A 72,089-nucleotide genomic window follows, 5' to 3' on the forward strand; every position below is an offset into this window, starting at 1 on the left:
TCATCCTATTCTATGCAATTTATTGGGACAACTTTCTCTGTTAGGAGGTAATTCTTACCTTTTTTAGTATCAATAGAGTAAAGGCTCTGAAGGAGGGCCTGGTGACTTGATGCCATACTATGGAGTAGTCAAGGATATGAAAAGTCTTAGAATACTCTATACAAAATTGCTGTTAGTAAAATAATTAAAAGCTAATGGCCAACTCATAACCTGCTGGCTTCTAATACTATTAGATTGAGACTCATGCTTAAAATGTATTGCACAGAGAGCTAGAATTTGAAGACAATACCATGGAGTGGCAGCTGTGTAATTTTGTAAATCTTGCAGGTTGTCCCTTTGGGATACAAATGTGCTTTTGGTCTATCCTATGTGCACTACCAAAGTAACTAATTATAATAAGTAATTTTAGAAATTATATGCCCCACCAGTAACAACAGAACACAAAGAATTCTGATAGTATCAATCTTTCTATAGTGTCATTTTTAGGTTAACACGTTTAACCAGATGTCTATCAACTAGAATTCCATTTAGGGAGATTTATGGAGTTTATAAATTACTGATTAGATATCAAAGATATCAAAGTTGAAGAAACAGCTCATGAAAATATGAATAACAAGCTGTTTCTCTATCACTCCCTTATACAAAAGGAAAAGGAGGCCCAGAATCTATCCCAATGGCTCAGCCAAGAACCTCTCATTGAGATAAATGCTAGTCCTGTTTTTCCACATGTGCAGTGTAAAGATTATGTGTGTATGTTGGAGGGGTCCCAAATCTATCTCTGCATCAGCAACCCTGATCATGCCCTCCTGGTCACATGTACCACCTAAACTCTCACCTAGATTGGGTTCCTTTTTCACAAACTCACATTGTAATTCTTTTCCTGCTTACTAATGTCCATCTTCCCAAATAAAATATAAACTCTCTAAGAACACACCATTCACAGTTTGAAAAGTCTGGAATCTTGAAGATCAAATATAACAAAGTCCAGAAGGAAGACAAGCATTCTTCCCTCTCCTGCCACCAGTGCGTTCATGTGACTAACATTTCACATGGGCTTGCTCTTTGTGAGACGCTCAGGTGGCAAAGGTAGGAAAATGACATCACTGTGGCAGAGAGGCCAGCTCTCTAATCTCCATTTTTTATTAAGCACGTGGCAAAGTGACACATCCTAGCCTCCCTTTCGATTAGGCGTGACCCCGTGACTAAGTCTTCTCACAGGAATGAGAAAAGTAATGCGTATGTGCCTCCTGGCAGCCTGGCTTTAAGATCTCCCAGAAACACTCCTCCATGCTCTTTCCCCTTTAGACTGGTTGGATGAAAATGACCATAGCCACCTTAGACGCCATATGTTAGACAGCAAAGCCTCTCCTGACCTCTCTTGGGTCCCAGAAAAACCTACATGAAGCGGAGCAACTATTATCTGGGTTGACTGATCTAACCTAAGTGAAGAAGAAATAAAATTCTTGTTCTTAAAGCCTCTGAGATTTGGGAGTCTGTAAACACAGTCTAGACTGACCTAATATAGTCACCAATCTTGAGAAATTCACATGTTCTAAGATAGAATTCCAAATACTGTGGAATATGTTCCAGATTTGGTGTTTTTGCCTTCAGAAGCTGCAGGCTTTGCTCCCACCAAGGATGTATGACCAAGTTCATGTAGGCTGCGACACTGCATAATGGATACTTTTCTCTACATAGACAAAAGAGCCTTCTGAGGCAGTTTCTCTGAAGGAATGACTTGGCAGTATGGAAGTTTAATCATTTTCTTCTAACTGCACATCCCTTAACATCTTTCAAAAGTGAAAAATCCAGGGGCGCATGGGTGGCTCAGCCGGTAAGCGTCCAACTTCAGCTCAGGTCATTATCTCACGGTTTGTGGGTTCAAGCCCCACTTCGGTCTCTGTGCTGATGGCTTGGAGCCTGGAGCTTGCTTCAGATTCCGTGTCTCCCTCTGTCTCTGCCCCTCCCCTACTCGCTCTCTCTCTCTCTCTCTCAAAAATAAATAAACATTAAAATTTTTTTTCAAAAGTGAAAAATCCAATATCCATAGTTCAGTCCCTAAGGGCATTTAAAAGTCACCTCATCTCCTTTGTGCTTTTCCAATGCTACCATGATAAGAAGGATTAGGTGTAGACCAGAGCCTTCTGAATGCCCCAGGAGACCAGGTCAGTCCACAGTGTCTTGAAGGACTAGCAGCATCCTTTGCCATATTCACCAGCCCTGGCCACCTCCACACCTCAGGGCTGGGCCAAGGGAGACCTGACAAATGAGTAAAATGAGTTTCTATAGGCAACACAATGGCTATAACAAAGAGGAAGTCTTGGATCTTTGCACTTGTCCTTGGTTTGTGCACTTTCCAAAGGAGCTAAAAGGCACATGGTTTGCATTTCACCAAGTCAAAAAGAGGACAGAAAGAAAGGGGCGGGGGCGGAAACAGACTGGATGCAGAATGGACAGATGAAAATTATTTTTTAACAAAGCAGTATTTTTCACTCCCTAGGTGAATGACTTTTGTGAAAATAGTTCTATGAAAAGCCATACACTGTTTTGATTTTACTTATCACTATCATTAGGTTTGGCTGCAAATAGAAGTTTACGATAAAATAAAAAGGTATATGATCAAAGATTCTATACAATTTTGTGATAAGGTGATTTGTAATTCAAGCAATATAATGCTTGAGGCTTATATCTTGATTTTCTATTACTGTTTCCAGTTACTGCAGATGCTATCTGAGGAAGCAAAGAACACATGGATGAAGAGAAAAATAATTAAATATCTCTGAGCTAAATAATTACGACTATTACAAAAAATATAAATAACAAATTTAGAATGTATTACAGTACAAATAAACAGTATTTTTAGTGTAAAAACTGCATTTGCACAAAGGAACTAATTAGGAACAAATACAATCACACTACATCGGAAACATGTTAAAATGGTCTGAGGCACACAGAAACAATGGCACAGTTCACGTGAAACTTGACCGAGAAGAGGCCATCTGAAGGCCATGTCCTGGTCTGAAACTACCAAAGGCCTTTCAACCAAATCTCCTGGTTCAGAAAAGCTACTCAAAAAGCTGCCCCATCAAGGTTCATCAGACTTGATGACTCCGTGTTTGGTTTTTCAAGACAAACTAATCTTCTGAAGAGGATTAAAATGTAGGACTGAGGTAAAGATACTGAACAAGGAGGAAGTTTTCTGTTGGCACAGAAGATTTACATGAATACTTTTCAAAATGTTGTTATAATTGATGGGATGGGTCAATTATACATTTATAATACTGGCAGATAACACTTCAACACTGAGTTGGACAGAGATAAGTTGATACACATTAGCAAAAGCACCAATCTTTCCCTTCTTTCTCTCACTTCATGCCAATTTAACATTTTATACTGAAATCTTAGGTGTACCCTATTGTTTCTACTTTTTTTTTTTTTTTTTTTTTTTTTGGACTCTTTAATGCTTGCCATCCTGTAAAGCAGCATACAGGCTCCAGTCTTAAATACTTGGTCATAAAAAGTCATATGCTAAGTGCTCACTTCAGAAGACATTTTTTATCATCCTTCCCCAAAGGTGTTATGCACTGTGGACTCTGCAGGCTTATATAAACTCAAATCATGTAGCAATGCCATAGCTATCAGCAAGGATTGGGGCCATAAAAAAGTCAAAATTTGGCATTCTCTAAAGCTTGTTTACTTTTTATTACAGTCATTATTTTGGATTTCTTTTTGTAGTTAAAGAGTCCTGTGGCTAACAGGGCTCATATGCATCAGTTCAGGTGGTAAGTATGCACCCATGCAGTGCAGGGACCTGTGAAGTAGAGGAGTCCTGCCTGTCACCCCATTCAGTGCTTACACTTCAAAGGGAAGGAAAGAAGTGGGATTGTCTACTCATTGCATCAGTGGGAGAGCTCTAAGCAAGTTGGGGTGCTTTAGCAGATCTAGCAAGAGATGAATGATAAAAGTATTTCACTTCTATTCCAAAATCTAGAGACACTTTTATTTAATTTTCCTGATTTGAGTTACATAAAACACTATTCTGTAAGTAACTGATATTGCAACATAAGGAAGCATGATTATTTTTTAATTTTTAAAATCAAAATTGTGTTTCCATGATTTGGCTCCTGGATTAAATATATTATCCACATGAAAAATCCACAAAATCCTATTGAGGTGTTAATCTAATCATAAATTATTTTAGGTTGACTTTTTCCCTTTAGTTTTATATTCAGTAAATACTGAAAACAAACCTAAAGGCCTCAAGTGGGAAGAGATTAAATTAGATGTGTACTTATCAGTCCATTGAGTAAAAACCCCATCTTTTGCTGGGATGTTTAAAAAAAAAAATGGTACCTGTAGCCACAGATGCTCCAACTTTTAATGGACCTTCTTCGCCAAACTGTTTTCTCCTCTTCCTCCAATTTTTTACAAGTGTTGTTGAGAAAGAACATATATTTTTCTTATTATAATTAGATACTATTTGGGGTCCAATTGGAAATTGGCCTTACATTTATAAAAAGCCAAAGTGGATTTTATTTCTTCATTCCTTCCCTTCTGGTCAAACACTACACTTAAAAAAAAAAAAAAAAAGTTTTAATATAGGGGAATGGGCAAAGGGGGGAGGTTTAAACAAAAAAGTCAAATAATGAAACCTTTTTTATTCCACACCTCTGAACTTGAACTTAGTGATCTTTGAAAACTTTGTTTCAGAGAAAGAAATCCAGTGACAGAAGAGAAGAGAATGATCTAGAAAAGCTTCCCAATATTAGGCAGACATAACTGCCACCATCAGAACCATGGTGCTTGGGGTGAGGATGTATCAGAGACTTACATGGGAGGAGGGGCAGGAAATGAGCCAAAGTCAAGGTTTCCCCAGTCCCTCAGTTCTGTGATGGCTTCAAACTCAAGATTCTGTAGCTGTCTGAAGCAAAAAACTATTGGTGACTGTTAATGAACCTCACCGTACTAGGGGATGAGCCTGTCAGGTAACTGAGTTGGAAAGATGAAAAATAACCATCTCTAAAAACTAGCTTCTGTCAGAATAAAAACTCCCTTTGTGTGAGGCTTGCAACAGACCCATTCATCCAACCGAGGGTAGAGAGTTTCAGACCTCCCCCTCCTCCAATGAGCCCCTGTTCAAAGTTAATATGAGGTAAGGGTTATCTAAACAGCCAGACAGGAGTATACTGCATATTTCTTTATAAAGATGACAGAAACTTTTCGAATTTCATAAACCTGTACTACTTGTTTTTCTGTCTGGACCCAAGGGGTGTAGGATCAACTTTAGACATCTTTCATAAGCTTGGAATCTAATTTTATGAATTTATTCTAAGACATAAATCAGGTAAGACAGAAGTAGATGGATGGATTCTTTAAAAGAAATCAGGCCCCCTGGGTACTTTTAGTGGACTGAGTATTGAGAGATTTACAGGAATAAAATTCTCTACAAGATTAAGGAAGAAGGAAACGAAACCAAATCTTTCATTTCCAGATATTCACTTTCATTAATTCTTTCACCAAAAGCACATCACTGAACGAAAACCAGAAATGGTTTTGCAGTTAATAATAAAGTGGTTCAAGAGCCAAGGAACCCCTTGAGATGGAAGCAAAACAACAAAGTATTCAAGTTCTCTTCACAAGACTACCTTGTACTGGCAACACTTAGGGCACTTCTGGCTTCAAAAGAATATTGCTAAAGGAACTTTTTGAAAAAAAGTAATTACTACATTTTGGCAAAAAACAAAAACAAAAATCACTCCTATAAAACCCTTACTTCCTTTTGAATCTCCAAAGGTTACAACATTTCATTCAAGATGCTTGGCAGTCACGGGCTTTGTTTCCGGATTATGTAAACCCTTAAGTCAAGAAGGAAAGCGGCTGATGTCAACCGGCCGCTGTCTGTGGCCTATCACTGAGGAAGTATTGTGAAGCGTGTGGGGCGCCTGCAGGCCTGTGGTGGGAAGGTTGGAGATACTAAAGGTAAGAAATAAATCACAGCAAAAGAGATTCAGAGAGTTGGGATGATGTCCAAGCTCTTTTCTACCATAATAATCCAGGGCCCTCTCAATTTCTACCTCTAAAAAAGTGTCTCTCCACCGTGGTGGCTGATGTTTCTTACATTTGACAAAAACGAATACTTCACACAAAAGACTTCCACAAGACGTCTGCTGCTTGTGAGGAGGCTCATGTTGCTTTGCTTTCATTTTATGGCGCCTGCGGGGTGCTTTCTCAGGTCAAAACTCTCTAGCCCCAAGCAAATGAATTTGTGCCCATACTAAGTGCTCAAACAGATCCTAACACCATGTTTGTCTTTCTGTTTCCTGATTGTCATGCCTGAAAGACTCTCATTAATATACATGAGGCTTAATGCCATAAGACTACATGACTAGAGATCATTTTTTAACAGAAGCTTGCTCATTCAGGAAAAAGTACGGATTTGATTTACACTGCAGACCAGAGGGAAGCTGACACAGTCCTTTGGTCTGAATTCTTGGAAACACCGTCACTAGACCTATGGGCCCTTATCGGCATGCTGACTTTTGCGCTGCCTCAATGTGTCTTCCGCCACCTCTGTGTCGGCTGGGCTGGGCTGCACAGGCGTGTCTTCTTCAGGCTCAGGTTCTCCATCCTCCTGGACCTCTCTCAGAGGCCCCTGGTCCTGGGCGTCGTTCCTCTCCTCATCCACGCGAGTGGCAGCACTGTCCTCCTCCTCGTCCTCCTCCGCTTCGTCCTCATCACCAAGGTCTTCTTTCTCTTCTTCATCATCTACAAGGCTGTCCTTGTTTTCTTCCTCATTTGAATCATCTTTTTCCTCCTCTGCATCCTGCAACTGTTCAGCTTTGTGAGCCTCCTCTGACCTCCGAGTCTGGTCTGTGGAGGGAAGAGAGGGGAACATCCTCTGAATAAACTGGTCATTCAGCAGTCAATTGAGTGTGTTTAGCTGTGAAATGAAAGGGTGGGGCCATGACCGTTTTCTCCAATCTGAAGCTATGTTATCACACTGCACAGATCTCTGTCTGGCGGTGTCCTACCTCCATCCAGGGCTTCTACATTCCTCTCTGGAAAGTTCACTAACTGTGTTGACTGATAGAGCACAGAGCCAGGGAGGGTAAAAGTTCCTTCTGGCTTACTCAGTGACCCACTCACTACTCATGGTGATTAGTTAAGAAATGTGACTTAAGCCAAGCCAATCACAGGACTTCCCAGGAGTTTTTTGGCCAGAGTCAAGAAGAAAAGCCTTCTCTCTTTCTACAGGAATTGATAAACTGATAAAATGTGAGTTAGGGCTGTTGACAGCCACTGAATCAGCCACATAGAAACAGAAACCTAACATCCCTTGGGCTGAGCTTGCAACCAGAACATCCCTAGATTTTTCAGTTATGTGAGTTAATAAAATTTCCTTTTTTTCCTAATATAAGCTTATTTAGTTAAACTTCCACATAAAATTAAGCAATTATAAAGCCTCAAAGAAGTCTTCATGCAAAGTCTCAAAACTAGTAATAAAAACGTGAAAACCCAGGGCTGTTTAGTCCCACAAACAGTGTGGAGCAGTGCAAGGATTTGGGAAGACTGTTTTTATAGGATTTAGAATAGTTACTGATGATACACGGTTGAGACTCAATAAATGTGAGTTCTCTTCCCTCATTCCAGTTTGAATGAAGGAAAAGGTGTCAACTAATTAATGAAGGGCATATACTCAAGGGGAAAAACAATGACCAAAATGAAGTATTACCTAATTTAAGGGAAGAAAAAAATCATTTTTGTTCAAATCTGACCTAGAAAACATATTTCAAAGAATTTGGTAGTAGTGATGGTTTGGTCACCTCGCGAGTCAGGGGGGAAAACTCCAGTATCTATCTGAGCACAAAAGGGCATGCCACGGAATTCCAAAACTACTCTATCACATGAGTTTATCATACTTACCAGTGCGCTCAGATAAATGCCTTGGAAGTGGTACATAGAAACATTCTGATATTATCACCAAGACCTGAAGGGAAAAAGTGATTTTACAGTGAATAGATATGACATTTATTACCAAAGAGCCTCAAATTTAGGTCTTGGATCTACAATCAGATATTTACAGACAAATAATTAGCGGTTGGTCAAAAGTCCTCAAAAAGGACAAGGGCATAATTAAGACTTTCCAATTTTTCAAATGTAACAATGTAGGAAAATATTGATTTATAACAGGGGTCACAAAGTCAAATGTCTATAGAGATCCCACCAAAAACTGGTAAATCAAACAGGTACAAGAAAATGGATACTATCAGTCAAGTCTAAAGCAGCCTTTTTAAAAACACCCCTCTGGACAAACAAAACTAGTCTGTATATGGCTGCCTCTCACCAATGCCTGAGTAAAAGGCTATTTATTTCAGGGTCTAGAATTCTTAAGAGTACCATAAGAAATTTCTACAGAAATAAATTGCAAGAAAAGTTATCAGTGATATGAACTAAACCCTATTTTAGACAGTGACTGACTTGGCTTCATCTCCGACCTTAATGAAATATGAATGAATCATTTTCTACTTGCTAGACACATCCCTCTCCCTTGATAAACTACAAGCTCCTTAGGGGCAGGTTCATCCCAGTCCCTGTTCCATGCCTAGTCCGGCATGGGCCACGGTGATGAAGCTATGGGTGTGGGGTGCAGTTAGCTGGACCCAGAATAAGCTGCAGCCATTCTTCACACCTTCCCATGCAGCATCACACAACATAAAGATACAACCAGGAAGAAGCTGCCCATTTAGAAGGACAGTGTCCTTCTTGTACCTAGCTGACTCCCAGACTTGGCCTTTAAGATAGTAATACTACTTCATACATTAGTGTTTTAAAGATGCTCTAAAATTTTAAAGAACCTGATATCATAGTTCTTTTGATTCAGTTTCATAAACATCAAATGAGTACCCTACTTTGTGTTCAGGATTATCACCATCTGTATATTCATTTACAACTTTACTCAAAATTTGGTTCATTAGGTTCAAGGTATCGTGTTAACTTCTGTGGGGACAAGTTCAAAAAAGGAAAAAAAATGGCAGTTTAAACATAAAGCAATATGGAACATGAATTTCATAAGAAAAATGAATAAAACACTTTGACAGATATTTCAAAGATTCAGATATTACAACCAGTTATGGGTTTAGGAAGGATCAAGAATGACCACTTGAAGGAGGCATCACTTAAGGCCCTGGGCATAGTCCAGAGCGGATGGGTAGTACCAGCTGCCTGGTTCGTCTAAGCTACACCAAACTGGACCATGGGGGCTCCTATATCCAGAGGAAGCCCTGAATGCAAGGCTGGGGAGACCAGTGTGGTAGGACAGTGGGATGCATAAAGCTCTGTGGGTTGGTGAGGAACAAGCTCCCTGGGCCAGCTAGAGGGCTAGGTATAGAGGGCCTAGAAAAAGACTTAAGGCATACTAACCTCAACCTTGTCTCTCATTAACTGTGTAACCCTGAACAAGTAATTTAACTGCTTTCTCACTGGAACTCTCTTAAAAGGATGGATTTGGGTTAACCTATCATCAAAGTCTATTTTATATCTAATAGTACACAATTCCATCATATAGCCTTAATTCAGAAACTGGAAGGAAAACCCTCTTATTCTCCCAGATTCTCTCAGTTCAAGATCTATTTTCTCATCTAGAGAACTATTCCCTTGGAATGGTCCACTTCCTAAGCCACTAAGAATGGCACTATTTAAAAGCAGGGTCTATAGGGGAGTAGTGCCCTTTTCTTCCTCTTCCCTTCCAGGGTTATATTTTCACATTCCAGCTGTGACCCAGGTAGATACAGATGGCCATGCAACTAAATGAGGAGGGGAGACAGATTTGCCACCTTTCACAGAGAGTGAAATCTAGGCCTCTTGATATTAGAGACCCTCCTCTGAGGGAGGCTCTGTGCTAGACACTGGGGAGCAACACACAGAAAAATAATCTACCCAAGTACCAAAATTTAGACAGTCACCACATATACCAACTGAAATGGAGACGGGAGAGTAGAGGCATATGATCGCTGCCTGTGTTTTCCACTGCTCTTCTGTTTGCCTAGAGCTTTGCTGTCTTTTATCCTTCAGAGCAGAGTCACTGATGACAGAAAACGACACTGCCACAGTGATTTCATATACAGATGATACACTTAAGGGTCTTTCCCATATTGATTTAAAATGTAAAATATATACTTGATTTCTAAAACTGGGCCCTTTGCTGACATGTGCAAAATAACATTTAGTATTAACATTTCAGCTATCGTGAGGCTCAATCACGAAAACAAACAAAAATCTAAACCAGCAGCCTTGTTTTGACTTCTCATCTTCTAAAATTAGGAAAAAGTAGAAAACATAATAGGCTTATGGGAAACAATGACTTGATCAGGAAATGACTTCTCTATGGAAAACATCCTGCCCTCCTGGCCACTGTAGAAGTTAAACTCCATAAGAATTCATACAGGGAAGAACTTCCAGGGTCACCAGGACCAAGCCTCAGGTGACTGCATGCCTGGGCTCTGCTTTCAGCCCTCAGTTAATGGCAAAGGTGACATACAAGACAGAACTGCACACCTGCAGACCTCCCTGAAGGCAACAACTCTGGTTGTTGTGTGCTTCTTTTGGTATGTATTACAGTTGTAGAAAAGGAATCAGAGATATGTGTTTGGTATTTTATGGAAATGTATTACCGGAAAATTTCTGAGTTTATTACTGCTTTGAAATTATTACAATTTTGTTAAATAGTTACTCTCCCAATTTCTTATAAAGGAATGATATTCTATATCATTTAATCACTTGAATAGTCTAGAATCAACTCTCTTGTTTCTTCAGGCCAAATCTTAATAACCCTCCTGTACTGATTATTTGAATCTAAGTTCCCAAATGAAGTTAGGGCATAGACAAGCCTGACTTGATTTCTTGAATTTAAAGTTGACCTCAAAGATAAATTTCAAAAAGCCTTTATGCTGAGAAGAGTTTCCAATGGTCTTCCAAAAGGCTCACACTCAACCTACATTCTCCATAACTCCACTTGAGAACCACCCAGTATTTCATGGTGCTCCCCCTACAAAAGCCTCACACTCATGTGGCCCTAAAACACACCACCAGAACAATCCAGAACTAGACCATAGATAGGAGAAGCATATTTATATCCAGTCAGCTTTATACAAAGTCAAATACTTTTAGGCCAGTCAGTCAGGGACATGTTAGTTAGCACTAGGATTAATGCAAGCTAATGAATGACATATCTGAGTTCCATCCCCACCTGTGAAGCTAACACCAGCAGTCACAAATCAAATATACCATAATTTGAAATAAGCATGTTTGTAGCAAAACCAAATCGAATCAAATAAAAGCCTCCTTGGCTTCTTGGGAGTCTGACTTTGTCATCCCAAGTTATATATCAATATGGATAAAAGCAACTGCTAACATTTTAAGCTAATTTTTTAAAAAGAACTTGCTAATTTAAAAAAGGTAAAAAAATAAAATAAAAAGAACTTGCTAAAGAGCTGAAATGCATTATACAGTGTAAGGACAGACCTACCTAAATGTTTGTCCTTTTTACATAAATTCTTAATAATCATCAATTATTCCTATCATATAGCGTTTAGGAGCTGTGTGATAAATATATAGCACAATGGTTTTAAAGACTTATCTTGGGGCACCTGGGAGACTCAGTAAGCATCTGACTCTGGATTTTGGCTCAGGTCATGATCTCACAGTTCATGAGTTCAAGCCCTGTGTCAGGCTCTGTGCTGACACTGGGGATTGCTTGAGATTCTCTCTCCCTTCCCTGGCTTGCGCACATGTGCACTCTCTCCAAAATAAATAAACTTAAAAAAAAAAAAGAAGAACTTATCTTAGAGCTTAAAGCTCAAATTGATCAAGTGTGGGTAAAAAGAAAGATTAAAAAATTATATAAAAGAGTAAAACATGCCAAAACCCTTGCAGTTGTCTATACAGCTAAATAAATAAATTTATTATTTCAATTCTTACCTAAAACATCTAGGAAGAAAATGCACACATACCTATTAGATACCACTTTTTACACCGAAAGAAGACATAGTAATGTGCTTTGCATCTTATTTTTTCCCATAATAATGACTGTGTTTTTTGTCTACCTTATCTTAAAAAATCCACCTTGGGATAACTAGAGTCTATGTATAAGTAGCTGGTCAGGATTAGAGATTCAACTGGAGGATATGAACAAGAAAAAGTCATCTTGTTCACTCAAGGAACAAATTCACAGGTTTGGCCTTATCACCACAGTGTTCCAATCAAGTAGGCAATGTGTGAAATCACAGCTGACTTGGTTGTCTTGGAAACTGACTATGAATTCACATAAGGTCTCCAATTCTTTCATTACCGCCTATATTCTAGGCAGCACACATCTTCAGGATATTTCAGGATAGGATTAGGAGATAACAATTAAATGAATTTTCCATTATATCTCAAATTACCACTGACAATATCAAACAAGTAAATGCTACTTAACTTCTTAGATTATACACAAAATGATATTTGTTTATGCATCTTTTCTTTCTTGGTTGCTTTCTAGTTTTGCATAAAATCCATGTGGCTTTACAGAAAGGGGGGGGAAATGGCATTATTTCTTACCAGACCCATGAGAAGGCCAAAAATCAAGGTGGCCATGATGAAAAAGACATAAGAACACCAAGCAGGAATTCCAAGGGTCACTGTGAAATAGTTGTGAAGATGCTGTAATCAGAAGAAAAATATAAAATAAAATCTTTACTTATCACCAAATATGTTTGAATCTCCCCCCCTAGCTATAACTCAAGTCTGCAAATTATTTCTACATGTATGAGCTCCCACAAAGGTCATCCAGTCTGCATCTATATGATTCTTCAAGAACAAGTCAAATTTTACAACATTGAAAATCTGAGAGTAATAATCAAGGTCATATCTTGACCTTTGTTCTCAAGTTATATTTCTTTGAGTTCTATTTCTTTGTTCATGATCTGGTAGAACTCTGGCAGAATTGTTTTTCTAGCCCCTTCTTTCATCATTTCATAGATTCTTTTTGGTCATTCTCCGCTAATAATTCTGTATCTCAATTTTTACTCATCATATGGTATCCATAAAAAATTAAACTTCTTGGCCCTTTGTCAATTTTTAAGTGAAACTAAATTACTACTTACATAGTATCAACCATTTAAAATGTCTCCATACTTCCTTTTTTCTAGTCAGACCATTACTCTACCCCACCCATCCTCAACAACTTTCGTAATTCACCATAAAACTGAAAATATTAAACAGAAAAAATTTTTCCAGTTAATTCATTATGAACAAATGAGATTCCATCAGTCTTTTGAGTAGAGCTCACATCCCTTCATTCTTACTGTTCCCTCAGACCCTATTTGATGTCAGATACTTTAAAAAATCAGTGAAGAGATACCATTTTTGCTAGAAATTATTTACATGCTAAGTCATACAAATATGAACCTACTAGTTTGGTGCCAAGGCCCTTTTAAATGTGGGCTTGTAGGAGCCATGCTTCACCATGATGGCTTAGTGATCATCTGTGTTAGGCCCTTCCAGCTCCAAAGCAGTCATTCACTACAATCCAAGCACTTACCGGACACAAGATGAAATGGTCCCGAGCTAAATGCCACAAGCAAGCAGAGGTAACAACTGAATGACTTGCCTAGAGCTGATGAGGTGGGTGACAATGAGTCCTAGTTTCTATTTTAATATTTCTCAAAATCCAAATTACTCAAGTATCTCCTGTTGGCTTTTCCATTTATAAATGCCAATACAATTAAATAATATATTTTATTCTGGCTTAATTCTGAATGATAAACCAACAAACAAAAAAGCTAGTTAACTGGTCTAGAATAATCTGAGATCTCCTCTCTCCCAATTTCTCATTCATTAGAAGAGATAGATCTAAAGACCCAGTGAGTAATTTACATACTGATACGTGCAAAGTGTTCAACAAATATTTATTGAACAAAAAAAGATACTAGCAAATCCTTCAATTATTCATAGGAAATGCAAACAACTTGTGATTTGTAAAACTATCATCTGTGCTCTGTTGATGGAACTGTTCATCATTTTATCTTCAGCTGAGGCAATTGTTTATTAAAAATAATCTGGGGTGTCTGGGTGGCTCAGTTGGTTAAGTGTCAGACTTTAGCTCAGGTCACGATTTCACGGTTCATGAGTTCAAGCCCCGCATCAGGCTCTGTGCTGACAGCTCAGAGCCTAGAGTTTGCTTCAGATTCTGTGTCTCCCTCTCTCTCTACCCCTCCCCTGCCCACACTCTGTCTCTCTCTCAAAAATAAATAAACAATTAAACAAATTAACATTGTGCTGCCCAGTAGGCAAAAGAGGTATTTGGGATAGCAAAAGGTTGCTTTATTCAAATTCTGTTCAGTGTAAGTTCTAAAATGTATCATACAAATTCTGTGTTTTCATAGTTTATGCTTTTCTTGATGACTCAGTGCCACTATCAGGATTAAACTCTGAAATGTGCCAAAGAATTAAAAGATATGGAAAGTCAGTCTGGCTTTGTGCTGACCCATAGAAATACGCATTCTGGAGCTTGCTTTATAAATAATATCCGTCTATATGGCTGGAATGAATAATGTCCAGTTATTAGTACTTCTAGACTTTAGGTCCTTAGGCCCTTTCTGCAAAATAAATGATTAAAGTAACCTTCAAGAAATTTTCTAAGTTATTTTCTAGAATTAAGTGAATTGTTTGCCTTTGAATTATTGCATTCCAAGTCAGACATTTCTTAGTGCATTCAAAATATCTTCTTATTGTAGCAAACTCTGCTTCAATTTTCTTGTATTAACTTACCATTTAAAGGATTTATTTGAGCCTCACTTACTCTTTAAAGGATTTATTTGAGCCTCTTAGAGAAACCCTGCCATCTTGTGGTCTTTTAGTTGATTAATATTAAAGCCTCATTAACCAAGTTGTGTTTTCACAATTGCAGACATAAATCCTTATCTGTTTACTTTGTCTGAGTCCACAATAGTTTTAGAACACCTTAAGAGTGTTGGGGTTTGTGGTATTGAGTACTTGAAATTTTGATATATATATATTTTCAAGTAATAACTGATTCAAACTGATCTCAGTTTTAGATTCCTATACTTCTGTTTCTTTAATTGCCAAAGTGACAGTTTTCATTTGTGGAAAATACTGATCCTTGCTCAATATTATATCTCATTATAAGGAAGCATCTTACTGTTTCCTTAAAAAGCACAAAAATATCATCTAATGGGCCTGATGACTTATACTGCACTATTGTAATAAATAACTGAATTAGAGCTAATTTTTGGCTAGATACAGATTTGAGAGGACTGATGAAGACACCATTACAGTAGAATAAATGAGAAGAACATTCTACCCTGTGGTCAGATGGATTTAAGGAATGGAGTAAGACCAAGGCATCCATGGATCAGAGCTAGAGCCTTCTCTCTATAGAGATCTGTAACTGATCTGGGATCAGAACCACTGCAAGTCAGGTTAGATACTGCCCAAGGGCACCCATCCAGCCTAGTGTTGCACAGTCTCATTCAGAGCTGGGCTGGCCCTGAATTACACGAGAACCTTTTGGATTTTGATCCCATCAATGTGGATATACTCTGAGGACATTTGGGACAAACTCAATATCCCTTTCAAACACAGATTAGAATCCGCAAAACATCTACATGGGAGCAGCTCAGAAAGACTTTCTCTAGTAATGGCCAAGGGTTCACTTCACCTGAGATGTTTTACTCTCACACTTGCAACAAGACACAATCTTGCAGCCTCTTGTAGGCATTGAGAGAGGTATTTTGTGGGTGTACACCATCCCACTATAACATGGTTCTAGATAACTTCACAAGGAAAAAAAAACCTCAAAACAGTAAGAGATGAGATGCCACTATCTAAAACACAGAGAAATGTTTTGAGAGCTTTAAAATATACTCTTGTTAAGTGTTGGTGTGGATGTGGAGAAAAAGAACCCTCAGGCACTGCTGGTATGAATGCAAACTGGTGCAGCCAACGTGAAAACAATATGGAGTTTCCTCAAAAAGTTAAAAATAGAACTATCATGTGATCCAGTAATTCCACTACTGGATTTACCCAAAGAATATGAAAACACCAACTGGAAAAGATACATGTACCCCTATTTTTTTTGCAGAATTATTTATAAGAGCCAAATTATGGAAGCAACCTGAGTTTCATCAACAGATGAGTGGATAAAGATGTGGTACATATGTACAATGGAATATTACTTAGCTATAAAAAATGAAATCTTGCCATTTGCAACAACATGGATGGATCTAGAGTGTAAAATGCTAAGTGAAATAAGTTATCAAAGACAAATTCATATGATTTCACTCATGTGGAATTTAAGAAACAAAACAAAGAAAAAAAAGACACAAACCAAAAAACATGTTCTTAACCATAAAGAACAAATTGATGGTTACCAGATGGGAGGTGGGTGGGGGATGGGTGAAATAGGTGAAGGGGATTAAGAGTTCACTTATCATGATGAGCACTGAGTAATATATAGAATGGCTGAGTCACTATATTGTACACTTGAAACTAATATAGCACTATTTGTTAATTACACTAGAATTAAAATTTTGGAAAAAGTAGTCCCACTTTGAAAATAAAAAAAAAAACACTCTCATTATTTTCCAGTCTAAATACTCATGGCCTTTAATTCTCATTGCGAGGGATTCAGAGTGTTAAATCTTCTCCATCATAGACTGTCCTCCCAAAGACGCAGCATACCTTACTGCCTACATCCTTGCATAACAACCATAACACTGAAGTAAGTTACATACTATATTAGCTCAGCAAGCAGCAAAAATTCACCAAATCAAATAATTCCTGAAATGCATGCAAATGCTAAACCTAGTTCACAAACGTACATGTTGTACAACTGGCATACAATCCTATTTTAATCCTGCTATCAGCCTGGATTAAAACATAAATGAATAAAAAGATAAAGTATTCCTTATTGACTAGTCAGAGGTAAAAAGTAAAATCATGATGACAAATGATTAATGAATACAACTAACAAGAAACAGTTACCAAGTACTGACTACGTGCCAGGTTCTATGCTAAGCACTCAAAGTGTTCTAGTGACAACAGTTTATAGCAGGGGAAACTAATGGGTTCAGAGATACACACACAAGGTGGAGAACAAGGAGTTGTTTCTCTGGAAGACAGAAAGCTAATACCTACCTGCACCACTGTTGCTAACTATGAAAAGAGATGAAAATACAAAAGACTAGAAAGTCTCTTCATACATGTGTCACAGACAACAGCTCCAGGATTCCTAACCCTGACTGTGGCCCCAGACTCAGTGACAGTGCTTCCCAAGTTCAATCTCCTGTACATTGCTTTCATGACATTAGTCTCACCTTGTACTATCTTTTGTATTTGTTAATATTTTTCATTAAGTTGAGTGACTTTTTATAAGTTCAATAAAATTTCTTTGAAAACTTCAAAGAAATTTTATATTGCTACCAAAAATATATAATCAGTACCAATTCCATATCTAGAAAATGTCTATCCATTCTTTGAGAAATTCCTTGAGTTGTACATCTTCCAGGCTTCAGTGACTCTAATGAGGTAGGCAAATGTCAAGACTACATGTGAGGATAAGTGTTATAGTTAAAGTGGTGGTGACTTCTAGGAGTTTATATAAAAATTAAAATACATAGGTGGATACCATCATCACTGGATTGGAAAGACAATCTGAATTTTAGTGACTGGACAGAACATTTGAGATTATCAACCACCCCTCCCCCCACTTTTCCCACATTGTTGTACAAGTTACCTACCAAGCATCCCTCAGATTCCAGAGGACAGCAGGAAGCTCACAGGATCTGGCTTATAACACTATTCAAGGAACTTCTTCACTCAAGCGTTTATTCAAGCAAGAACATATGGGAGGTTGGTGTAGAGTTAAGAAAGCCAAATGTAGAGCACAACAAAACCCTTGAGTTCATAGTAACTCAGCTGTGTGGGTGTCTCCTCACCAAGCAATTCTGACATCCTGAGGACAAGTTCTTATTTCCAAATTGCCAGACCCCGCAGGCTGGCTTCACTAAAGCAGAAACTCAAGGACTTTAAGGATTAGTTAAGTAGGCTCTGATCTTATAGATGCTGCTCTTCTTTTTATTTTATCTTTTCATTACAGAAAAAAAGACAAATACAGAGCAAGATAAGAGATTTTTTAAAAATCAGCCATAATTTCAGTATCAAAGATAGCTACTGTTGATATTTGATTAATCTCCTTCCAAGCATTTTCCTATATACACATAAAAACTCCATATGAATTTAACCTTACACAAACTGTTTTGTTATCTTTTCCCCCACTTAATAACATAAAATTTTCCCTACAGAAGTATTTTTTTAATGCTTATTTAATTTATTTTGAGAGAGAGAGAAAGCATGAAAGAGAGTACTTGCACGTGAGTGTGAGCAGGGGAGGGGCACATACAGAGGGAGAGAGAAAATCCCAAGCAGGCTCCACGCTGTCAGCACAGAGCCTGATGTGAGTCTCAAACACACTAACTGTGAGATTATGACCTGTGCTGATATCAAGAGTTGGAGCCTTAACCAACTGAGCCATCCAGGCACTCTGCAACACCCCCATAAAAGTATTATACATAATCAGCCACTCATGCATGGTTAGACTGTCGCTGAAGAAACACTGACTTCTATCTGTCTATGTAGCCACAACATCTCAGTAGGATAAGAGATTGTGGGTGGGCATCAACAATCTTGTCTCACTGGTATTAGCCACTCTGTGTCTTTCCTTCTTCCCTGTTTTGATCTTCTTCCTTAAGGACTTTATACTCATTTAGTTCTTGCCATTCCCTCTCCCTCCCTCTCTCTCTACATGCTGTTTCTTTTGTTCACTGTTAATATGATTGCACTATAGTTTTATATTGTCTAGACATGAGTTATAAACAGATTATGTTCCCCACAATTATACATTCAACTGATGAAAGGATCTTGGGCAAGGGAGATGGGCTGGCTAAATATGCTGAGTGGGCTGGGTAATCGGCTAGGAGGACTGGCTCAGTAAGTGGTTCTTTAGGTGTAAAAAGGCAAGACTACACCTGAAGGCTGAGGTGGGAACCAGGCTGAAAATCATACCCTCTTTGAATAAGAGGGCCAGGCCTCAATTCTGGAAACAGGTTGTGAGAGCCCTTCCCAGAGATTTCATGCAAGTCTGGAAACTTGTTTCTAAGAAAAGAAGAAACTACAAAAGTTGCCAAGAGACTTGAAAAACCTAGATGCTGATACAGAGGGTGATACATGATTTCTATCACAGATTTTTAAGGTAATGAATACACATACGAAGAAATCAAAATAATCTACAGACTTACCATTTATGTTCTTTTAGTCACATTAACCCCCAACGTGCACGCGCGCGCACACCGCCCCCCCCCACCCCCCACACACACACAAAATCTATAGTCAGGGCAAATACATTACTGATGCTAATAAACATAAATGGACTAAATTTATCATTTAAAAGAATTACTTGTTGCTGTATGCATTTTACAAGACTCATTCAAAACAGAAAAAGCAATTAAAAAGGTTGAAAGTGGAAAACATTCCAGGCAAATACTGACAAAAAAGAAAAAAAATACGGTATTAATATTAGATAAAAGCGATTCTGTAGAGTGTAAAATGTAACTGTGTGTCAAATTTAAGTTTATTCTATAAAACTATCTTCTTTTGTCCTCTTTTAAATATTGGGAAATATATTCTAAATATACATGGGTATATAAATATCATATATACTCTACTCCTCAATCACTAAGAAGAACATCTCAATTGGTTATTCAGAGACAGATCATATTCTATTCTCCAAAATGCTCCCCCTCTTTTTTTTTGCAGTCTGACACATCCACACTTGTCCATGCTTGCCCATGGCTGGAGCACTGTGTGTATGAAGATAAAATACCCACTCCTGGCCTTGACACAACAATGCCACATATTGTAATTATTTGCATGATAAAATGAAAAACTGTAACTCCTTACCTAAACTCTTGCTTATCAAAGCACAAATGCCAAGTTATATGAGGTCAAAGTAATTGTTTTTCTTCCCAGATACTGTATTTGAAAATACATCTCTTTTACAATGTGTGAAATTGATGACCAACTTCCATCCAAGCTCTTCTTAAACAACTAAACAAATTCATCTCTTGACCTGCACTTATTATAGGTTCAATGCCAAGATCTTGCTCTCATGATTCCTGAAATCCATCTATTATGAGTATCCTGTTCAATTAGACATTATAAGGCTACAACGTTCTCAGATGGCTATCAGAATATATGACTCTGACAACCTTCAGTGTCAACATACTGCAAAAGGTAAAATCCTTACTCTCAATTCCCAGTTGGCAATTCATAATTCTCAAATCCTGAATAAACTTCTCACCAGTGTTAAGAAAATAGTAGAAGGAAACCATATAAAATCATGCTATCTGGTGAGAGGGAAAATCCAAGTTATTATTTAATATCATACACAAATGCCAAAAAATAATTAACAAGCATTAACTAAGAAACACTGGATCCAAGTGACAAACTTAATTTCTGTTTTTAAAAGATTCTGAAGTTACTATTCTACCTCACAAGGCAGAAAATAAAATATAACTGAAAAACTAGGATGCAAAAGGTTGTTCTTAAATTTCCTAAACATACACTGATGTGCATGAGAAACAGAAGAGTCTTATGAACTTCTTGAATGTTAAGTTCCAAAAATGACATCATGACTTAGAATCATAGTTTGAAAAGACAAATATAAGTACACACTTCTAAAGATTTTTTTGAAATACTTTAAGGATATATATTTAATTCCACAGCAAGTTTGTTAAATTTGGCAAAATTTAGCCCATCCTACACAAAAATGGAAGTAAAAGATTACATAACACATTCAAGATTATATAATTGCTCAAATTTTAACCTAAATAACAGTTCTAACTCACTGAAATGACTCAGGGAAATGATAAAATCACATATACAAGGGACACTCAAAGTTCTTCTTAAATTGTCACAGAGTAAATATCTTAGGCTTGTGGGACACATGGTCTCTGTCACAACTACTCAACTCTACCATCATAGCATGAAAGTAGTTCTAGACAACAGGCAATGAATGAAAACTAATGTGTTCTAATAAAAGTTATCAAAACAGGTGGCCAGTCCCCAAGATAAAGTTTGCTGATCCCTGACACACAGAATAGGACTTTGACACGCTAGTTACAGGTCCATGTTCAATTTATGCCCTTCTACACAGAGACACGTTTCTACTGGGGACTCCACATGAGAGCAATTGTGTGCCGTAAGGAGAAAAGTGAATTATAAAAGTACTTATAAGTGTTTACTTTCCTATTGCTTAGAAGCTACATTCTTACTCCTTAAAAACCTCTCTGCCAAGATAGTCACAAAAGGTATATTTAATTACTCACCCATATCTTGCCAGAGATGCTAAATAGACCAGCCATTCCAGACATCCTAAAAAAAATTAATAAATGAAGAGAAGGAGAACCACTGGTGATATATACTGTGATGAAACAAACCAAAACAAAGCTTAGGTCATAAGGATCTGCCCCTCCACTTTTTGCAATATGTTGTCCTCTCTCCTGGATTAACTTCCATTCCCATAAAGCTTAGATTTCATAGCCTTCATTTCAATTCCTCTGCTATAAATACATTCAACCCCCCTGGCCCTTTCTCCCACCATTGTACATACCTGGCAAAAACCCCAACCCGGGGCAGCTGCGTGTCTCTGAAGAAAACCACATGACTGACTGCTCCCCCTTCCCAGTCACAAACCTCAGGAAGCACTCAATACTGCATTGTCTTAGGCTCCACTTGAGATTATAGCTCATGTCTTTTCCCTCTCTTCAGACCTTCCACACCCTCCCCTTTCCATGCATGCTTAGCTAACAAATACTCCTTGTATGTCCCTGTGAAATCAGAAGCCATTATGTGACCTCTCTTATCTTCCCACCATCAAATCTGAGCCTGGTGTACACCTGATCTACCTCCTCCTGTTACAGCAGAGAAAGTTGATCTGCCCTACCACAGTCTAATTCCTCGATTTGCGTCTTGGATCTTTAGTCTTGGACACTTTAGTCTTTCTGCCACTCCTTTTCCTACATTAGTAATTTCTCCCTTTCTGCTGGATCATTTTCTTCTGCATGAAAACATGTTCTATCCCCTCTTTTCTTTTAAAAAGCACATTCTTAGACTTCACAAACGTCTCCAAAGAGTAGCTATGCTTACTGTTTCTTCCCTTCACCATACCTTTAACCATCACATCTGGCTTCCATCCTCACTACTACATTATCACTACTTGTCAAGACCATGATGACTTTGCACTGCTTTACCAAACATCCATGTCTCGGACTCGATCTTTTAACCTTGGTAACACAGGACACAAGTAACTACTCCCTCTTTCTTGAGCACTCTTTGCTTAGCTTCTAGGAAATCGTACACCCTTAACTGTTTGCCGGCCTCATTGGTACTCATTTTCAGTTTCCTTTTGCTGACTTCTTCTCTAATCTTAATTTTGGGGTGTCTCCTGGCTCAGTCCCAAGCACTTTTCTTTTTACCTCTCTCTAGGTGATCCCCTCCCTTCTAAGGTTTAAATACCACCCACACACTTTGTTCCTCAATTCTCTATGGAGACCCATCTCTACACATTCAACCTGAGAGCTCTAGAAAGAAGTCTGCATCTCAAACTTATTTTAAATCCATCCATTCTCTCAATTCCCACTGCTGACACACTGATAGGTACTACAACCATCCCTAGGCTGGACACTGCAACAGCTTTTAACTGTCTCCCCTCATCTATTTGTGCCCCTTCCAACCTCTCCTCCTAAGAGCCATCTTCTAATTGTATGCAATGATAACATCCAAGGTCCAAAATGAGACCCAGACCCATATGATCTGGCTCCTGCCTCTCTTTCTCGGTGTATACCACCCCTAATCCTTTTCCCTGTGCTCAACCTTGTTTCTGCTCCTCAGCACGATGAGCTCTTTCCAAATTGGGGCCTTTGGCCATGCTATACCCATTGTTGAGAATATTCCTACCCCTGCTCTTTACCCAGCTAGGTCATTCTATCCTTCAGATCTGCCTGCTACTCTGCCTGTCATCCAATGGACGCCCATGCCCCCATAGTTCATCCCTGTCTTAGTAAGGGTTTGTTTTTAATAGCCCTTATCCAGACTAAGATTCTTTATATCCCTAGTTGTTTTTCTTAATATGTCTTACTTTAAGTTTCATAAAGAGAGCAGAGGGACCAACTCTGTCTTGCTCCCTGTTAAATATCTAGCACCTAGAATAGCATCTGGCATAAAATCAGTACTCAAATATTTGTAGAATGAAATGTCAAAGATGAACTGCTTTTACAGTAAGCTATGTATTTCTTGGGTATTTTATAAAATACTATTTCATGATTTATTCCTGAAATATTGCATGATTTGATTCTATTTCACCAGGAATATTCCCTATACTTGTGTAAACTAACATAATATTAACTGCAATTATCACAATTCATTCAAATTTAAAACCAACTGTGGAAAAAAGTTAATATGGTCTGGCATTATGTACTTCACCAAGAATTATACAGTTTGCCATCATGAACAAAAGTTACCCCAGCAGTGTTACGCGAGGTAGCCAAAGACACCATAGGTTTTATTTCCACATAGATACAATAGCTTCAGAAGAAAGAATGGTAAATGATATTCAATATCATATTTTGTAAAGACAAAAAAGTTGATATGCCTTAGTGCAAAAGCTAGAGGAAAGGCTTTTGTAATCCACCTGAATCTGAATACTTAATTCCTAGTATACTAACAACTGGCTGAAACATATGTGGGTCATAAAACCAGAAACACAACACAGGCCAAGCATGGTCAGTATGTAGTCTGGGTAATCAGAAGTGAATATGAAGAAAAATGTAGACCTTGAATGCCTATGGACTGTTAACTTGATACCTCTGTTTTATAAAAACACCCTGTCATAAAAAAAAAATAATAATAACAAGTTACGTCAGAGAAGCCGGGGATTTCCAGCCAGTCAGAGGCTCAACTGATTGCCATTTCTTCTCTAAGATATAATTCTGCAGGTCTTCATAGATTCCTGGGCCACGGTAACGGCGGAATATTCCATCCTTTGCACTATAAATTATAAAAACAAATAGAAAATAAATCTATTAAAATGATAAGTGTTATAGGTAATAGAAACCAAAACAACTAATTTTACATGTGAACTCTACTTTGAATTTTAACTTGGCTCAAATGAAGAAAACAATTATAGGTAAGCATAAATCAGAAGGTATGCATTATATTAATCTGTTACAGCTGAGAAATTCCAAAACAGCAAGCACAATATATTCTATGTGTAATTTTATCACTGCACAATTTGGGACCACAAGCAAAGTTCTTGGCAGTGTCTAATCTACCAAGTTTCTTTTTATTATTTTTGCTACAGATGATTTCAATTTTTCTCTTACAACAGCAAAACATTAATTGTTATCAAGCTTTAAAAAACTGCATCCACACTTCCAAATTTATGTCATTCAAATCCCCCCTGTCAAAATTAACAAAACACCTTGTATTCTCCAGGCCCCTCGGCCTTCCTCTCATTTTCTCGCCATGGTCCAGCTTCCTTAAGGGAAGAGTCTACACTTGCCATTTTCTCCTCCTGTATTGTTTATTCACTACTCATGTGATTGGTGGTTCTGCTTCCATGACTCCAGAGAAACTGCTCTTATGCTCATTGGCACTGCCCACTTGTGAAAATCCCTTCCTTCCTGTTGGCTTTTATGACATGAGCTCTCTTGGCTTCTTCCTATTACTCTGACCACCCCTGTTCAGTTCCTCACTCCCTGTCTTCCTTTGCAGATGTTCTAATATTGGTCAACACCAGGTTCTATCCTTAACTTATTTCTCCTTCCACAGTATACATTCTCTCTAGATACATTGCATTTTTATGTACCTCAATGTTGAGGAATCCCAAATACATGTCTTCAGTCTAGATCCTTCTTCTGAGCTTTAGATATGGAAATCAAACCAGCACCTAAACTTCTCCATTTGGAATTAACAGAGGCACTTCACACTATCTTGTCCATTCTGGCCTCTATCTTCCAAACTTCATCTTATTCTACTGGCTCCTCAATAGCTTTTACAAATTCTACATGGCTTATTGGTACCCATTACAGGCTCTTCCTTCGTTATAGCTAATTAGTCACCATGTTCCAATGATCTCACATCCTAAGTATTTCCAGGATCTATCCCCCTTCCTTTCCCTTCCCTGTAACTCTACCTGAGCCTCTCTAACCTCATCACCCAGGATGATCCAAATGCACTCCATAGGCCAGAACAAATTACAGTCCTCAGAAGGTATCTCATTTTCTTCCAGGCTTTTCCTTATCTCCTGTACCTGGAAAGGTTTTCTCCACTCTGTCTGCTTAGCCCAATTCCTAACTTATATATCATCAGAGAAATCATCTTTGACCACCCCTGTCCTACTCCCTGCCTGACACTAGGTGCCTTTCCCCTGCTGTACTCTGGGCATCCCTCTCTCCTTCCAGCTATCAGTAAATACACACACCAGTATTTCTCTCTTCAAATTTTAAGCTGAATGAGCAATGGTTATGGAAGGCAACTTAGAATTCTTGATACACGTCTACTGCTTTCGAATCTTTTCTAATGTTTCTAGTGTCTAACCAGAAAATTATTTAAACTTACTGAAAAAATGCTGGGAGAGTAGTGACAAAGAAGCGGCCACTTAAACCTACAAGGGGCACAAACAAAAAAAGTTACAAGTCAAACTCAGACTACCCCAAGCACCTAACTTACATTGTAAGAATAAGCAGCCTTGAGCTTGTTTTCATAGCCATGTAATTAAAATCATTCCAGTTATTTAATCACATTTACTAGTTTTTTTGTTTTTGTTTTTTTGTTTTTTGGGGTTTTTTTTACTTAAAGATATCTTATTTTTATCCATTTTTATTTACCTACCACTTTCTGATGACTGACAGACAATGTGCTTATCTTTGATGTGTTACACTAAAGTTTTCTGGCTTGTGCATTGCTTGGAACTGTATGGTGGCTGAAAGGATAAATTTTAGAGTCATGCAATCTGGGTTAAATACTAAATTCTCCAGTTACTAGCTTTGTGACCTTAGATAAATTACTTAACCTTTCTGTGAAATGGGTATATGAAAGCCTGACTGAATTGTTCTGAAGTTAAGGTAAGTATATTAAGTGCTTAGCACATATTGAATAGAATAGCACATAATTAAAAATAGTACATATTAAATATAAATTATAGATATCAAATCAATTATAGGTTTAAAAACAACAAAGAATATGAAATTATAAGGTCATTATAATTTTTGTACATTTATAAAATTTGTAATTTCTGTCAAGGAACTCTGTGTACTTTAATGGATTGTTTCAATTTGTCTTAGCAAACCCTTACAAAACGATAACCACATATCAAATGCTTTCCTAGGTACATGTGAAAATAAAGATAAATAAAACCCTTCGTCACTGATCCAATATTTACTAGGCATCTTCTTTGTTTCAGGGACTGTAATAATGGCTCAAGACACATAGATAAGGAAGAACAGCGTTTGACATAGACTGTTCTGCCACAGTCTAGTGGCAGAGGGATAGAGTTTAATCAGGTAATCACGACCAGAAACAGAGATGCATGATATGAAGGAAAGGGGCATACAACAAAAACTTGCATGAGACTAGGAGTAAAGAACAGATCCCTGCCCTTTAAATGTTCACCAATAAATAATGTTGATGTGGGCACCACAAGAGAGTAAGCCCAGTTCTGGCAAAGAGAAAACTAAAGGACTCCGCTGGCCAGCATGGTAAGCTGGCAGAGACAGCATTTCCTCATTTCTCACCACTTCTGCCTTTCCCACTGAAGGACAGTCTGGACAAAATCAAATGCCTATTTAAATAATGTGGCTCAAATGTTACATCTCTGGGATAACTTGCAGTTTGAAACACAGAAGGTTTATTTTTAACAACAAGGGATATTTGTCGATACCTACTTTATAAACTAAATCTATACTCAACAAAATAATTTATTCATTAATGATGAGTCTTCCCAAAGAAGGGTTCTCTGTTTTTTCTCATACCAAGCCAAGCAATTCTAAAACATCCCCTATGGCACTTAAAAGCAAACACAGTACTCTGAAGGCAGTAAAAGTCAATGTTACAAAAAGAAACATAAAGTTCATACATTTATCCCTGCACCTTTTTTTTTAAAGGTTGTACTGGCAGTAACAGAACTCTAACAAGCGTCTGTGTCAACAGGGCATTCTCACCTGTAACAAGCTTGGAACTCCCTCTATCAAGGAGAAAAGGTTTTTTTAGTAGAGTTCCAAATCTAAATTGCCATAGAAAAAGTACTGGTAATCCTAAAGACCTGAAGATTATTATATGTTTTGCTTATTACAAAGTTTCATATTTTAATTCTTCCCTAGCTACAGATTGTTTTGACTGCTCCAAACTTTGTACAAGCGGAGTTACAGTGTTAGGGAATTATGCTTTATTTACATGGCCTTTAAAATGGAATGCATAAACAAATTAGTATCCCATCACTACTTCAAGTCTCTATTTAGGTTGTTTTTTTTTTTTTTTTTTTTTTTTTTTTATCAGAAGAAATAGATAGGATTTCTAACAAATGTCAGGCATCACTGAAGGCAATATTTTTTACTTGTTCTTTAAAATCCTTCATACATTCTTGGTCATCATTGGCCATGGCAATAAATTAAAAGTAAACAAACATAAGAAATATTTCATAAAACACATTAACTTACACAGTATTTATAAACAGTATTTCCAGATTCACAGGCCAGCTTGCCTGAAGTCAAATCCCACTTCTGGTTCTTATTAGTTTTTAATCTGGGGCAGTAAATTTAAACCATCAGTTTTCACATAAATGGATATCATTATTTCTATCTCAGTATTTTTTAGTATTAAATGATTTCTTATTTATAAAGCAAACAGAATGCAGCGTTTGACATAGAATAAGTACTAAATACATCCGAACTAATATGCTGTGTATTTAAATCTCTGGTTAAAAGTTAGGATAAAATAGGATGTAATAAACTAACTTAGTGTTAAGTGCTTTGGAAATCAGACACTATTTTGGATAACGTGTCTTTACAAATAAATGTGCCCATGAACAAACACAATAGAGAAAATAATGACAGATAGTCTCTGAGAATTTTCTACATTTTTCTGGTTCAGGCTATAAGGATGCTCATCCCCAAAATTCCTAGAATAAAGGGTATAAGAACTTTATGGCTCTTGATATGAATTGCTGTGCTGTTTTCCAGAACTACTGTACCAATTTATAAGACCATCAGTTAAGGCTTATTTAAAATAAAGATCCTTTTTGGGATGCCTGGGTGGCTTGGTTGGTTGAGCATCAGACTTCAGCTCAGGTCATGATCAGGTCATGATCTCATGGGCTTTGAGCCCTGTGTCAGGCTCTGTGCTGATATCTCAGAGCTTGAAGCCTGCTTCCAATTCTGGGTTTCCCTCTCTCTCTGCCCTTCCCCCTGCGTGCATGTGCGTGCTCTCTCTGTCTCTCCCTCTCTTCCTCTCAAAATTAAATAAACATTTAAAAAATTAAAATAAAGATCATTATTAATAAATTGTAACACCTCAAAACTTTCATTTATGTTTCTCTCTCAGTATTCCTTTAAATGAAAACCCATGCAGGATACTAATAATAAAATCATAGCTCCTAACTGAGATATGAGTTCAGTTTGCTGTCTGGGATAATATATCGTCACTGAGGCTGTATTCAGGACAATCAACCACAAAATCAAGAACAATTAATGTAGCCCTGAGATTATGACACATTACTAACTCCTTGAAGATCTGACACCATAGGATAATCACTTCAAATAAATGACATTTCTGAGAGGTTAACAATGTCAGAAAGCTTTGGGTTTCATGTCAGTGCTCCAAAAATGTATTTAGTATTGATACCATCAAGTATCAAGGGAACCTTTCATTACCTGAAAAGTTAAAACATGACCACCCTGGAATGGAGAAGTACCAGCTGAGGTTGTGAACTTCAAGTTTTAAAAACAAGTAAAGTGTGGATCTTAACAAAGGATTACAACAACAGATCAGCAGCTCATTTCAAAGTCTGCATAATGATTCACTGCAACAAACTTCAGAAAGTGTAAAAGAAACAAGTGTACTCTAAACCTTTAACTAAAGGAGATAAAGGTTGGTCACAAGGTCTGCCAACATTTCTGCATGTCTTCTTTACTTTAAGGGAAACTTCCACTTTAAAATGAAGATTTATTGCAACATAAAAGAGGCATTAATCCAAAATTCAGGAAAAATTTTAATTTCTTATTAGCAAGCTTATCTTAAACATGAAAGCTTATCTTAAAGAAAAAAAGAATTAAAAGATTATAGAAAGAAAAATTACATCAGGGAACTATATTTTGATATGCAAAAACACAATAGAAATTATTTAAGTTAAATATTTAAAAAATGGAGATAGCTACCAGCTTTTGTTCTACCATTATTAGCTGTGCTACTTTGGGCATGTTATTTAACCTCTCTGAGCCTCAGGTTTCTTAGTAACATAGAGATAAATAGTTCTCTCTAGAGTTGTTATGAAACTAAAATGTATATAAGTGCCTAACAATTATAGGTTGAAGTAAATGCTTAACTAAATGTTAGTTATTATCACCAAAAGAGTAGCAGAAGGAAAGCAATAATAAAAAAAAGAACTAACCTTACCTTTGAGACGGAAATAAAGTTGTCAATATAATAGAATACAAAAGACTAATTTTTATAATTATCAAATTAAAATATGAACATTAACTGAAACACAGTTAACTAACAGTCAACTAACAGCTTTTGCTTAACTTAAACATAATGCTTATTCTTGACCGTGGTGGGAGTCTGGTTTACCTCTAGTCTAGTGAAAAACCATCACCCATGGGTGCTCTATGAGCAGCTACTGTTTTCCTGCCCTTGACAACTAAGCTCATCTGCCTGGAACAGAAGGTTCAAGTACATACTCATTACACTGACTTTCCCAAAGAGCATGCAACTGAAATACCTATCGCCTGGCCTATGTAGTATTACACAGACGATGTAATCTGATCTAATCTAAGGCCTTTCCTTTCCTTGACTTCTACATCTCAGCTGTAAAATGCAATGTGTTTATAATCCCCAATCTTGATAATTCTGAAATCTTATTTTCTGTTCAAAATACCTACAAAAAAAAAATCTCTTCTGAGATATACCCCTGGAAGAGTTACAGGCATGACTAAACGCACGCATAAACACTTCAGAAATTCTTGCTTTCACTTCTTTTTAAATTTTATTTGCAAGGAAAAGAAATGAAATTATGCCTTACTAGCAGTGTTGGCAAGGCAGCCCTGATGAAAGTACATACCAATGGAGATCTGTGACCAAACACCAATCTGTATACGGAAATATCCAGAGGTGCCTGGGTGGCTCAGCCAGTTAAGCATCTGACTTCAGCTCAAGTCATGATCTCACAGTTGGTGAGTTCAAGCCCCACATCGGGTAAGCCTGAGCCCCACTTTTCTCTCTCTCATGGGATTCTCCTTCTCATGGGATTCTCTCTCTCCTTCTCTCTCTCTGCCCCTGGCTCACTTGTGCCCTCTCTGTCTCTGGAAAAAAAGAAATCTAGTAAAATGTTCAAATTGGGGAAATGTAGTATTCAGGATGTTAGACTTTGTAAAAATGAAGTAAATACCCAAAGAACTTTCAAGAATAGGGTCAAGCTGCTCTGGAGGTCTGCCAATGAGTCAGTACAACCTAAGATGCGTCTCTCTTCATTTGGCTTCCAGGACCCCCTACTCCTCCAGCTCCTTCCTACCTCACCTGCTTCTCTTTTTCCTCTGTTGGAACTAGCTCTTTCCTTCTACATGTTAGACTTCCCTGGTTCCCAATCCCCAAAACACTTCTCTGGCACATCCTCCCTAGGTGATCTCAATTCTTCCCCTTCTTTTAAATACCATATACAGTGATGATCCTCAAATGTATATCTCTAGCTCAGCTCTATTTGGTTTTCTATTGAACATCTTAAACTTCAACCCTTTGGTCTTCTCCATATTCTTTCTTTCCATCAAATGCTACAGCCAATCTATAAAGAAATCCTTTTGGATATTCCAGCCAAATGTAGTATCTCAACTCCAATCACTCATCACTGCTGCTGCTTGTCTGAGCCACCATCATCTCCACTTGGGACTACTACATTAACCTCTTAACTTTCAAAACATAAACCATATCATGTCACTCCCCTACACAAAACCTTCCAGTAGCTTCCTTCCTATCATACTAATATCTAAATTCCTTGTCATGGCCAAGAACACCCTGCATGGTCTGGTCCCTAGCTACCCCTCCAGTTCTGTTTATCTTGAGTATCTCACTGGCTATCATATGGTTCCTCAAATAAGCCAAATACACCCCTGCCTGCACATGCCATTTGCTCTGCCTGGAATGCTCCTCCTCTATGGCTTGTTGAAATTCACTTTCTCAATTTGTCAAGACATCTAATCAAACAGTCCTTCCCTGCACATCCTATATAAAAGAGTGCCTCTCACAATTTTCTACACTTTTATCCTTTCTTTTTCTTCAAGTCCTTACTGCCACCAGACATTATTTTCCATTTTACTCTCATTACTATTTATCTCCTTCACTAAAATGTACATTCAATGGGCAGCCAGGTCTTTATATTCCTTATTTACTTGTATCATTTATCTACATCACTGTCATCTAATTTTTATAATGTTTATTTATTGTTGAGAGAGAAAGAGAGTGAACACACAAGTGGTGGAAGGGCAGGGAGAAAGAAGGAGACACAGAATGTGAAGAGGCTCCAGGCTCTGAGTTGTCAGCACAGACCCCGATATGGGGCTCAAACTCATGAACCGTGAGATCATGACCAAAGTCAGATGCTTAACTGACTGAGCCACCTAGGCGCCCCTGTATCACTGCCATCTAGAACAAGACCTGGTACATGGTAGAAACTCAAATATTTCTTGAATAAGTACATTATTCTGAAACCCTTTTAAAAGATTAATTGATAGCATTAGATTAAAAAAATTTTTAGAGAGAGAGAGAGAGTGTGCACACAAGCAGGGGAGAGGGGTGGAGGGACAGAGAGAGGGAGAGAGGGAAAGAGAGAGAGAGAATCTTAAGCAGGCTCCATGCTCATTGCAGAGCCTGAAGCGCAGCTCAATTCCACGACGCTGGGGTCATGACCTGAGCCGAAATCAAGAGTTGGATACTCAACCAACTGAGCCACCCAGGGGCCCTAACAGCATTAGATTTAATAAAGTATAAAATAAAATAGTATAATCTGAAGTGAAATATTCTTTAGGCCACTCAATCATGTGTGTGGAATTTTGTCTCATAATTTTTATTTATGAGTTAGTTTTTAAATTTTTACTATTTAAAATAATTCTAGAACTATACTTTAAAACTTGTTTTAATACATAAAACAATCATTTTTTCCTTTTTTTGGACTTTGTTTCTTCGCTATTCCTAAAGAATACTGGACCAAAGACTTTTTTCCTTCTTCTTTGATAAATATTTCAAATATATATAATTTACATTTACATAAATAGTATGAGTCAATGATAAATTTGTTTTTAAAATATTTCATTATAATAGATTTCTCTCTACCTTATCAAAAAAGCACTCAATCCATTCACACTGGAAATAGTAGCTGTAAATCTACATTTTAGATGGAAAGACTATATTCAGTTAACCTTTAGATTTGTGAATCCATCACAAAGTTAATTGTTTAATTCTTTTAACTCAAATCATGCTGTGAATTCACGGCAGGTACACCAAACGACTGAAATGTGAATAGGCCAGCTGCATTTCCAAGAAACACATCATCAAATGTGTCTCCTGCCCACTAATTAGCAAGGCTTACACCTGATTTCACTGGACTCAAACTACTAAAAGACAAAAAAAAGTTTACAGCAAAAATGTAATTGCAATGACATGACTTCCAAATGGAATAACTCATTCTAACAGCCCAAACCATGAACTAGTAAGTATAATTGTCCAGCTCTAAATAGCAGATGGGCAGAAATGGATTTGATTCAAATGATTAAAAAGGTGGAGGCTTGAGAAGTAATGGCTTTAACAGAAATCTCTCTTCAGGGGTTTGTCAACACATTCATCTTAACAGACGCCATCAGTTTTCCTGTCCAAGTAATTGGTAATTCATTACTTTGTGTTTTTGCACTCATGTTTGCACTCATGTTTGCACAAAACACAAAAGTTGTTGGTGTTTCAGAAAAGTAATTGCTACACCTCCATGCCTACCTTCTTTTTTCCCTTGTAAAGGGAAGAGAGAGACAGAGTATGCACAAGCATTGGGGGAGGGGCAGAGACAGAGAGAGAGAATCTCAAGCAGGCTCTGTTCACAGTGCAGAGTCGACTTGGGGCTTGATCTCACAACCCTGGAATGATGACCTGAGCCAAAATCAAGAATCGGCAGCTCAACCGACTGAGCCACTCAGGAAACCCTTACACAATTATTTTTAAACTACAAATACTACTTGTGTGTATCTTTTCAGAATTTAAAAGTTTCCTCTATTTCCCTCTTTCTTTTGAAAAATTATATCATTAACAGCTAATAAATGTAGATGAAACAACCGAATTAGAAATTAACCATTCTGGAACACACTGTGAAATATTTGGTTCGGGTAAGATCATCATTTGGTTCAGGTAAGATCATCAACGCCATGTATCACCCCATAGATTATATGCTAATCACAAAATGGGGTCTTTTCTTTACAATGGAGATGTTTAATGTCATCATCTTAAACAAGTGCTCAAACTCAACATCACTAACGTGTCTTAATATGTGTGATAATATTTGTCTTTTGGTAGAATACAATTTAAGTCACAGGATCACCTATGAAGTACTCTTGGCCATAAATGTCTAACCTGAATCATGTCTCTAGACCAAAATTCAAGTTGCAGAAAATATAAGAATAAATTAAATGTTCCTACAGAGAAACACCTAGGCAAATCCCCAGCCTGTTCTCTTCAGAGTATCAATGTCATGAAAAAAAATGGGGGACTATTTTCTAGAATGAGGGAGACTAAAAAGTATAGCTACCAAATTCAATTGGTGAACCCTGATTATACCCTGGTTCAAAATGGGAAATAATGAAAAAGATTTTAATATACTTAAGTACTGAAGGGTAAAGTATCATGATGTCTACAACTGATTTTCAAATGACTCAGCAAATTAATAACAATATAAAATATATGTATGTCAACACCAGCATACATAGACAGACCCAGATATGTTAACATGTTATCTGTTGACTCTAGATGGTCAGTTCATGGGTACTCAATATCCTAGCCTTTCATCTTTTCTATTTGTTTGAAAAAATTCAAAATAAAGGGGTGGCACCTTGGTGGCTCAGCTGGTTAAGCGTCCGACTTCAGCTCAGGTCATGATCTTGTGGCTCCTGAGTTTGAGCCCTGCGTCGGGCTCTGTGCTGACAGCTCCAAGCCCAGAGTCTGCTTCGGATTCTGTGTCTCCCTCTCTCTCTGCCCTTCCCCTGCTCATGCTCTGTCTCTCTGTCTCTCTCTCTCTCTCTCTCAAAAATACATTTTAAAATAAATAAATACATTTAAATAAAAAATTCAAAATTAAAAGTAATAAGCTTTTGCATTTCACGTCCAACATGTACAGCACCTGGCTCTTGAATGACGTCCACTTTGCCTACACTGATTTGAAGTGTTTCACCGTTCCTTGCAAATGTCTCCCATTCTGAGTCAGTCTGCTGGCAGGACGGACACCAAGGGGCATAACTATAAAAGAAGAATAGCTAATCAATATCATCAACATATGAAAAAAATCTGTAAAACAAAATAGAGAAATAAGTTTTTAACTAAAGGGAAGCACAAGAGCAAGCTTTTCCAAAGACACTTGATATAGATAAACAGAAGCATATTTCCCTGCTAGAATCTAATGTATGAATATCAATTCCCCAGGAAAAACTTAGCCAAAGTTTAAGAATATTTTCACAAATTACTATAATACATAAGATATTTTATTTCAAAGTTATTCTTACAACGAACCCAAATTATACTACTTTCCAGATAGGTTATGATTTTTCAGGGTCAAACTATTTTGAGTGCCCCACTAATGGCAGACAATTTTCACAAGGGCCTCTTTAGGCAAACCAGTTGCAGACCCATCAATGTGAGATCTGATGGACAGAAGATGTATTGCCAGTGGGTGCCCCCAAATGCAAATCATTTCCAAAGATATGTGGCAGTCTGAAGCATTCTCAGAAAGTAGAAGCTATAGGCTAAGCTGGCTAAATGACACTTTCTTAAATAGAAGAGGAATGAGAAATAAACACTTGGGACTTCAACCAGAACTCTGTTTTTTTACATTATTTTTTTCATTCAACATGATCTAAGCACCATTCTAGAAACTGAGGCCACAACTGTGAACAAGACAAACGTGGTACCTCCTTCCTCCTTGTGGACTGAATCACCCACAGATGAAAAGAGGCAAACATAGGGGTAATGACATTCCAAGTGGCAAATGCCATGACTCAGAATGTGGATGCTACGGGACACTCAGGAGCTGGGTGATCTCAGAGGGCCCACAGAGAAAGGAGCATCCATGCTAAGATCTAAAGTAAGAGTAACGGCCAGAGAGGGCTCAGGGAATGTTCTAATCTAAGCAGAGAGAACAGTAAGTGTGAAGGATCAGAGTACTGACAGGACAGGATGAAGGGATCATTCACAGCCTTTAAAAATGTTGTATGAGGAGTTAGGACTTTATTCAAAGCTCCATTACCTCTACTCTAAAAAAGTGAGAATCATAATCAGATTTACACTTTGGAAAAGTCACCTGGCAGCTCTTTGGATAATGGATCAGGGAAGGATAAGATGGAAGGAAGCAAACTGGAAGGTTAGGCTGTCATCCTGGCAATATGTTAAGGGCCTCGCTTTGTTCCTATGATCCTAGAAAACATCATAAATAGGTCATAAAGCTCTAACACAGCCAAGATTTTATATGCAGGTGTTAAAATAGGAATCCAGAAAAGATTCCTGTTTAGAAATATAGTGGATTGAATAGTGTCTCTTAAAAAGATACATCCAACTCCTAAGCCCCCACACCTATGCATATGATCTTATTTGGAATAAGGGTCATTATACATATAATTAAATTAAGGATCTTGGGGTGTGATTATCCTGGATTTAGGATAGGTTCTCATAAGAAGAAGGAAGTGTGACACAGAGAAGAAGGAAGGCCATGTGAAAACATAGTCAGAGATGGGTGTTATGCAGCTACAGGCCAAGGGAAGCCACGCTGGCCACAAGAAGCTAGGAGAGGCATGGAACAGACAGTCTCACAGAGCCTCCAGAGGAAGCCACCTTGCCAACATTTTGATTTTGGAATTTGGGTCTCCAGAATTGTGAGAGAGTAAATTTCCATTGTTTTAAGCCACTAAGTTTGTAGTAATTTACAGTTGAACAAGGAAACTAATACAGAAAGGAAGATAAAATTTGAAATAAGAAGAGATTGAGATCAAATATGCCTTATGAAGATTTTAAGAGTTGGTCGAGCTATGCTTATTATAAACTATTGTTAACAAACAGTAACATGTGCTGGAAATCCATTTTAAAGTACTAACATAGGACACAAGTAAAAGGAAAATATTTACAGAATAATGTCACAAAAATACATTAGTACAAATGGAGAGATATTTTGTTTTGCTGAATAATACCCAGATGGAAAAAGCAGTAAATAAAATTAATCAATGCTCACAAAATAGGACACAATGTTCACAATGCTCACAAAAAAATCACTGGACACTGAATATTTTGGGATGCCACCAACTAGGCATACTTTAAAAATCTGCTTAAATGGGGTGCCTGGGTGGCTCAGTTGGTTAAGCATCCAACTTTGGCTCAGGTCATGATCTCACAGTTTGTGACATCGAGCCCCATGTCAGGCTCTGTGCTGTCAGCTTGAAGCCTGGAGCCCACTTCAAATTCTATGTCTCTCTCTCTCTCTCTGCCCTTCCCTGCTCGTTCTCTGTCTCTGTCTCTCTCTCAAAAATAAATAAACATTAAAAATTTTTTAAAAATCTGCTTAAATCTGTTTAAATTATACTTTAAAAATCCTCAACTCAAGTCAAAATACTGAGTGGATAAATGCAATAGGTATTTTTAAAAGACTTGGTATCACTGATTGTTTACATACAATGGGTGAATATTAGAGTAGGTAAATTATTCCACCAAGGGGTAGAGGGCAGGAGATATAGATGAACCAAGATTGGCTGTATGTTGATACAACTGATAAATCTGGATGATGGATGATGAGGGTTCATTGCACTACCCCTATTTTTGTGTATTTTTTAAATTTTCCTAATAGCTTTTGTCTGTCGTCTTATTAAAGTATAACTGACATATAACATTACATTAGTTTCAGGTACAACATAATGATTAAATATATTTTTTAAAAGACTTGATTAAATGGAAAGATATGCCAAGTTCTGGATGGGCAGGCTCAACATTGTGAAAATGTTGATTCTTACCCCTGATTTATTTTCCATTTTATTCCATTCCCGAACTATTTTTACAAAATATGGCACCTATTATTTTTATGTTAGGAGAAGAAAGTGGTGGGGGAGAAAGAGAGGTAGGAAAGAATGTCTGCCAAAGAATGAGACAGGAACACCTGGGTGGCTCAGTCGGTTAAGCGTCTGACTTTGGCTCAGGTCATGATCTCACAGATCGTGAGTTCGAGGCCCACGTCAGGCTCTGTGCTGACAGCTCAAAGCCTGGAGCCTGCTTGGGATCCTGTGTCTCCCTGTCTCTCTGCCCCTGTCTACCCACCTCTGTCTCTCTCTCTCAAAAATAAATAAACATTAAAAAAAAAAAAAAGAATAAGACAAACACACATGCACACACAGGGAAAAAATGCCTTAGGAAAGGAAATAAAGGGGGAAAAAGTGTTAAATGATCAAATTCTGTAATAAGATTTAGGCACAAAGGTGCTGTTAGGTCATCATTTACAAACCCTTTTATCTCAACCTGGGCGGAAGCATGCCTGTAAATGCCATGCAATACTCAATGCAATGATGCATACAAACCAACTTTCCTGAAAAACAGTAACAAACTGAAAGTGGGCAATATTTTGATCTTTCACATTATGAGGAGGTTACAGGGGATTAAAAAGTCAACATGATGGGTTGCATTTACTTCAAGACAAGTATTGAGATTAGGCCCAGCCCAGCAAGAGAAAGGGCTGTCCAAAGCAAGGCACACATTTCTCTGTCCAGCCAGGCCCCTAGATGCAACCAGACTTAAGCACAATTTTTCACCCTCTCTAAGGATTGTTCATACTTCTCTAGAGGGGTAGAATAGCCAATTCCAAGATGATTCTAAAAGGTCATTAATCTTCTCATTACATCTCACTGTCTAGTCCCTGAGATCCCAGAGATATATGTGGACCAGAAGACATGATCCAAGGGGCGCCTGGGTGGCGCAGTCGGTTAAGCGTCCGACTTCAGCCAGGTCACGATCTCGCGGTCCGTGAGGTCGAGCCCCGCGTCAGGCTCTGGGCTGATGGCTCGGAGCCTGGAGCCTGTTTCCGATTCTGTGTCTCCCTCTCTCTCTGCCCCTCCCCCGTTCATGCTCTGTCTCTCTCTGTCCCAAAAATAAATAAAAAACGTTGAAAAAAAATTAAAAAAAAAAAAAAAAAAAAAAAAGACATGATCCAAGAACAATCCACTGACATCTTTGAACATAGCTGATTATAAACATGTGAATCTCTACATTTCCAGGGCATTGTATATACCTGGTGCAGTAAGTGCTCAATAAATATTTGCTGAATAAATAAATGAAAAAATTAAAAAACATATATAGTCTTTATTTGAGAAAAGTCATTTTCTATATATTTGAAAAACATTCAGGGGTGCCTGGGTGGCTTAGTTAAGTGTCCAACTTCAGCTCAGGTCTTGCAGTTCTTGAGTTCGAGCCCCACGTCGGGCTCTGTACTAACAGCTTGGAGCCTGGAGCCTGCTTCAGATTCTGTTTCCTGCTCACTCTGCTCCTCCCCTGCTTTTGTGCACAAGCTCTCTCTCTCTCTCTCTTCCCCCCCCCCTCAAAAATAAATAAATTTAGAAAAAAACCATCATATGGCAGATGTTACTGGGACAAGCAGTTGGTAAACTTTAGGAAAAAAGAGGACATTTATTATTAAGTATACTTTGACAGGCATTTCTGTGTATTAGATAAGAGTACTGCCAGAGGATTCAGCAAGACCAACCACAAATTAACCATGTGACTTTGGGCAGGCAGCTTAATACTCACTCCATGCCTCAGCTTCCTCAACTGCAAAATGGGATAATAACACCAGCTACCTTAGAAGGTTGTTGGGAGATTAGATGACTTATATAAAACAGGTACATGTTAAGAACAATTATTAATACCAATTACATTTGTAATACACTGTTTGGTTTCCAAGACACTTTTATGATACATTAGCTCATCTGAACCTTACAACCTCACTGTCAAACAGGGAATGCAGATTTAAAGGACCTAGCTTAAGGTCACCTAAGACCACACAGAGTAAGAACCCAGATGGAGCATTTAGTTTTTGTTTTGTTTTTTGAGGCGGGGGGGGGGGGGGGGGGGGGGGTGCTTCAGGGGAAGAGGGAGAAAGAATCTCAAGGAGCCTCTATGCCTAGCACAAAGGCTGACTGGAGCTTGTTCTCATATCCATGAGATCATGACCTGAGCCAAAATCAAGAGTCAGATGCTCAACCAACTGAGCCACCCAGGCTCCCCCCATCTTTTATTTTTTACATACCAGTCCCTAGTCTCTAGACAGGCTATTATATAAAGTGAGATTTGGGTAACATTGATCCCTAGATATAAAAATGCCACTGAGGTTATTTTAGATATTCCATTTTTTATGTAGCTGCTACCCACTGGAGACTGAGGGACTATGAATGCCATTATTTCTGAGATTTAATCAGAGCTTTTTGTGTTGGAGTGCACCAACATCATTCATTAACTTAGTGCATTCTTTGGTGGTAGAAATAAGGCAGCTCTGAGTCTCTGGTGTGGGAATTGGCCCACTGTTGTTTCTGCTTTTCAAATTATTAGTATTCTTTTGTATCTGAAGGACGATGATTTAGATGGTAATTGAGAACCTACTACAGGAAGGTTCTTCAGGGACCAAACGAATACAAAGAAGAAAAGTCATGACTTTCATGTGCTAATGCACTCTCTGTGTCTGTGTAAGTACGTGTATATAAATGTAATCTTTCTGTAAAACGCATGATGAAAATCATCAGAAAGGACTGATCATGATCTTTATTTATATTATTTAAAACTAGTTCATAATGTCAATCTTCTAAGAACTATAAAAGGGTTGACCTGCCATAACTGTCTTTTACATTCAAATTAATCCTTCTTTCATTTAAGAGCCTCCAAAAGGAATTAGAACCTTTACAGTCATGAAAACTATATGACAGTATCTTATCTATTTAGGCTTTTCCCAGGTGCCAGGGGTATATAAAATTAGCAAGCTTCATAAACACATTTAAAATGCCGTACGGCTAAAACACAGACTTGAATATTAATCCAAGGTTTTTAACCACTTTGGGAAACAAAATTCTAAAGCATGTTTTCGTCATCCATGTTATGCAATTCATGCATAAATTATACTTAGTTTCTGTTATATGTAAGGTAGTTGAAGGCCTGTGATTACTTTGATTTCATGAACCAACTGAATTTGGTGTGAGATTTCATTAAGTACATGAAACACATCAGAGAAAGGAGTTAACTTAAATACATTTCGTAGAAATAAAATTTTACTAAAACTACATTTTTATTCTCCCAATAATGTGCAATTTTTCTTCTTCTGTTTTGGCTCAAATTTCACCAGTGTGTCCCCATACATTCTCTTTTCTCATCCATGCAGAGATGAGATGGACAATGACTGATACAGTCGATTTTCACTTAGAACTTATTTTGCCCAAAATGCTCAAAAGAATATGTGATAATGAAGATGAAAGGGTAAACGAGGGTCATTTTTCTGTGCCTTAATACATGAAACTAAATCAAAATGTCTTAGCTGATGACTTAACTACATCAAGTGTCATTCTTATATCTGGAAAACATGGGAAAACTCATAATAATCCAAGAGTTGGAAGGCTTATATTTAATTTGATTTCTTTAGAAGATCATTTCTAGGGCATTTTATCATAAAATGTAGAGAAAAAATAAAAATGGATAACTCCACAAAAATCATGTTATGTGCTAGAGAAAATAGAATTCACTCCATGGGGGCTCCTTGGTGGCTCAGTGAGTTAAGCATTTGACTTCATCTCAGGTCATGATCTCAAGGTTCTTGAATTCAAGCCCCGTGTCAGGCTCTGTGCTGACGGTTCAGAGCCTGGAGCTTGCTTCAGATTCTGTGTCTCCCTCTCTCTCTCTCCCCACTCACACTTTGTCTCTCAAAAATGAATAAATGTTAAAAAAAAATTAAGGAAAAAAAAAAAAAAAAGACAAACCCTCAATGAAGGCAGGGACTGGTATATTGCTTATACCGAGCCAGAACAGAGCCTGGCAGGTCCTGGACCACAGTAAATATTTAATACATTAATGAACAAATGGGAGATGATAGTGACTCTCCTTAGTATCTAAGACAATATATACAGGTGTTACCTCAGTGATACACTTGAGGAAGCTCTTGATTAAAGGAACAACTAGTCTATTGAATAATAGACTGTAATAGACAGTAATTCGTTTACTTAAAGTATTTATTGAATGTGATAGTTATTAAGGCTCTGGAGATAAACAGGAAAAAGAAAAAATTTCTTTCTCTACTGAAAAGCTTATTGTCTAGAGGAAGAATCAGAGAAGCATATAAATTAATTTATAATTACGAGCTGTGATAAGGGCCAGGCTAGGTACAAACAAGGCAAAGTGAGAATTTTCCTGGGTGGTTGGGGTGCAGAAAAGGCAGAGCACCTGTATGAGTGGTGAAGAGTGTCAGGAATGAGCATATAGCAATAATGCTCCTCATCTGGAGAATCTAGAGACGATAAAACCATGGGTGGGTCGTTGAATCCCACAGGGAAAAGGCCTCCCTTAATGGTGCTGGCCAGCTGACAGCCTAAGCATGAACCGGCCAGGCTTTGTACCTTCCTCCCCTAGGTCCCTGCTATTCTCCTAGGTTTGCAGCAGGAACTGCAAAGCTCAGGCCTGCGTTCTAGTTCTGGCCTTGCCAATCACTTCCTAAGGATCTGGCCTTGGCCAAAGCTTTAACCTTTTCAAGTTTCATCTCCCCTAGTTAATGAGAATGCTAACTCTGCACCAGATTGCTGGGATGATGAAATAAGACAGCATTCAGGACATGAAATGGAAGCAATGTAACTGTTTACTGTGACTGAGATGATGATGATCATAGAGGTGATAATGTGGATAACCCTTTGTGGAAACAATCTGAAATTAAATACTTCTATGTTCACTTATGAGCTATTCTTTTTCGTGTTTTTAAATACCCATAACAGTACCCAGGGCAGTAGTTTTCAATCAGAGACATTTGGGAATGTGCATAGGGAATGGAGATGATTAAAATTTTTTTGATGTCACATGAACACTAGAATGTGATGGGTAGAGGCAGTGATGCTGACGGTTCTGCAACAGGCAGGCCATCCCCACATATCAAAGAACTGTCCAACCCAAGATGCCAACAGTGCCCTGATGAGAACCACTGCTGAATGCCTGACAGAGAAGAAGCATTCAGGAAACATTTGCTAAATAAATGAATGCTGTATCTGCTATTTATTTCCTTCAGAGCACAGTAGATTGACTGTCCCTTGAAATCAAAGAATGTCGTTCATTCGTTTTCATCTTCCAAGACCCCCAAGTCTAAACTTGAAACATAACAAGCATGTAAAGACTATCTCTTAAACATTCAATCCACACATCACTATACTCTATTAAACTTCAAAAAATTATGACTATCTGACAAGCTAAGGTGATGCTGCTTGAAGACATTCTCTTCGGGAATAAGAAGGATTTTGGAAAAAAAGTACTAAAACTTAGAGGTTCTAAGGATATAAATGAGGCTTCCCTCCATCACAGTGACTAATTTAAATTAGAATCAAGTCAGAAAAGGTAGTATTTTATAAAGATCTATAAGCTTTACAGAGGTAAATTAACCCAAAGATATACTTTTCTTCTGGATATCAGTTTAAAAGTAGGCAGGTCAGGGCCCCTTGGGTGGCTCAGTTGGTTGAGTGTCTGACTTGATTTCAGCTCAGGTCATGCATGATCCCAGGGTCATGGAATCGAGCCCTGAGTTGGGCTCCATGCTGAGTGTGGAGCCCAGTTAAGATTCTCTCTTTCTTGGGGCACCTGGGTGGCTCAGTCGGTTAAGTGTCCCAACTTCGGCTCAGGTCATGATCTCATGGATAGTGGGTTCAAGCCCCACGCTGGGCTCTGTGCTGACAGCTCAGAGCCTGGAGCCTGCTTTGGATTCTGTATCTCCCTCTCTCTCTGTCCCTCTCCTGCTCACACTCTGTCTCTCTCCCAAAAATAAGTAAACATTTAAAAAACTAAAAAAAAAAAAAAGATTCTTTCTCTCCCTATGCCCCTCTTCCCTGCTTGTGCTCTCACTATATATATAATAAAATAAAATAAATATTTTTTTAAAGAAGGCAGATCAAAATTAAGCTACTTGGATATCTACTTATTTCTTTGGGGTGGGGGGGAAACACCAGAAAAATATATAGAATGTACATTTTTGTGTGTCAAAAGAACAAAAGCCGTATTCTCAAGAACTGATACAATGGGAACCAAAAAAGTTTAAAATAGTAAAAGGTTACAAAGTAACTGAATAAAGGATAGTATGAAACAATGGAAATAGAAAAAAAGAAAACTTCAGAAGGTATTCTAAAGATTATATGTACTCTTTCCTAATCCTGAGAAAGGGCAAACTTTTCATCAGAGGTTAGGATGAGAAAAGTACAGCAAGCCAATCATAGAGACATGGCAGAAATAGGGATTAAAATTATAAAACAATATATGAAAGCAAACAAGAAGAGAAAAACTGAATATACAACAAGCATTAAAGAAAATGCAAATAATAATGGGATAATTTTTCAGATTTTTTAAAAAAAGTTTTCAGAATTGAAATGGTGAATTACTACAAATATATTTTAACTGATATTTCCCCTTAACAGAGAAGTGCTTTTTAAACATTGAAAATTCAATTGCAAGTTTCCAAAACAATTGACTGTTTTTAAAACAAAGAAAATATAACAAATTAAATTTCATAACAGGAGTAGAAAACACTGCTAGGTCCTTAAAAACAACTGAAATTATCAATACCAGTATAACCAAAAATTGTATTATAGGAGCTTTGTATGAAGTGGGATATGAGAAAAAAATCCCAGAAGAGAAGTAGGATATAAGCAAATGAACAAATAAAGAAATGTCATTCACAGTAATGTCAAATTTTTCATACTATCAGAAAGTCTCCTAATTGCTTCTTTAGAAAAGTTAAATGCATCATCTGTAGACCCCTCACAATCTCCATTTATTATGATCTGTTTACTTGAAAAAAGTGTTGAAACGGTAGCTAGTATTAACACATTTGGCTTTTCTCTGTTCTATACATCAGCAAAAAGATTCTGATAAGGCTATTTGAGTGAATTCTTAGAAATTTACGGTAGGCCTGTAGTGGTTGAGAATATAATGAATTTTCTATTTTTTTAAGAAAAAATAAAAAATTTGTGAAAATAGAAAATAACAAAAAATAGAAAATTTCCTCCCTTTGTGAAAGGGAGGAAAGGGGGTATCACAAACAGATAAGAGCAACAATATTTCTTCAGGACTTAGGTTCTATTATGTAGAAAAAATTTGGATACAATGGTTTAAATCTTCTTTCCTTTAGAGCCTCCCTTCATAGTGACTTATTCTGAAGTGTACCCAATGAAAAGGGAACTTCTAAAATGATCTTAGGCACAATACAGCTTACTTCTGGGTTCTAAGTCCCATCTTTCATCACAGCCCAACATATTCCATGCGATGGACACATGGCAAGTTTAGATCAATTGGTTACTATGTCTGGGCTTGAACATTTATGAAAAGTTTAATTTGACAGTCGACGTAGCCAAACATACGAGTTGTTGGCTGTTGCACGTTTACAAGCTTCACATGGCTTACACTCACCTGACCTTTAGCTTGTTTAGTTCTTTTACTAAGAAAAAAAAATAGAGAGATGGTTATTCCAAAAAGGAGCTATAAAGGAGTTGAGGCCTTTCTGTTTTGACCTTCATCATGTACATACACAAACTCAGTTTTAATCAGAAAACTGGCATCTACAAAGCTCCACCGTATAAGCACCTACTCTCAAAAAGAACTCTTTGTAGTACTAGCTGACAAAATGCAGTCTAAAATCTTACAATTATTACAAACATGACAGTCTTGAATAAAGCTCCACTTACGTTAAAAGCTTCTCTCTTAAATGGAAAATGACCTCTTCATCTTCATCCTCCTCATACTAAACTCATTAAGTAGTTTAATAAGTGCTTCATGACTACATATTTCCTTAATCATTTCATTGGTTCATTATGACACCAAAGGCATTTTACTTTCAGGTCTTTCTATCACCTTCTTCGTGGACAAAAGGTAAATGCATGTTTGAAGGGGTAATGTGTACTATGTTCTCTGAACAGCGTAATCTGCTAAGGGACTTGTAACTTTGGGCCCTGATCTCACACTGAGGTTTTCACTCCATACGCATCTATTTGCAACTGAAATTGAGAAAATCAAAATGTGGTCTTGGACAAATAAAGGAAAGATCCAATTCTGTGTGTCTGTGTCCTCAAGGTAAGATTAATGGCAAAACAGTAGTGATCAAGTATATACATGATCTGAAACTACAGTCTAAGGAGTTAAGGTATCATTTCTCCAGATGTTCTTCATACTCCCCACAAGCCCACCGTGATGGTCTCTGAAGCCTGTTCAAACATCCTCCCATGGTCTCCTTCAAGGCTTTTTCCAAAGGATCACTTTCTTCCTAGAAGTTAATTTTAAGCCATGTGCCTGTTCCTAACTCAAAACTGTATTTTCCCATCTCCTTCAAGCAAAGACACTATCCACAGTTTACCTTCTATTGTTCAAAAGGGGCGATGTACTAATGTCCCTTTCTTTATTACACTAGCACAATTATCTACCCAGAAATCTCTACCTCTAAAAATGATAAGGAATATCAACATTTATTTGAAATCTTGTTCTAAAACTTCAAAAACACCCCATCTTCCTGTTTTATTTTTCACAATGACATCTCGGAGAATTCAAAATGAAAACCAAAATACTTTGCACTAGCTGGTGTGCCCTTCACGGTCTGTAATTATCCATTCAACAAATATCCTGCGTAGCCCGTGCTACGTATTTGTACTGCGCGTTAATTTCACTGAATGGCAGCCCTTTTCTCTTCGTACACACCTGTACCAAAAGCACGCGATTTTCTCACAGATTTCCTCCATTTCCCCCGACTCCCCTTGGCACGCTGCCCACCCCATCCCTCAACTCTTGCCCCCGCCCCCACCACCAAAGGCAGGGGGCTTAGCAGGCGAGGGGGGCGGCGGGTGCGGAGAGAGGCGGGATGCTCCGCACCCGCAGCTGTCACCGCGGAGGGCCTGGCGCGCATGCGCAGCGTGAGCAGGCGGCCCCCGCGCGGCGGGCCGCCGGGCGAGCAGTGGCGGAGCCCAGCGGGCGGTACGGACTCCACAGCGGCCCGCGCGGCTCTGGGAGGGCGGGGCCCAGGGGGGCAGTGTGGCGTGCGGGACGTGCGGGCACACTCACAATTTCAGCATCCACTCGCCCTCCATCACCAGCGTCCAGTTGGAGGCGGTCATGGGCCGCACCCAGCTCCGCTCCTCCGGCAGCGCGGCCTGCGCGGGGCCGGCCTCCTCCGCCACCGCGACCCGGGCGGCCAGGAGCGCCGTCAGCAGCGGGCCCCAGCGCCCGCCCGCCATGTTGGCGCGTGGAGCGAGCCTCCTCGGCAGGGGACGTGGCGAGAGGAAGCGATGGGCCCGGAGCCTCGCTAGCTCGCAAGCCCGGGCCTTTCCAGGTAGTCGGAGGTGGTGCCGGGCCGCCCCGCCTCCGCCCCGCCGCACGAACAGTCCCAGCTTAGAAGGCGGGCAGTCAGCGCCGCCTCTTATCCGCCTGGTCCCGCCGAGGCCACGCCCCCTCCCGCCTCCCCCTGCCGTTGCCCCGGGTGTCGGTTGCCTGGGCAACGGCCGCCCTTTCTTTCTGACACCACTCCCCCCTTCCCCCCCGAAAATAAACAGATGACCCAATGTTGCCTAAGTTAGAACAGGCGCCTCATGCACCCAGGCTCCAGTACTGAGGTTGGCGCGCGTGGGGTTTTCTAAAGAGAATCGCGGCCAGTAATTAAAAAATTCACCCCCTATTCAGTGGCAGCGAGAATAACAAGAATGGACTGCAAAGTAAACCTATTTATAATGAGAAGATGGGAGGGTGTTTGGCCGTGGCCTCTTGCTGGAAGGGAGAGGAAAATTTAAGTACTCTCTGCATGTGTATATTGAAGTATCACTACCTTATTGGAGATAATAGTGAAACCGAACTCTGCAATTGTATCTTTTATTAATTTAAATTTTAAAAGAAACTTTTAAAACATGAGTACTAACATAAAATGAGTCAGTGAATAAAAGACTATTGGCAGTTGGAATTACATGGGTCTCGCACGGCTCTTGGCTACAGTTCATCAGATCTAAAATGAAAGCCTAAATGATTTCCAAATTTCTTTGCAGATACACATTAGATGCATCTATACCTTGAGATCACCACACCCTGAGTATGTATGACTGAGTTACAATTAGAAGGTGACTGAGCTTTTTCAAAGTGTGCTTTATAAAAATTTGCTAGCTGTGCAAAGCATAAAACTGAGTAATGTGGTCAATACATGGTGAAAAAGTGTGATTTCTATCCTGGGCTTACAACAAAGACAGCTATAAAACTAACAGTACTGCAGGGCATATGAGATCAATCTCCAATCAGTACTTATAGGAGAGAGAGGTTTAATTTTGCCTTCAGAGAAGATCTTACTTTAATAAGGTGTTAATTGGTAGTATCTCAATTCTATGTGGAGCTAGCCCTTATAAAAATATAAGACATTTACAATCTATTGTAAATTTGGAAAATGTTCTTGCAATAAATGTTACTAAGAATCACTGTTATTGCCTACAGATCAATCCTATAAACTCATTAGAAAATATTTTGCTTATAAAAAGAAATTTCATACACAGGAATTCTATCATTCTTTTCAGTGAAACTTTTGTATATGATATGTGATTGGTAGAAAAAAGTCTTAAAAATAGAATCTGCTATTAAGGAGTAACAATTTTGGGGGCAGCTGGGTGGCTCAGTTGGTTAAGCATCTGACTCTTGATTTCAGCTCAGGTCATGATCTCATGGTTCATGAATTCGAGCCCTGGGTCAGGCTCTGTGCTAACAGCTCAGAGCCTGGAGTCTGCTCAGATTCTGTTTCCTCCTCTCTCTGTCTCTCCCCTGCTTGCACTCTGTTTCTCTAAAAAAATAAGTAAACATTTAAAAAAATTTAAAAAAAAGAAATAACAATTTTGTTAATTTTGTTGGGTGTGATAATGGTGTTATAACTATATTTTTAAAAGTCTTTATTGGTTACAGATAGTAAAATACTTATGTGTGAAACAATCTGGTGTCTAGAATTCACTTAAAAATACTCCAGAAATAAAATTTGGGGGATGGAAATAGGATGGATAAACATAAGTGATACAACATCAATCTGTGCTGAAGCTAAGTTCATTTTTGCTTTTCTCTACTTTTGTGTATGCTGGAAAACTTGCAAAATTTAAAGTTAAAGAGAGTATCTGGAGGCACAAAGGAAACTCATTGCTGAAGCTCTTTCTCTTTCTAACATAAGACATGTATTCAAGGATTGCATTTCCTGGCTTTCAGAGTAAGTCAGTAGGAAGAAATATAGCAAGAATGTATGGGAGCAAAGGAGCAAAAGGGTTGCACAGAGCAGGGTAAAGGCAACTGCTGTCCAGTGATTGGTATCTGAGCCTTGACACTTCTTACCTATGTGAGTTGGGGCTAAAACTAGTTACCACGGGGTTTCTGGTTAAATGCAGGTAATAATAGAACCTCCACATAAGGTGGCTGTGAAGTTTACATGGGGTAAATATAATGCCTAGAACATGGTATGATTAATAAAGTTTATGTCTTGTTATCTGGAGGCAACAACATACTATAACACTTCTAAGTCTATCTTTCCTAGATTAATGTCAAATTTGCTTTTCATGGTACACAAAAGCCTTCACAATCCAGCTTCAGTCTTGCCCACTTTGCATGCTGCCATTCCCACAATCCTCTGCCCCATAGCTCTATTCCCCATTCCCCAGGCACATCAGGAATCTGCTGAAGTCTTTTGGAGTGTGACTTGAGGTCAGGTTGACAACCTGCTTCCCCTTTCTAGGGTTGAAGAGGGAGTTAAAATCCAAGTGTCCTTGTCTCCTTCCCCAGATCTGCACATTTCTCACCCATGCATCACATTTCTGTCACAGGATATTGGCCATTCCTGAATTTACTGTGTAATCAACATCACATTAATCTAGTTATAGTCATTGTGTCCATAGACAACCTCGGTATGCTGGCATTTTTTGGGCAAAGAGTTAGCTCCCTGCCTGCCCCTTTTTGTAACTTCACTCCAGTTATCTCCTCTTTCAACACCCTTCCTCACCTACCCATTCTGGATGACAAAGTCTTTCGACAGAATCATGTGTGGATCTTTCTGAGTCCATGGCCCAGCAGCGAGAACCTGCCAAAGAACTAGTTTGCATGACTAGCACCTCCCAGAAGAGCAGGGAGGGGTACCCAGCAGTAATGATGCCACAGCCACTGTCTCATTATATCCATGACCTCTAAAATAATAATAATAATAATAATAATAATAATAATAATAATAATAATGTACTTGTATGCCTTGTTGCTTTTCATTCTGCTCAGAACCCTCTTCTCTAGTAGCCTAGCAAATCATTATTCAGCCTCTATCATGTAGCTCACATTTTACCTCCATAGCCATAGAGAATTAGCTGCTATTTCTTCTCAGATCCAATAGCTTTTCTTCCATATAACTTGGCCACACCCCTCTTTTGTATTATAATTACATGCACTTATGACCCTCTTTCCCCACTACTCCAAAGCTTAGTGCTTTGCCTTATTTATCTTTGTGTGTCCCACACAGCAGAATACCCATCTCCTATGGGTGAAGGAGTAGGCAGCCTCCCACATGGACCCAGTATCTCTACCTCCTGGTGTTTAGGCCCTTGTGTAATTGTCTTCCCTCGAGTGTGGGCTGGGCCTAGTGACTCACTTCTAATAAACAGAAAAATGACAAAAATAATGGGATATCATTTCTGGGACAAGTTTACAAAAACTGGAACTTCCATCTCTTTATCTCTGGCTTGCTCACTCTGAGACTCTGTATGGAGAGCTCCATGTGACTAAAGGAGGCCTTCAGCCAACATTTCATGAGGAACTGAGTCCTCGATTCAGTAAGCTTGGAAGAACTTAATCTTGCAAATGAATAACCACGTAAGTGACCTAGAAGCAGATCCTTCCTCTCCTCTTGAGATGACTGAGCCTCATAAGTGACCCAAAGCCAGAGGGACAAGCTTAACTAGGTCCTCTAACCCACAGAGAGTGTGAAGAAATGTTTTTCTCTTTGTTTGTTTTTGTTTTGTTTTCTTTAGTTGGCTCTATGCCCAACATGGGGCTTGAACTCACACCCCCTAGATCATGAGTTGCATGCTTTCCTGACTGAGCCAGCCAGGTGCCCCATAAATGTTGTTTTAAGCCACCAAGATTTGGTTGGGGTAATTTGTTACACAGCAATAGGGAACTAGATCAGTGCTCAATCCTTTTTATGTGTAAAGTACCTACTGACAATTTTAAGAAATTTGGTCCCTGGTACTGGGAGAAAGAGCTTTTACCACTAGAGCAGCTCAAATGGTGATACTGTGGGGCAGCTATAGTCACATGAAGTATACGGTTCCTACCCAGAAAAGGAATTTTTTGGACTGTGATGAGGGGACACTATAGCAGGAGAGAGAGAGAGAGGAAGAATGTGATAGATGCCTATCCAATTCCCTTCTCTTTCTCAGCCTGCAGAGGAGTATGCTTCTACACCCCCTATGCAGTGTAAAAGTTCTGGCTAATGGGCTGCAAGCCAAAAGGATATGTATATACCACTTGAAGACTGAAGCATTTAATCTCTAATGTGAGACCCTCCAGTAGAAGCAGGAAGCTCCTACTGTCAAACTTTTAGAGAAAAGACACAGTCTAGGAATCTACAAGACCAGAGAAGCCTAGGTTGCTAAAATGCCCCACGGAGAACTGTTGCCCCTGAAGGTTCCCTGGATTTTCAGTGGATTTTACATTGGCAAGAAATACACTGTCATTATGAGAAAATTATGAGAAACCTATTCAGGTTAGCTATTACTCCATAACTACCTCAATATCAAGTCTCATGGTTTTGAGGGCTGATGGGCATGGTTGGGTTGTTTTTGCTTGGGTTTCTGCATATGGTGAAAGACATTTGGAAGCTAAGGCTAGAGTTATTTGAAATCTTTTGCACTCTCATATCTGGTACCTGGTACAGAATGGCTGGAACAGCTGGGGACAGATGAGACATCTCTCCTATCCATACATCCTCTCCTTGTGGCTACTTAGGCTTTCCTTCATCATGACAGTCTCAGCGCTGTCATACTTTCTCTAGAGTGAGTTTCCAGAGACCTAACTGGAAGCTGCACTGCTTTTTAAGACTTCACTTCAGAAGTCTGAGAATGTCAGTCCACTACACTATATTGGTTAAACAAACCACTTAACTCCAGCCCAGATTAAAGGGAAGAGGACGTTACCCCATAACAAGAAGCAGGAAAATAAAGTGTGGCCATCTTTCATCTATCAAAAAGTCACCCTGAAAACTTGGAGTTATCACTGAAGGATCATGTAACCCAGTTCTAACTAACCCAGTATCTTCCTTTTAGGACTTGGTCAAGAATAGCTGAAGGGGTGTTTTGGGGTGATATTTCCGGAACGCAGCATAGGAACTACCTCTTCCCTTTTAACTTTTGTTAAAGTTGTATTAGGTATTTATTTGCTGTATTAGGTATTTATTTGCAAAAAAAATAGGTATTTATTTGCAAAAAAAAAGTATTGGAAAAAATGGCTTTTAAGCATTGGGAAGCTATACTCTTTCATGCCGTTTTATTTAAGTACTCATGGGACTTCGCAGGATTTTTGTTGGGCTTATTCCAAAAAGATTCAAAAGAATGTAGTAAGATTTATATAAACATACTCATAAAGGTGAGCTATCTTTCATACTCTGAACTCTTTTTACACATTGAATAATTAATTTAAGAAAACAATTTACAAAGTGAGATAAAAGTATATATTCCAATCCATATCTGCACATATATTTAGAAACTTTTAATGCATAATAGCAAGCAAAGACCTTCCTAAATTGGCAACTCAGGACTTGGTATCAAGAAGATAATGCAATGAGAGATAAAGAGAATATATTCAGATTACGAACTCTATAATAATAAGGTAAGTAAGTAATATACAACAGTTTCCTATTGAGGATGGTTAAACCAATATAGAAATATTAAATAAGCTATGTAGTGCTGTAAAATTAGCCCATGAGGTAATAATAGTACAGGAATTTAATTACACAAACAGATTTGCTAAATGCCTTACAGGAACAAGAGGTGGAGGGAAAATTTAAATAGGACACTTCCTAGAACAGATGGTAGGAGAAACCATGAAGAATGGAAATACATTGAATTATCCCAGGTTAGTGACTAGAAATGAATTCAGAAAAAGGATAAATCTCTACAAAATAGCAATCCCAGGACCACCGCTTGGGGAAAGAGAATCAACCAATTCTCTTGGAGCTAAGGAAGGCTACATACAAGAGAGATATATATAAACCAATTCTCCTCCTATACACCAGTAAGAATTAATTTTAAAACGTAATCTGGACAAGGGGAGCCTGGCTGGCTCAGTTGGTTAAGCATTTGACTTTGGTTCAGGTCATGATCTCATGGTTTGTGAGTTTGAGCCTGGTTGAGCCCCACATCAGGCTGTCTGCTGTCCGTGCAGAGCCTCCTTCGGATCCTCTGTCCTCCTGTCTCTCTGTACTTTCCCTGCTTGTGCTCTCTTTTTCTCAAAAATAAACATTAAAAAATAAATAAATTGGGATGCCTGGGTGGCTCAGTCAGTTAAGCCTCCAACTTTGGCTCAGGTCATGATCTTGCAGTTTGTGGATTTGAGTCCCACATCAGGCTCTGTGCTGACAGCTCAGAGCCTGAAGCCTGCTTTGAATTCTGTCTCAGTCTCTCTCTGCCCCTCCCCCATGCTCACACGCACACTCTCTCTCTCAAAAATAAATATTTATAAATAAATAAATAAATAAATAAATAAAATATAATATGGACAATAAAAAGATAATATGGACAAAGATCTTATTGAAGAGCAATAAAAATTACCAGAAAAAAAAGCTAAAGAAACATGCAAGACATATGAAAAAAACAGGGCGACTTTATATTATGGAGATGTCAATTTTCCCAAATTAGTTTGTAAATCTAATGCAGTATGATTCAAATAACAGCCTTTTATACAGATCTTTTATACAGAATTCTAAAAATTTGTCTTAAAAAGTTAATCTTGGGCACAGGATTTTGAAAAAGATCAATGATGTAAATATTGCCCCTTCAGGTATTAAAGTATGCTATCAAGTTACAATAAAATGGAGGTAAATAGGTAATAGCAAATAGGCAAATGAATCAGAGTAAAGATTCAAGAAACAACTATATATAGACGAATATATATGTATAAGGTGATATATTAGTTAGGAAAAGGTATACTTAGGCTGCAGTAACAAACAGTCCCCCAAATCTCAAAGGCTTAACTCACAAAGCTCATGTCTCTGCCACACAAATTCCATCTTGGATCTAAGAGATTCTTTAGAGAAGCTAAACCTTGGGCAGGGTTGACACAATACAAGCTGCTTCAATCTTATGGCTCTTGCATCTCAACATGAGTCCTCCTCTATGATCAATCATAGTAGAAAAAGAGAAAAGTAAAAGGCTTCAAGAAGCTTTTTTGGCTTCCTCAGTCCAAAAGCTGCACATAACAGTTTGACTCATAGTCCATTGGCCAGGACTAATCATAAGACAGCCTAATTTCTAGGAATGGTGGTTGTCCTTAGAAACTGAAGATTAATGTTACACTAATAATGTCCACAAATGGCACTTCAAATCAGTGAGAAACATTAGACTAATGCACAGTAGTGCTAGGAAAACTTCCTCTTCATCTCTCTCTCTCTCTCTCTCTCTCTATGTATATATATATATATATATATATATATATATATATATATATATATGCATCTCTATCATAATCTAAACACCAAAATAGATTTCAGATTCACAAATGAAAAAAGCACAAAATAACAAATGCTCTTTAAAAAGTTTTGGGAGGATACTTCTAGAATCATTGGTGGGCAAAGTCTTTTTAAGTAACACATGAAACATTGAGGTCATAAAAGGATTCTGATAAGTTTGCCACACAGTAAATATAAAATTAAGCCAAACTGGGCAAAATGATCTGAAATATACACAAAGGTTTCATATCCCTAAAATTCAAGAAGTTCTACTAATAATTAAGAAAAAGAAGTACAACCCAAGAGGAAAATAGAAAAGATTATAAATAGCCAGAGAAGAATAAATGAAAATGGCAGATGAATATGAAGAGTTGCTTGAGCAAAATGCTCATCAGGAAAGTATATTTTATAGTTACTAATATAGTTTATTTGGTGATTCCCAATGATTCCTCTTTGGATTCAATCAAGTGTGATTAGAATAAACCACGCCAGTTTCATAAACTCCCCAGTGGACTCTAAATACTTTCCTTTTGTAACTACTCGCCTTCCTCACTTAAAAAAGAAATGTTTATTTTTTTATTTTTGAGAGAGAGAGAGCTAGAGATTCAGCGGGGAGTGGGGGTGGGTAAGGGGAAGGGAGAGAGAGAGAGAGAGAGAGAGAGACAGAGAGAGAGAGAGAGAGAGAAAGAGAGAGAATCCCAAGCAGGCTCTGAGCCATCATTGGCACATCATTGATGCGGGGCTCAAACTCAGAAACTGTGATCATGGCCTGAGCCAAAACCAAGAGTCTGACGCTTAATGGACTGAGCCACACAGGTGCCCCTCACCCTCCTCACTTTTCAGTTATATTCTCTGATTACAGGATATTCAGGAACCTGGCATGTTTGTATCAATTTTAAAGTAGGATTAAATGAAAACTGGGAAAGAGGTATGCATAATGTTTATTCTATAGCAGTTGTGTGCCACAAATCTAGCAAACTGTACACAAAAGGGAAAATAACATTAATGAATCCAAGTATAACACTTGCCTATAATGCTTGGTGATCTCTACTAATCACTGGGCCTAGAGATTTCATTCAACAAATTTCATGGAGCATATATTGTGCATAGGTCTTATGCTAGATTCTGTGAGAGCAAGAGAGGCATGAGTCTCTGTTCTCAATGTGCAAGGCATTGACTGATAACACATTAAACAATAAAATTTAAGTAATGTTCAGAAAATACTAAGTTTTAGATGGTGTAGAGCATTTCAGAATAGGAAGGCTGAGAACACGCCAGTGAACATAATGAACTTGAGTGCTACTCTGAAAAAGACATAGGAATAAAGAGGGGCAGATGGAGAAAATGATACAATGGCATGAAAGTCTAAGAACATCAAAGTTCAACTCTCAACCTTAAAAAAAAAAATCCAAACCACGTTTATTATGAACAAGTATCTGTTATCTTTTGGCATTTGAAGGCTGGGAAATTAGAAACTATATTTGTGTGCTTAACACATTAAGTCAGTATTTATTTTTATTGTAGAGAAGAAACTGGAAGGAACAAAGATGTCCTTTGAGTTTATTGCTCTGCTCCAAGGCAACAAAACATTTTAATTAAACTGTCAGCTCTTGTGTGTCTATACAAGAATTCACTGTACATATCTCATTTTGGTAAATATTTCTTGATATATGAAGCAAATATTTCCCCAGATACTTAAATTATGATTTTTAAAAAAATTTGTTTTGTTTACATTTTGGTGAAGGTAGGAAACAACTGTTCACCACTGAATAAACTTAATTTTATACTCCTAATGTTTAGTCTCTGTCCCTATTTTAAGCTCCTCTTCCTTTGTCATTCTATAAAATTCTAAAATCCAATATTAGACAAAGGTAATCATTAAAATATTAGATAATGCAGGTCTAGAGTTCAATATCTTGCATTTTACCTAAGAAAATGCTTTGGGATAACTGCTAGGGAATAATTTATACGTTCCTGCTAAAAATTGGAAAAATAGTCAAAGTCTGTGCTATCAGAGAAAATGTAACTAAAATGTAACTTAAAACAGGAGTCTGTATTTCACCTAAATCACTAGAACAATTTATTACTGAGGAATAAACGGAATACTTTAAAATTATAAATGTTGTAGGATAGATTCTATATAACGTCCTTTTAGGTTAAGCCAGGAGGTGTAATGGTAGATGTTTAACAGCCCACATCTCTGAGGCTGGGAAGCCTTGATTTGTTGAGTTTGCCAGTTTCTAAGTTCTGCCACCATGGCTGATTTCAGACCACCAGCTTAATGTCCTCCAGCTGATAAAATTTCTGAAAACATATTATTTGTTCTGTAAAATCTGATACAAGATAACTCCAGCACCCCACTGCAAACACTGAGAAATGATACTATACTACCACTTAACGAAATGCATCTCCTTAACTTAATATTCTAAATACTAAAAGTACAGATTTAAAAACTCTAATAAAATACTTAAAAAAATATATGATTAGAGGCGCCTAGGTGGTTCAGCTGGTTGAGTGTCCGACTTCGGCTCAGGTCATGATCTCACGGTTCATGGGTTGAGCCCCATGTCGGGCTTTGTGCTGACAGCTCAGAGCCTGGAGCCTGCTTCAGAGTCTGTGTCTCCCTGTCTCTCTCCCCCTCCCCGCTTGTTCTCTCTCTTTCTCTCTCTCTTTGTCTCTCTCTCAAAAATAAATAAACATTAAAAAAAAGACAACATGTACTTGAAAACATCTGTAATATTAAATGTGCATTATGTTGTCAAGTTTTCAGCTTCTACCTTTTATTACCAATAAAAACGGAAACAAATCTAAGTAACACTTACAAATACTTGATTTTCCCATACTAATGGACCAGAAATAGTAAACTAATTTTATTTTCAGATGTTTAGTTTGAAAGTATAAGACTTCCTTGATTGATCTTTTTCTAAGCTGTACAAAAGACAGAATTTTCATCACATCATTAAAGGTGATTAAAAAGTCCTCTTCAGAATGCAAACTGGTGCAGGAACTGTGGAAAACAGTGTGGAGGGTCCTCAAAAAGTTAAAAATAGAACTACTCTATGATCCAGTAATTGCAGTACTGAGTATTTACTAAAAAACAAAAACAAAAACAAAAACAAAACAGGGGTGGCTCAGTCAGGTAAGCATCCAACTCTCCATCTAGGCTTAGGTCATGATCTCACAGTTTGTGAGATCAAGCCCTGAGTGGGGCTCTGGGCAGACAGTGCAGAGCCTGCTTGGTATTCTCTCTCTCCCCCTCTCTGTGCCCCTCCCCCACTCACGCCCTCTCTCCTTCTCTCTTAAAATAAATAAACTTTTAAAAAATATACAAGAAATGGTAATTCAACGGGATACATGCACCCCTCTATTTATGGCAGCATTATTTACAATAGCCAAACTATGGAAGCAGCAGCCCAAGTGTCCATTGATAGATGAATGGACAAAGAGGATGTGGTATATATACAATGGAATATTATCCAGCTAGAAAAAAAGAATGCAGTCTTGCCACTTGCAGCGACATGGATGAGAGTATAATGCTAAGCTAAATAAATCAGTCAGAGAAAGACAAATTCTGTATGAGTTCACTCATATGTGGAATTTAAGAAACAAAACAAATGAGCAAAGGGGAAAGAGAGAGAGAGAAAGAGAGAGAAAGAAAGATGAACCAAGAAACAGACTCTTAATTACAGAGAACAAACTGATGATTATCAGAGGGGAGGTGAGTGGTGAGATGGGTGAGATAGGTAATGGGGATTAAGAAGTGCACTTGTCGTGATGGGCACTGGGTGATGTACAGAAGTGTTGAATCACAATATTGTAACCCTGAAACTAACATACCACTGTGTGTTAAGTGTACTGGAATAAAATAAAATAAAATAAAATAAAATAAAATAAAATAAAATACTTCTTCTGTATGAACCACTGGATAAAAGAACTAAGAAATAGAAGCAAACTCAAACCCAGGATTTGGAAAAGTGACAGAAAACATTCTTCCTAGGAGAAGGTGAAACAAACACCACACCACTTTTCACTTAGGTTGCGAGGAGGCAGGTCCAAGTAAAAATCATGTTGGCTATTGTGAAGGAGTAGACAAGCATTCTCCTGTAGGTGGAGATTTTCATTAGAAAATTACTGTAATAGTGGTTCTCAATGGAGCATGGAGGTGGTTTTGTCCCCTAGCGAGCATTTGGCAGTGTTTGGACACATTCTGGTTGTTACTTAGGAGGGGAAGATGTTATAGGTACATAGCTGTCAAAGGCCAGTGGTGCTACTTAATATTCTCCAATGCACACAACAGCCTCCCACTAAAGACCCAAAATGTCATAGAAACCTTTCATTATACCCAAACATTTCCACATATATAAATGCACCCCGGTGAAGAAATGTAATGTCATCAGCACCTGCTTCAGTCTTATTTGTGAAATAGAGTACGTTTTGTAAATTTAGACCCTTCAGTCAAGATCCAAGAGAAAGAATTCATATAGTATAGTGTTTCACATACACTATATCTTCAATGATGTGACAAATATATGCTGAATTTAGATATTAAATTGGCAAAGATTTGTTAGTTAATGCTACATTTACAGTAAAGCCCAGCTTTTGCATTCAGGATGCATGTAGATGGCTAAGCCGCATGGTTCAGGTATGGAGCAAGAGCACAACGCCACACCCAAAAGTAATGTCAAAATAATCCTGTTTGTATTTCTCAAGTCTTATGAAAGGGAAACTTGAGCCACATAGTGTTTCTTTAAAAATTAAAAATAGGGGTGCCTGGGTGACTCAGTGGGTTAAGTGTTCGACTTCAGCTCAGGTCACGATCTCACGGTTCGTGAGTTCGAGACCCACATCGGGCTCTGTGCTGACAGTTCAGAGGCTGGAGCCTGTTTCAGATTCTGTGTCTCCCTCTCTTCACCCCTCCTCTTCTCTCTCTCTCTCTCTCAAAAATAAACATTGAAACAATTTTAAAAAGTAAAAATGAAAATAAGATTTGGTCTCCTCCCCCTCAATTCCTCATATGTCAAAGTTGTTCTCAAGTGTTTCTCTGATACACACATACCTGAAAAACATATCCTTCTTTCTTAGATTTGGTCCCTTCCTCCTCTCTTCCTTCGCAAGAGTCCATAAAGTTACAGACTCCCTCAAGGATAGGAAAGAAAACAAGACTGGAAGAGACAAGGCCAACTTCACATCAGGAGGCCCAGAGAGCCCATGGGCACCATGGGCTTTCTCATACACACTGTCAGGCCACACCAGTCATAAATGACAATTACAACACGCCAACAAGAGCACTTATATCTATGAACTTGGTAATTATTATTTACCAATTGTGAATAAAATTATTATTTCTAGGAAAAAAAGTTTCCTATGTTTGACTTTTTTCTTCCAATAATACACTTACGTATTTTCTATAAAATACTACATTTTCTTTTTTTTTAAGATTTTTTAAATGTTTATTTATTTTAGACAGAGAGAGGAAGAGATAGAGTGTAAGTGGGGGAGGGGGAGAGAGAGGGGGACAGAGGATCTATGTGGGGATCGAACTCACAAACTCTGAGATCATGACCTGAGCGGAAGTCAGACGATGCTTAACCAATTGAGCCACCCAAGTGCCCCCAGAATACTACATTTTCAAGAAATAAAATTGTCACAAAATTTACTGGTTTTTAAAGCATCATTTAGTATTTAAATGTCTCCTATAATCATTTACCACCTTTATGGTGATTTACATATGTCCTTATTAAAAGCATATTTAATAACAAAGTTGGTAGGTAATAGGTTGGTATCAACCACAGAAAAGATATTCAGAAAGAGTGGTCTTAATTCATTAAAGAACTTTAATACTTGAATACTTTCAGCCCATGAGCTTAATATAAATAGTTTCAGCTTGAGATGTATTATCACATCAGAGACCCTTCACAAGCTCAGATTTTTTTTAGTAGGAACGCCACCGTAAAATACGTTTTAGTTGATTTGCTGTCAGAAATTAGTCATAACTGGCTCTATATTGCTAGTGCAAACTACTTTGCCATCTTTACATTGCAAAATTTATAATATAGAGAGAACACTTGCTAAAATGGGATTTTGTTCCAAAAAGGTTATGAGTTCATGAACAAGTCAGGACAGTGAGGATAGAAATTGCCACTGGCGTTTGGAAGTGGGTTTGTTCATTTCAGGAGAACTCATTGCAGTATATACACTTGTGGTTTGTATGCTTTCCCATATGTGTATGTTACTTCAATTAAAGCATTTGAGGGGCGCCTGGGTGGCTCAGTCAGTTAAGTGTCTGACTCTGGATTTGGGCTCAGGTCATGATCTCACAGTTCGTGGGACTGAGCCCCACGCTGGGCTTTACACTGACAGCGGCACACAGCCTACTTGGGATTCTCTCTCTCCCTCTCTCTACTCCTCCCCTGCTCTCTCTCTCTCTCAAAATAAACAGACAAGTTTTTTTTTTTTTAAAGGCTTTGGAAATATCATATCCCTGAAGTTTATTTAACATAAATTAATGTTTATCATATTAGAAAATATAACAAAAAAGGTAGGTTATAAAATAGCATGTGTAGTATGATACCATATTGGAAAAATATATCAGTGTGGTCATGCACACACAAAAATCCCTTAAAATATATATACCAGAGATTCCTTAGCAGTTAATAAAAAAGTGTTGCAATGTGTGGCTGTAACTAATATGGTTTGTAGATAATGCTGTAGCAGCATATAAAGAGCTTTCTCATTGTTTTACAGCTTCAGTATTATGCAAATTTAATCAGTTTTCTGTTGACAGAATTTAGGTTGTTTCTAAACTTACTTTCTTAAGCAGTTGTTGCAGGGAATAATCTTGTACGCTTAATACACTGCATATATGCAAGTACATCTGTAGAACGGTTTCCTAGAAGCAGAATTGCTGACTTAAAGGAAAGAGGTGTAGGGGCACCTGGGTGGCTCAGTTGGTTAAGTCATGACCCACCTTTGGCTCAGGTCATGATCACACAGTTCATGAGTTCAAGCCCCGCATTGGGCTCTGTGCTGACAGTTCAAAGCCTAGAGCCTGCTTCGGATTCTGTGTCTCCCTCTCTCTCCACCCTTCCCCCACTCATGCCCTGTCTCTCTCTGTCTCAAAAGTAAATATAAACATTTTTAAAAAATTAAAAAGAAAAAGGAAAGAGGTGTATATGACTTTGACAGCCGTGGCCCAAAGGTGCTTCACAGAGATGGTCTCAATTTACGTTCCCATAAGTGATGTATGAAAATACCTGTTTCTATCCACCCCTGTCAATGTAGCTTGTGTTTACTCCATTCTTTTCCCCAAGACTGACTTAACACAGAAAATGTAAAAACTGCACGACAAATAGAGTTTGGTGGTATTATAAGTGATCCCTTCCCTTTTTGTCCTTTTTTTTTTTTTTGGCTTTGCTCTTTTTTTGAATTTTCAAATTAATAGAAGAAATCCAGTCACAGAACAGTATGTATCATATACCACACTGGTTAAAAAATGTTAGGATAGAAATATGTATTGTGTATATGCATAGAAGTTCTCAGAGGGTGAGGTAGCACATAGACTGCCACGAATCACAGACATATTTCTCAAGATCAGGTTTTATTAAGAATGGTGAGGGCCCACATGATCAAAATGCTCAGATGAAGCAGAGAGAAGTCTGTGAAGTTATGGAGGCTGACACCCCATCATCCAGAAATGCTCTCTATGTGTGGTTCACAGAATCACCTCCCACAGTAGGAGCATTTAATTATGATACATCTCTATTTTATACCCAGGTATATCCTACCTGACGTTCACCCAGGAGGCCCACCTCAGTGACTCTGTTTACCATAGGTTTACCTCTGTTTACCATAGGTTATCCTTAGCCAGGGACTGCCTGCTAAAAACCTTTTTGAGACAATGCCTCCTCCTCCTAACACGTATTAGTAAGTCTATTTATAGGTAGAGGTCCAGATGCCAGAAGTTAGACCAGGTCCCCTGTCCTTCCCTTGGGTGCATGTCCCCTGTCAAGGACTATGTAGATTTCAAGCAGTTAATTTAACTTCTTCATCCCAGAAGGATACACTACACTGTCTTAGGGAAGTTGAACAGCTGGGAACAAAGTGAGATGGAGATTTTAACCTGAATATCCTTTTGGTTCATATGAATGTATTACCGATTAAAAATGATGATTTAAACACAAAGCACAAAAGTGATAAATGAGACACATGCAGTTTGTAACTAGCACAATGTGATATATCTGGATTTTTATTTTGTCCACATTCACAGAAAATGCTTTCATGCTATACTTAAACATTGCCAGTTTAATTTTGGTAATGGAATACTTGGCACAGAGAAGATTGGGAAGAGAGTGTAACAAGATTAAAATCCTTTGGCTAAGAACAGTACAGATCCTTGTGTTTGGTCTTGGTGTTCTGCCTAAAAACAGCCTATTTTTTTTTTCCTTAGAAATATATTAGTGGATTTTTTTTCTTTCTGAATGTATTAATGACATTTCCATTTTTAAGTTCAAGCATTGTATTTTCCTGGGCTTTCTAAAGTGATGGCTAGGCTTCAGGACATTATCATAATAGTTCTGTGTTTGTCACTTTACTGCCTTTGCAAGACATAACTAATCTTTCTTAGATGCAGATGGAGTATGTTACAGACCTAGCATTTGGACTGGATTTGGCCTGCCACTTGCTATTTATGTGACTTCAAAGTTATTCAACTTCTTTGAGTTTTACTAATATTATCCTCATCTGTAAAATGGGGATATCAATGCCAAACATCTCAGCCCAGATTGCCTAGAAAACAGAGCCTGAGGCCAGGTTGAAAGCAATGATACTTAATGTGGGGGGGGAGGGCAGTGAAAATCTGGAGTGGTAAGGGTAAGGGAAAGAAGAGACATGAGGCACAAGGAGATACAAAGTCATGGTAATCAGCAGATGTATCTACCTGGCATGGGATATCCTGGATTGCCAAAAAGAGAATCCATGCATCTGGCCAGTCCCTTGGAGGGAGAAAGAGAAGGGAATACATAGGCTGGGCTTCACACATATCTTCCCCACTGGTTAAAGTGTGCGTCAATGGAATATAACCCGCCATGCTGCCAAGTGGCATCATTTGGCTATTTCAGCTGCCTCTTGGGATGCCATAACTCAAGCCCTGAGGTGTGATATTTTATTGAAATCTTCAGGTAGCTGGAGGAGTCAGAACTCCAGATGGGCCTGCCTGGCTGCTTTGTGGTGGCCATGAGGAAGATCCCAGCATTCGTGAGACAAGTAACTATTAGCCCCAGGAAGGGGGCATGAGCCAGGGCAGAGTTGGTATGACATGGAAGGTGGCTAAGGTTCCTGGAGGTGAACCTCATATTCACCCTAATATTTTGTGCTGACAGTAGGCCTTTTTTTTCCTTCCACAAAAGAGCAGACACCGACCTATGTGATATAATTAAGGGACATTAATATTATTATCCTGTCATCTTGTATTACTCTTACATTCTGCCAGACTTTATCTGTCTCTGTGCTGAATTTCTTTTTAGATGTCTCTGAACTTCCACTATGGTCATATGTCAATCTCTCTCAAGATTATGCACCCATCACCTACTATCTTAGGCATTATTTCCAAGTGGTTAATTACAGGACAAGGGGGGCCAAAGCCAGACCTAAGTGATAGTACTTCATACCAAGTGTTGATCCTTTTGTCACTACATTAATCATTGGTGTGTCACACACTGTTTTAAGTGTGATATAAGTCATTTTTTACTATCGTACTATGAATAATATTTATTACTAAAGAAGAATAGAGAGGTGCTTGGGTGGCTCAGTTGGGTAAGTGTCTGACTATTGATTTCAGCTCAGATCATGATCTCACGGATTGTGAGCTTGAGCCCCATGTAAGAACTCTGTGCTGACAGCACGGAGCCTGCTTGGGATTCTCTCTCTCCCTTTCTCTGTCCCTCCCCCACCTTTCTCTTTCTCAAAGTAAGAAAAAACATATTGGGTGCCTGGGTGACTCAATCAGTTGAACATCCAACATTGGCTCAGGTCATGATCTCACCATTCGTGAGTTCAAGTCCTATATCAGGTTCTGTGCTGACAGCTCAGAGCCTGGAGCCCGGTTCAGATTCTCTGTCTCCCTCTTTCTCTGCCCCTCCCCTGCTCATGCTCTGTCTCTGTCTCTCAAAAATAAATAAACATTTTTTAAAAAGAACATAAATTATTAAATAAGTAAACAAATAAATAACTTAAAAATAAAATATTAAAATTATTTAAAAATAATAATTCCCAGAAATTCATAAATGCTTTGATATATCTGCAGATAACATGGAAATAACTGTGTACACACTTTCCTTATTTCTGTAAAATATATTCATCCAATTAGAAAGCTAAGAATTATTTTCTTTGTGTGTGTATGACCCAGCAATGACACTCATATGTATATACCCAAAAAATTTAAAACAGGGACTGAAACAGTTACTTGCATGTGAATGGTCACAAAAACATGATTGAAATAGCCAAAACGTGGAAACAACCCATTTATCCATAGGTAAATAGATAAGCAAATGTGGTACATCCACATTTATTACTCAGCCATAGAAGGAGTGAAGTTCTGATACATGGTACAACGTAGATGAACCTTAAAAACATTAACCTAAGTGAAATAAGACAGGCATAAAAGGACAAATTTTGTAAGATTCCATTTTTATGCAATATTGACAAGAGACAAATTCATAGGGACAGAAAGTAGATTGGAGGATACCAGGGGCTGGGGAAGGAGGGATGGGTGTTATTATTTAATGGGTAGAGTTTCTGGTTGGAGTGACAGAAAAATTTTGATTTTAGATAATGGTGATGGTTGTACAGCTTGGAGCGTGTAATTAATGGCACTGAATCGGACACTTCAAAATGATTAAAAGGGCACCTTTTGTTATGTGTATTTTACCACAATTAAAAATGAATATTAAAAACAAAACAGTGTCCTTACTTAGATTTTAAAAATTGGTTTGAGGAAGTGGAAAGGAATCCATGAGCCCTCTAAACTTTTCTGGGCTGTCAGGCTACTGGTGCTGTCAAAATGGTGCACAGAGGAAGGAGGGGAAGGGACTGTGGGAAGGAGTGAGAACTGTTCCTGGTTTCTGAGGATGTTGGATTTGAGGTGGTTAATATGATTCTTACCTGGGGAAGTGTGTTTGGAAACCAATCGCATTTAGTGGTAGCTAGAAAAGATGGTATAATGAAAATTAAAATGAGACAATTTTAGGAAAATTTAAAGCCCTCTTCCCATCTAATAAATACAGCTGCATTATACTTACAACAAAAAAGAACAGAAAATAGCTTCCTTCTTAATAGTAGTCATCATTCCTTTCTTGATTTTTCTTAAAATGGAAAAATCAAAGAGTAAACATTATTGTGTCCCTTCACAGCAACAACCTGATTTGATTTTCTTGTGCTTTCTGCCAAAAATCTAATTAGATACATAATCCAGGTCATTAATAGTTTGTCTATTTACTCCAGGGGACAGTGGACTTGGAGGGCTGGTTCTGAGAATCAGCTAACTTACTTGTCTGCTCTTGTGCCCTCTGTGAGAGCATGGGTTGTTTTTGCTAAGACCCCTAGATACATGCATTTGGATATTACCACACAAGATTAATGAGCTCTACCCTGAAATGACCTCGCCGTGATTGCATCTTGACCCAAGGTTCAAATGGGGTAACACATGGGAAAATCTTGATGTAGTTTAAAGCTCTATGTAAATATTAATTGTTATTGTTATAGTCAAATAAGGCTGAAGCAGTGGATCAGCTTGCATTATTAATGCAAACATATTAAAAAGGGAAGTTAGCAGTGTGGTGACGTGTGTGTGTGTGTGTGTGTGTGTGTGTGTGATATTAGATACAGGCTGGTTTTAGGACTAGAGAACTCTGATAGGGTTCTTTACCTAGTTCCTAAAAACAACTAAACTTATGTCATTAGGGTATTCAACAATATTGACATTTTCAGGTAATCCTTTTGGTGAGGGGATGTCCTATGCATTGTAGGAAGTTTATCAACCTTCCTGGTCTCTTCTGGTACAACCTCCCCGTTCTGACAATCAAAAATATCGCCAGGACATCTGGGTGGCTCAGTCAGTTAAGCAACGGACTTGGCTCAGGTCATGATCTCAAGCCCTGTGTCACGTTGTGTGCTGATAGCTCAGAGTCTGGAGACTGCCTTGATGCTGTGTCTCCCTCTCTGCTCCTCTCCCACTCATGCTCTCTCTCTCTCTCTCTCTCTCTCAAAAATAAATAAACTTAAAAAAAATTTTTTTTTAATTTCTCCAAACGTTGTCAAATGTTCCTGGCAGGGGGTGCTGCAAAATTGCCTGGTCTGACAACCCCTGCTGGTAAATATATAGGTATTTACATTTTGACCCATTTATAACAAAGATAAATAGTGCTCTGACTGTCACCTAACTGGACTACTGCCCTCAGGAGATGCTAAGTGAGAGATATTTAACTATTGGAGAGCAAGGGAGTTAGTCAAAGCACAGTAGTAGGTACCAAAACCTAACAGCATAGGGGGCTTTGGGAGCAGCCAAGTGGAACTACCAAATAGGATGCTGAGGGGAAGATTTTCCACCCCTCCCCGAGGGGCTTCTGTCCTCTCTTCAACTTCTCCTTCACTTCCTTAGCCCCATCCCTCTCCTGACACAGCCACTGACACAACACCACCCACAGGACAGAGCACTCAGGGAAAGGCTGGAGTTTGCCCCACTCAGGGAGACATGGGTAATGTTTTCCATTATTTGTTAAATCAGTTTTCAAAAAAAATGATAGAACATCAAGGCGGCCATAAAAACTCTAAACTATAACTTCTTTCTTAGTTCTCTGGTGTGGGCAGGAAAATTTGCTACACACTTATGGATAATACCTATTTAGAAGGTTTCAGTGGTTGCTGTTGTCGTTCTTAACGCACAAATATGGACCTTTGCTTAAGGGTCTTAACGCACAAATATGGACCTTTGCTTAAGGGTCATAAAAAAAAAAGGCTGAAGAGCCTTTTCTTTACTTGTAACAGTAAAGAAACAGAGCTAACACAAGTACAGCATGAAACTTTAAGACAGAGAAAACCAATGCTTAAAACATACACATACATATATAAACATATAAATATAAACTTTTCATTTTGAAGTAATTTTAGACTTACAGAAAAATTGTAAAAATAATACAGAGCTCTCATCTGCCCCTCACTCAGATTTTTCTAATGTTCACAGCTTTCAATCACCAAAGCCAGGATAGGAATATTGACACAACATTATCAACTAAGCTGCCTCATCTGAAGCTGAGCAGTGTTTCCACTAATGTCCATTTTTGTTGCTGTTGTTCCGAGATTTAATTCAAGGTCCTACACTGCATTTAGTTGCCAGGTCTACCTGGTATCCTTTAATCTGTAATAGTTCCTCAGTCTTTCCTTGTTTTCTATGACTTTGGCAGGTAGAATATTCCTGGATTTGGGTTGGTGTGATGTTTTCTCATGTAAGATTCAGGTTCTTCATTTTTGGCAAGAACATTGCACAAGCGATGCCATGTCCTTCTCAGAGCATCCTATCAGGTGGTTTGTGATGAAGATTTGTCCTACAGCCAAGGTGGTGTCTTCCAGGTTTGTGCTGCATAAACTTCCTGCTTTTTCTCTTATAACGAATTAATACCTTGGGGCAAGACATGTTGAGAGAGTGCAGAAACCCTCCTTCTCAAACTTTCACCTACTACTCTTAGCACTTATCAGTGGATCTTGCCTCTAATAACTCTCTTGTTTGCCTTATGACGATTTTCTATTCCCTCATTCCTTCTACATTAATTAGAATTCTCCTCAAGGTACAGCTTTCTATTCTCCCTCACTAATTCACTTATTCAATTATGTTTCTATCAGCATGGATGTATGGATATGTCTTGTTCTATGGGTTCTAATCCAATGTTGTAACTATTACTTATTTGTTTGTTCATTTATTTATTTTGAGAGAGACAGAGACAGTGTGAGTGGAGGAGGGGCAGAAAAAGAGGGAGAATCCCAAGCAGGCTCCAGGCCTTCAGCGCAGAGCCCGATGTGGGGCTCAAAACCACAAAACCGTGAGCTCATGACCTGAGTCCCAACCAACAGTTGGACACTTAACCAACTGAGCCACTCAGGCACCTCTATTTACTTATTTGCTCAAACTGACCTAGCATTGGCTGCTGGGAGCCTCTTCAAATCGGTGCCCATGTCTTTCCGACATGCTCACATCCTTTGCTGAGCATTTCCTTACTTTTTGGTGCCACAAGAGATTCTAGGCCCATTTCATATTTTTTTTAAATTAAATCTTCTATTTCCTCTCATTTAAAAATGTAAGATGAAAAGCATTTTTCACGCAGTTAATAAAAAAGGATTAGAATGTACAAGAGCCAAATAATGATCCTAAAGGAAAAAGGAATTAAGCTCTTAAGATTAAAAAAGATTTTCAGATTGAGATTAATTTTTAAAAAAAGATTTAATCTCTTAAGATAGATGGCAGATTTTGAGAGGCAAATATGAAAAGCACATACAGAAGAGCACTGAAAAGGACAAGTCTTGAACTGGTGAGTTCGAGAAAAGAAGCAAAGGAAGTGGGAGCAGAGAGAGAGACTTACTCAATTCAGATGCCTCTAAACCACAATACACAGAAAACAGACAAGTCGTTGAAAAAGAGAAGTGCGTACAATGAAGACTTTAAACAAAGAGCGATTCACATTTGAGTATATATGACATTTGGACAGTTTATCATATTAACGTTAAATACTTCAGTCGCTCTAATAATACTTATAAAATTTGAGAAATATAAAAATTTCCAATCTTTTTATTGCTTAGGTTCATTTGGTTGTAGAATTTTTTAAATTAGTGGATGGCTCTGTTCTCTGAGATAGAACATACTTCGATTGTTTTTTTTTTTTCTTTCAAAAAAAATTGTTGGAGGAGACATAAGGGCCAGAGGATTTCATAAGCCCTTTCTTTATTATCAATTGCAATGCCAAGTGTTGGTTAGCTTCCACGCATTGTGCTTTCTGTCCTCTTGTGAAAGGCATTTATCTTAAGGTCTAGTTCTGGGCTCCAGAGCTGGTGTTGATCTCCACTCACTAGAACTGATGGGATGGGGTTGGTTTTGCATTCCCAGCTCTGTGTCTGCAGCTTCTCTGTTCTAGACCAGACTTCTCACCAGGCTCCAGGTGAAATGCAATCCTGTCTTCCTTCTGCATCACTTGAAATATAAAAGGACAGGTTCAGGGCACCTGGGTGGCTCAGTCAGTTGAGCATCCAACTTCAACTCAGGTCATGATCTCATGGATCCTGCGTTTGATCTCCTTATTGTGCTCCCTGCTGTCTGTGCAGAGCCAGCTTTGGAATCCTCTGTCCCCTTCACTCTGCCTCTCCCCTGCTCAGGTGTGCTCTCTCTCTCTCTCTCAAAAATAAATTTAAAAAACATTAAAAAATAATCTTAAAAAAGGGACAGGTTCCTCTCTATTCTACTCAGAGAGAAAACGTATATATAAAAAAACAATCAAACTAGCAAGGTTTGTTGGACCCATTCCCCCAAATCAAACTTGAGCATAGCAGAGAGTAAGACCAATGGATTTGAAAAACTAACCTCAAATCTCAGAAATCTCGGAAATATACAAAGCATATCAGCTGTATTTTGGTGTATAACAGACAACAACTGTTCATTATTGCTTGTGAGTAGGTGGGTCAGCTGGGAAATTCTGCACTGGTTTGCTGGTCAGCTGGGGTTGCCCTATTATTGCCTCATCTGACTACCAGTGTTTGCTGTCACTGGAGGTAATGGGGTGAGGGGGGCCGAATGCTTCTCATCATCCAATGGACTTGTAAATGGATACATTTCTGGAAAAAATACAAAAGGTCAAAATTAGCACAAATAGAAAACTTGGCTAGAAAAATAACCACTAAGAAGCACAGAAAATGCCCCATGGCTTTCAAATGAGTTGTATGCATTTTGAGTGAAGAGATAATTTCTTCCTTCCTTCCTTCCTTCCTTCCTTCCTTCCTTTCAAAGAAAAAAGCTCTATTAATTTTGTTTAAATGTTCATCTCCTCTAACTTCCTCTAAAATCTCAAAGAAGTTCCAATCAAAATCCCCACAGGATATTTTTAAAAAACTAAAAAACTTAGTCTTAAATTTACAGGAGAGAATTGACACATGCAAATGATTACGCAGATTTTGAAAAAGAAGAGGGAAGAGGGAGAACATGTCTAGTGTCTACAGCCTAAAAAGGGCCTCTGTTCTAGACAAGAGTTCTCTGGAGGGCAAGAACCCTAGGCTTTAGGTGAAATCCCATTTCACCAGAAGTCAAGACATGCTATAAAGCCATCATAATAAGAATAAAGTCCTGGGGAGCGCCTGGGTGGCTCAGTCGGTTGAGCGTCCGGTTAAGCGGTTAAGCTCAGGTCATGATATCGCGGTCCGTGAGTTCGAGCCCCTCGTCTGGCTCTGTGCTGACCTCTCAGAGCCTGGAGCCTGTTTCGGATTCTGTGTCTCCCTCTCTCTCTGACCCTCCCCCATTCATGCTCTGTCTCTCTCTGTCTCAAAAATAAATAAACGTTAAAAAAAAAAGAATAAAGTCCTGGAACCATAAAGAAATCTCAAAAACCAGATTTGTGTGTATATGGAAATGTGGTGTAGGATAGGGGTGGCACTTCACATCAAAGGGAAATGACTTGTTTACTAGACAGTGTAGTGTGAGGAAAAATGGAAAAACTTGTGGAAATAAAGTTGGATCCCTTCCTTACACTATATCTTCAACATGGGGTAGGACATCATAGACAAAGTTTGGGAGAATCTTAAATGCTCCATCAGGGATGCCTCGGTGGCTCAGTCAGTTAAGTGTCCTACTTAAGCTCAGGCCGTGATCCTATGGTTCATGAATTTGAGCCCCGCGTCGGGCTGTGTGATGACAGCTCAGAGCCTGGAGCCTGCTTCTGGTTCTGTGTCTCCCTCTCTCTCTGCCCCTCCCCCACTTGCACTCTGTCTCTCTCTCTCAAAAACAAATAAACATTTAAAAAATTTTAAAAAATAAAATAAATAATCCACCAAAAATCTTAAGATATTAACATCAATAATATGAAAGGATATAAAGAAAAAAGTGGACACTGAATAGAAAAATAAGCAAAATACATGAATAAACCATTCATAGTCAAAACAGAGTGGCTAGCAAACATATGAAGAGATACTTTACCACACTAGAAGTCAGATTAATAGCATGCAACAATAATGACCCTAACCTTTTGGCAAAAAAACAAAACAAAACACCATAAGAAAATAATAATATTATATCAAGGTTAGCAAGGCTCTGGGGATATGGGAGACATATTCTCCAGGTACAAGTTTGGACAGTGCAGCATTCAAAAGAGAAATGACTCATTATTATATGAAATTATATCTATAAAATCTCTATCAATTACCCCTGACAATAGAAACCAGAGAAATTTCTGCCTGAGGCTCCTATACAAGGGTGGTTATCTAAATATTACTTGTGGTACCA

The 72,089-nt window shown here is 38.3% G+C and overlaps 1 protein-coding gene across 2 annotated transcripts; it reads right to left on the bottom strand.

Moving 5' to 3' along the window:
* Positions 1-4,128: 4,128 nt before the first annotated feature.
* Positions 4,129-47,288, bottom strand: TMX4 (thioredoxin related transmembrane protein 4). Of its 2 annotated transcripts, none has more exons than XM_042931598.1 (8): positions 46,918-47,288; positions 34,754-34,869; positions 25,735-25,780; positions 24,034-24,162; positions 21,444-21,489; positions 12,598-12,699; positions 7,924-7,987; positions 4,129-6,870 (listed from the first exon to the last, which is right to left on the bottom strand). In XM_042931598.1, the coding sequence occupies exons 1-8, from the start codon at positions 47,088-47,090 to the stop codon at positions 6,512-6,514; spliced, it is 1,035 nt and encodes a 344-aa protein (XP_042787532.1). In that variant the 5' UTR covers positions 47,091-47,288; the 3' UTR covers positions 4,129-6,511. The 2 variants fall into 2 exon arrangements, with proteins under 2 accessions (XP_042787532.1, XP_042787533.1); XM_042931599.1 differs by lacking the exon at positions 46,918-47,288 and adding an exon at positions 46,558-46,649.
* Between the last annotated feature and the right edge of the window lie 24,801 nt (positions 47,289-72,089).

This window comes from Panthera leo, chromosome A3 (genome assembly GCF_018350215.1).
Source record: "Panthera leo isolate Ple1 chromosome A3, P.leo_Ple1_pat1.1, whole genome shotgun sequence".
NCBI classification, from domain to species: domain Eukaryota; kingdom Metazoa; phylum Chordata; class Mammalia; order Carnivora; family Felidae; genus Panthera; species Panthera leo.

Excerpts from the sequence above, each read along its gene's own strand:
- TMX4 (XM_042931598.1), bottom strand. The coding sequence starts at position 47,090 with ATGGCGGGCGGGCGCTGGGGCCCGCTGCTGACGGCGCTCCTGGCCGCC. Across the intron at positions 24,163-25,734 it reads ACTCTCCCAGCATTTTTTCA|TGCAAAGGATGGAATATTCC; the intron begins GTAAGTTTAAAT and ends TATAATTTATAG. Across the intron at positions 7,988-12,597 it reads TTGGCCTTCTCATGGGTCTG|GTCTTGGTGATAATATCAGA; the intron begins GTAAGAAATAAT and ends TTTTCCCTTCAG.